The sequence below is a fragment of the Palaemon carinicauda genome, chromosome 18 (assembly GCF_036898095.1).
Source record: "Palaemon carinicauda isolate YSFRI2023 chromosome 18, ASM3689809v2, whole genome shotgun sequence".
NCBI classification, from domain to species: domain Eukaryota; kingdom Metazoa; phylum Arthropoda; class Malacostraca; order Decapoda; family Palaemonidae; genus Palaemon; species Palaemon carinicauda.
The window spans coordinates 68,086,107-68,158,195 of NC_090742.1; the positions used below are offsets into that span (position 1 = coordinate 68,086,107).

At 40.7% G+C, this 72,089-nt stretch overlaps 2 protein-coding genes across 2 annotated transcripts in view; both read right to left on the bottom strand.

Moving 5' to 3' along the window:
* Positions 1-27,311: 27,311 nt before the first annotated feature.
* Positions 27,312-28,174, bottom strand: LOC137657107 (histone H1-delta-like). Its single transcript, XM_068391471.1, has one exon. The coding sequence runs from the start codon at positions 28,101-28,103 to the stop codon at positions 27,528-27,530; it is 576 nt and encodes a 191-aa protein (XP_068247572.1). The 5' UTR covers positions 28,104-28,174; the 3' UTR covers positions 27,312-27,527.
* A 28,370-nt stretch (positions 28,175-56,544) lies between these two features.
* LOC137657108 (PCNA-associated factor-like) overlaps positions 56,545-72,089 on the bottom strand; it is a 17,086-nt gene continuing 1,541 nt past the window's right edge. Inside the window, exons 2-3 of the mRNA XM_068391472.1 lie at positions 67,508-67,655; positions 56,545-56,853 (exon numbers count right to left, since the gene is read on the bottom strand). Coding sequence (XP_068247573.1) covers positions 56,661-56,853; positions 67,508-67,641 — 327 coding nt within the window. The 5' untranslated portion in view covers positions 67,642-67,655 and the 3' untranslated portion in view covers positions 56,545-56,660. The remainder of the gene's footprint in view (positions 56,854-67,507; positions 67,656-72,089) is intronic.

The window sequence follows — 72,089 nt, forward strand, 5'->3', positions numbered from 1 at the left end:
AAATTTGGTATTGATTTGTATTTTTCTTAACTGCAAACCTGAGTTCTTTAAGTTGGAGACTGGTCAGCATGAGCTGTTGTACAGGCTATAAACACTTTGAGCGAGGTGGGAGCCAAGCACTCCCGCTACTTGCCCACTCACTCATTAGCTTATCCACTTTTGATTGCAAGCGGGACTTACTTGGGTAGAGTGATGGCGGGACAACTATGTGTAAAGAACTCTGGTTTGTATAGTTGGGAAAAATACAAATTACTTTCAAATTTGTCATTTGTTCCGGCACGAATGCAAGTTCTCTTTCTTTATGTCGGAGACTTGCCCATGGGTGGGCGGAAGTGTGATCCAGTGGTTGAAAACTTGGCCTGGAATTGCAACATTTACGCTTAGGATGGCATTCCTGACACCTCGTGAATCTGTTAGTCTTAATACCAGTGAGGTCAATGGCTGTACAGTAATTGTCAATGAGTGAGAGACTACTCTGTGACTATATTTAGGTTTCTGTAAAGTATAACATCAGGTTTGACATTATAAACATTGAGACCTAAATCACCCAACTCCCCCTTACCAGGAGATAGGAGACATAACGGAATATATAACTATGCGAGAACCAAGAAATATTCAGGCAACTTGCAAAATGGGCTTACCTACAATTGATGGAAGCCAGCTTGCCGGGTCTCTGATGCTATACTCCAAGAGAGTGGAAGATGAAGAAAAGTAAAGGCTAGTCATTTCCATACACTCCCAGACTAAAACTCAAACCTCTGCCTTTGAACAACTGCTAAATGTTGTATAAGAGCTAAGGAAGGCAATCACTTGCTAAGCAGCCACCACAGGGCATAGAACTAATCTAGGTCCTGTGTGTTATGTCTTGTAGGTAGTGGGCGGAGAAGGATGTCTCGCACTTCTATACGCCTGTTAGGGACACCTACGGCACAGAAATTCCTTTTGAACGCAAGGGACGCGCTTAAGCCCCTAACATCGTGAGCTCTGGGTCATCGCTCTTAACCAATGGAGGAAGGAATGAGAGCATGGTCAATGACTTGTTTGAAACAAGAAGAAACTTGTTTCTCAAATCCTTACTCTTGACGCTGACAAGCAGCTGAATGTTCTGCAGGAGGGCTCATCTTGTATGCTAGAGGTAATGCCTTAGCGTCCTCACAGGACTTGGCAACAGTTGATCCGTGTCATCGGTTACTTCCTATAGATAAGTAATCCAAACCTAGGGACCTCTGTAACTGGGTTTTGAGTCTGCAATAAAATCGGAGATTAACACTAGGATGCCCGGCTTTAGCAATGTTCGTGGATGCCCAAAGGGAGTCATTTTGACTCCCACGGGATTTTTTGGTTATTTCAGGAGGTAATTAGTTTTCTATCATTTCTTTTTGTTGTTATAACCAGTTTTGTATACAAACAATGTAATATTATTGTGTTCAATGTTCTTTTCTTAAAAATACTTATAATCAAATTTAGTTACCCACATGGATGCCCACGGAGAGTCATTTTGACTCCTATATATTTTCATCCTTAATTATGTAAATAAGAGTTTATATATTGATTCTTACATTCATTATTACATAAATAAAGAGTACTTTTATTCAGTTGTAGGTGACATAATATTGGTCTTAGGAAGAAAATGATAAACGTTTGATTGGGCTAATAGATCTTTTATTTTTACTATATTTTTTGGAATACCCTTTGTATTCCAATGTGTACAGGAATGAAGAAACTAAAAAAATCTTGAAAATAAAGAGGTAGATGTCCTAGTAATCATATGATAGGCAACTACATGAATATCCATTTGAATCTATTCCAGATTACATTTTTTACACACACGTTCAACTTTTGAGGTGCAGGTCCCACATAAAGATTTTTCACAACTCGTGCAACTTCCTACTGTACGATTTTTCTTGCAATGAGCCTTCACTTGGCAGTATTTCTTTAGGTCTCTGCTTTGATATTTGTTTTCTCCATTTCCTTGATTTCCCCTCTGATCCAATTTCTTCCTTGACTGTATATTTATATTTGCTTATTCTTCGGATAGTTCTAAGAATTCTTTCCTGGTAATTTTTTCTTTTGTCACTTCCTTGTGGATAACCCATGCATTTATAGGTGCCAGGTCTAAGGTAGTTTGGAAGGAATGAATAGGCCATCGCCTTGTGCACGTTCTCCCTGAATACTTTCGAGCCATTTGGTCCAAAATGTCCACTCCATGTTTTGTTTCGTCGTAAAATTTGATTGTTTCCGGTGTTTTCTTAGCATTATTTTCTACAGAAACATCTTGATGGAGAGTGCTAAGAACTTCAACATTTGTTTTTTTTTTTTTTTTTCAGTTTTCCCTGATAAACTGTGAGAGTCATGTCACCAGACTTGTAAACATTGGTAGAATACAAATTATCTTTCATGGTTCTCGCTGTCGCAGGCACTTCTCTTCTCATTTTATTCATGGTCCCTATGATACTGGTTCTCTTTTTCTTTAGTTGCTTGGCTAAGTTGACCGATGTAAAATAATTATCAGTTGTGACATCTCTCCCTTTATTCAAATAGGGATCCATTAGTCTCATGACCACATAATCAGCGACCCTCTCTTCTATAGCACGATGCTCTTCTTTACCTACATAAGGAAATCCATTCACCAGATATTTACTCTCCTTATCTACAGCTAACCAGTACTTCTGACCATACTTATTAGGTTTTGATGCCATAAATTGTGTAAAATGGCATCTTGCCTTACAAGGAAAGATCTGCTCGTCAATAGTTATATTAGGCCCAGGTTTGTAGCAAGCAATGCTGTTATCTATAAATCTATTCCATTTTGTAGAAAATAATGCAAATTTGTCAGTTTTGAGTCTCTTTGAACGCGTAGATTTATAGTCAAATCACAAAAGCCGTAGAATTTCACATAATCTGTTTCCTGACATAGCTTTCTTGCATAGTGGTATACCCCATTTATCTCTCAAAAGGCTATGCACAGGTCTGTCATTCTTACCTGCTATACCTCGGGCATACATAACAGCAATAAATGCTTCAAGTTTTTAATCATTTAGAAAGATTTTGGCTTTTATTCTGTCTGTGAGCTTCAGCATTTGTACAATTTTTGATGTGCTGTATTACGAATTTGTCATTCTTTAGTCGCCATGCACTTGCTGGGCTACCAACAGTGATACATCTTTTTGCATGGCCTGTAGGTCCAAGGATTTCTCGTAAAATATTTTGTTCTGACCATCTGCCACCTGAGCATTTATCAGCCAGAATTTGCTTCCACTATGTACCATCCGAAGCAATAATATCTTCCAAAATACATTCTTCTGTTTCTTCATTTGTAATGAAATGAACATTTGAGCTAGCATTAGGCTCTGCAATTGCTGCCAGATGTATGAATGTTGCAGTCATACAAGGATAATGAAAACGAGGAGAGAAAGTGTGTAGTCATTCGATGAATATCAGTAAAATAACATTTTCAATATTAATCTTACCCGATAATCATGTAGCTGTCAACTCTGTTGCCGACAGAAATCTACGGTAGGGATACGCCAGCGATCGCTATACAGGTGGGGGTGAACACCACAGCGCCATCTGTGGTCAGGTACTCTAGTACTTCTTGTCAACACCACCTCAATTTTTCCTCTGTCGTGCCTCCGGCTAGACCTACATGGATACGCTGTTGATTCTGGAGTTATTGCTCACGATTTGATGATGTATTTGCTCTAGAGTTTAGCCTTCGCTATTCAGGAAGCTATATCATTAGCTTAGCAAATTTTTGGAATTAATTTGATTTAATTTTGGTACGAAGAGAGTATGAACTCTCTTTCACTTTTAAATGGCCGACCCTTCCCTTAGACGGAAGTGTTGGTGTCGAAGAGAGTATAGACTCTCTTAATTTTGCTCAAAGTTATAGATTTATTTTATATCTCTCCGCCTTTTATAGGCCTCTTTGATTAACTTCCTTTTATTATAAACTTATTAAAATTAATTTTTATATTTGTTTATATTCGACCTTTCCTAATAGTAGGCGGTCTTTTCTTGGAACCGAAGTTAATTAACTTTGAGCCCGTCATTTCGTTTTTACCTGTTAACATATTATGCCATTTTAATGTTTTTGAAAGAATTTCTTTGATAGTCTTGTACTGTTTTCAAAGTTGAACTAACGTTTTGTTTTGTCTCTGCAGTTGTTGACGTTCAGAACGTTCAACTTGCGCTCTATCGTTACGATAGAGAGAGAGTCTATCACGGTGTCACGTTGCAGTAAGAGTAAACCGATTCTAGCGTTTTGTTCATTCTTTCTTAGCTTAAATGGTTCTATTCTAATAAAGGAAATTTTTATTTGGGAAACCTTTCAGTTTTTTTCCTTTAACAATAATATGTTTTAACGATATATATAATTGGGCTCTTCTCTCAGGTGCTAAGTCAAGAGAGATAGAGACGGAGGGAGAGAGAGGAGGATAAACGTTTCGTTCAAGCGGGTAACGTTGTTATCGTTTTTGCTCTTCTCCCTAGTCTCTTTAGGGGAAGAAGGTAAACGTTTCTAGAGTTTTATTCTTGTTCTCAGACTTTATGCGGTGAGAGATTTTAAACGTAGTTTATTTGATCTAGTGTTTAATCTCTTTTCCAGCCACTGAATTATTTATCTTTCATTATGTTTTTCTGTTACATTGTAATACTGTTTTCGCAATTACTAACTTTTAATGAAGGATAGAATTGCGTGTTTCAGGTACAAACCACTTAAAGTTTCGAGTTCAGTGAAATCAGTGCAAACAGAAAATCAAAAGTGATAAAGTGATACACGCAAAGTGTTACAGTGTTGCGTTCGAGGGTTCGTCTGTTCGTGCCAGTTGTTCGCCTAGTCTGGGACCTCTTACAAGCTCCCAAGCCCAGGGGAGAAGTAATGTCGAAGGACTTATGGGTTCAGCAGGCCTTGATCGACGAACAGACGTTTCCCTCCGTGGTTTCGGGTGTAACCAACTCTCGTAGCCGACGTGATCACCCCACCCACACAAAGACGAGAGAGCCCATTTATTCCTCGTCCGCGGAAGAGTTTTCTCGCAGAAACCATGGACCAAATCTTGCAGCTTTTAAGTGCAAGTCGGTCCCTTCCGCGCAAGTCCAACTCCTAGGTGGTGCCATTAGCACTGGGTCAGTTCGGACTTGCTGCAGTACGACAACTGCACACCTCCCAGAGAGGCACGGTGGTATCGCAACAGACAGTAACTCCGTCTGTTGCCGCACCAGCTGTTTTAGACCCTCAGTTTCAACGGACAGTAGCTCCGTTTGTTGTTGTCTTTCTCTAACTCTAGTGGTCTATGCTGCTGACAATGCAGTCGCAGCTTGCGGTGTTGATGCGGGAGTTTCAGGCAGAGAAGGTTAATACACCTCCTCCTGCGAGCGCTCCTCCTCCTCTGCGCAGTACAATCTGCCAGACGTATGAGGTTGAGGTTCCTCAAGCTACCTCCCTGCGTGAGCTGCCGCGTTGGGAGTTGCCAGATACCAGCGCTGTGCAGCAACCTCCACTTTCCTTGAGGCAGGTGCCTCTTACTACGCAGCAACCTCCTCAACAATGGGGGCAGGAGCCTTATGCCTTACAACCTCCTCTACCCTTGAGGCAGGAGTATCTTGCATTACAACCATCCTCGAGGCAGCTACCTCTTGCGGTGCGACAACCTCCACCATCCTCGAGGCAGCAACCTCAACTCCACCTCTGCGCAGTCCACCCTGCCAGACGTATGAGGTTGAGGTTCCTCAACCTACCTCCACGCGTGAGCTGCCACACTGGGAGTTGCCAGATACCAGCGCTATGCGGCAACCTCCACCATCCTTGAGGCAGCAACCTCAACTCTTGCGGCAGCCACCTCCACCATCCTTGAGGCAGCAACCTCAACTCTTGCGGCAGCCACCTCCACTCTTGAGGCAAGAACCTCAACTCTTGAATGGGCTCTCGTGGCATGGTTGGTTTCGACCTGGCCTTTCATTAGAAGGGGCTAGCGTTCGATCCCAAGTATGAGGTAGAAATTTATTTCTATTTGAACACGATGTTGTGTTGATATTTATCCATATTGACTCATTAGGGGTAATTTGAATGAATTACTACCAATTGTGTCACGTGGTGGCCCGGGGAAATCTGGTAAAACTCGCTGGTACAGAGACTGATGTCTCACCAGGTAAATCCTCGGACAGCTAGATTAGTGTCAGGTTCAGATTTCTTTAAAAAATCCTCCTCTACCCATCAGGCAGCCTCATGCTTATGAGGAGCCTCATGCTATGCGGCATCCTTCTCAAACCATGAGGCAAAAGCCTCATGCTATGCGGCAACCGCCTCAACCCATGAGGCAGGAGCCTCATACTATGCGGCATCCTCCTCAACGCATGCGGCATAAGCCTCATCCCTTGCAGCTTGAGCCTCATCCCATGCAGCATGAGTCTCATACCATGCAGCATGAGCCTCATCCCATGCAGCATGAGCCTCATCCCATGCAGCATAAGCCGCACGCCATGCAACATGCTCTGCTTACCTTACAGCATGCTCTGCATACCTTACCGCATGCTTCTCAGTCACACATCTTTGGTTGTTGCCAACTCACTAGACTGCCAAGCAGTTTCATAACGTTGCCTTCTAGTCTGCTGCTTTTGCACCAGTGAAACCCTCACTGAGAGAACTTAGCTTTTCTCGGATATGGTTCCTGTAGATGAGAAAGTGCTATTCTCCCTCCTTCTGATTTTCCCTTTAGGACTCTGTCATTTGGAGAGGAGCCTTTAGCTGCTTAGCCTCCTATGGACTTTTATTTAAGCATAGCATGCTTCCAGGGAGGGTAATGGTTCCACTTCAGTCGCTAACCCCGTCTGTTACCACACCTGCTCCCATAGACCTTGAGCTGTGTTGCAAGACATGCAGTCCAAGCTTAGTCCTTGTTAGAGGATTTTTTGTTTACGGAGTCAGTGTGTCACTGGGAAGACGTTCAACAACCAGCAGAAGTGTCTTGTTGTGACGCAGTGCGGCAACCTCAGCAACCCGATAAGGAGTTGTCTGTACGACCCAGACAGTCTAGACAGCTTCGGGTTGTCACTGTACTTCCTCGCTTCCCCATGGTTGACAGTTCACAGACTGTGCAGCAGTACCATGATCTTGTGTCCGGCTCCGTCAGACGACTAGCTTTTAAGAGCTCCCACAAGTCGTCGCTGTCTGGAGATTCTCAGATGGACTATGGATCTGACCAAGGAACTGGGCCTCCTGGTCAATTTTGAGGAGTCCCAGCTCGTCCCATCCCAGACCATTGTCTACCTGGGTATGGGTCTTCAGAGTCGAGCTTTTCGGGCTTTTCCGTCGACCCCAAAGATATACTAAGCCCTAGATTGCATCCAGAGCATGCTGAGAAGGAACCGATGCTCAGTCAGGTAGTGGATGAGTCTAACAGGGACACTTTCATCGCTGGCACTGTTCATCGAGTTAGGGAGACCCCACCTCCCCCCCTTCAGTATCATCTAGCGGCTCACTGGATAAAGGACATGACGCTAGAGACGATCTCAGTTCCTGTTTCCGAAGAGAGGAGGTCTACTCTCACGTGGTGAAAGAACAGCTTTCTTCTCAAGGAAGTCTACCTTTGGCTGTTCAGAAACCCGACCGCCGTCTCTTCTCTGACGCATCAGACACGGGCTGGGGTGCGACTTTGGACGGACAGGAATGCTCGGGAACATGGAATCAGGAGCTAAGGACACTTCACATCTATTGCAAGGAGCTGTTGGCGGTTCATCTGACCTTGATAAACTTCAAGTCCCTCCAGCTTAACAAGGTGGTGGAGGTGGACTCTGACAACACCACAGCCTTGGCTTACATCCCCAAGCAGGGAGGGACTCATTCGTGGAAGTTGTTCTAGATCGCAAGGGACCTCCTCATCTGGTTAAAAGATCGAAAGCTCACGCTGGTAACGAGGTTCATTCAGGGCGATATGAATGTCATGGCAGATCGCCTTAGCCGGAAGGGTCAGGTCATCCCCACAGAGTGGACCCTTCACAAGAATGTTTGCAGCAGACTTTGGGCCCTGTGGGGTCAGCCAACCATAGATCTGTTCGCTACCTCGATAACCTAGAGGCTCCCGTTGTATTGTTCTCCGATTCCAGACCCAGCAGCAGTTCACATGGATGCTTTTCTGCTGGATTGGTCCCATCTCGACCTGTATGCATTCCCGCCGTTCAAGATTGTCAACAGGGTACTTCAGAAGTTCGCCTCTCGCAAAGGGACACGGCTGACGTTGGTTGGCTCCGCTCTGGCCCGCGAGAGAATGGTTCATAGAGGTACTGCAATGGCTGGTCGACATTCCCAGGACTCTTCCTCTAGGAGTGGACCTTCTACGTCTACCTCACGTAAAGAAGGTACATCCAAACCTCCACGCTCTTCGTCTGACTGCCTTCAGACTTTCGAAAGACTCTCAAGAGCTAGGGGCTTTTCGAAGGAGGCATCCAGAGCGATTGCCAGAGCAAGGAGGACATCCACTCTCAGAGTCTATCAGTCTAAAGGGGAAGTCTTCCGAAGCTGGTACAAAGCCAATGCAGTTTCCTCATCCAGTACCACTGTAACCCAGATTGCTGACTTCCTGTTACATCTAAGGAACGTAAGATCCCTTTCAGCTCCTACGATTAAGGGTTACAGAAGTATGTTGGCAGCGGTCTTCCGCCACAGAGGCTTGGATCTTTCCACCAACAAAGATCTACAGGACCTCCTTAGGTCTTTTAAGACCTCAAAGGAACGTCGGTTGTCCACTCCAGGCTGGAATCTAGACGTGGTCCTAAGGTTCCTTATGTCATCAAGATTTGAACCTCTCCAATCAGCCTCTTTTAAGGACCTCACTTTAAAAACTCTTTTCCTCGTGTGCTTGACAACAGCTAAAAGAGTAAGTGAGATCCACGCCTTTAGCAGGAACATAGTTTTCACATCTGAAACGGCTACATGTTCCTTGCAGCTCGGTTTTTTGCTAAAACGAGCTTCCTTCACGTCCTTGGCCTAAGTCGTTCGAGATCCCAAGCCTGTCCAACTTGGTGGGGGACGAACTGGAGAGAGTACTTTGCCCAGTTAGAACTCTTAGGTACTATCTAAAAAGGTCATAACCTTTACGAGGACAATCAGAAGCCTTATGGTGGGCTATCAAGAAGCCTTCTCTTCCAAGGTCTAAGAACTCAGTTTCTTACCTATTCAGGCTCCTGATTAGGGAAGCACATTCTCATCTGAAGGAAGAAGACCTTGCTTTGCTGAAGGTAAGGACACATGAAGTGAGAGCTGTGGCTACTTCAGTGGCCCTCAAACAGAACCGTTCTCTGCAGAGTGTTATGGATGCAACCTATTGGAGAAGCAAGTCAGTGTTCGCATCATTCTATCTCAAAGATGTCCAGTCTCTTTACGAGAACTGCTACACCCTGGGACCATTCGTAGCAACGAATGCAGTAGTAGGCGGGGGCTCAGCCACTACATTCCCATAATCCCATAACCTTTTTAACCTTTCTCTTGAACTCTTTTTATGGGTTGTACGGTTGGCTAAGAAGCCTTCCACATCCTTGTTGATTTGGCGGGTGGTCAATTCTTTCTTGAGAAGCGCCGAGGTTAAAGGTTGTGATGAGGTCCTTTAGTATGGGTTGCAGCCCTTTATACTTCAGCACCTAAGAGTCGTTCAGCATCCTAAGAGGACCGCTACGCTCAGTAAGAAAGACGTACTTAATAAAGGCAGAGTAATGGTTCAAGTCGTCTTCCTTACCAGGTACTTATTTATTTTATGTTATTTTTGAATAACTAATAAAATAAAATACGGGATACTTAGCTTCTGTGTTAACATGTATGCTGGTCTCCACCCACCACCCTGGGTGTGAATCAGCTACATGATTATCGGGTAAGATTAATATTGAAAAATGTTATTTTCATTAGTAAAATAAATTTTTGAATATACTTACCCGATAATCATGATTTAATTGACCCACCCTTCCTCCCCATAGAGAACCAGTGGACCGAGGAAAAAATTGAGGTGGTGTTGACAAGAAGTACTAGAGTACCTGACCACAGATGGCGCTGTGGTGTTCACCCCCACCTGTATAGCGATCGCTGGCGTATCCCTACCGTAGATTTCTGTCGGCAACAGAGTTGACAGCTACATGATTATCGGGTAAGTATATTCAAAAATTTATTTTACTAATGAAAATAACATAATGCTATGTTTCTTGAAAATTGCCATTAGAAAATTTACTTGAATCACAAGGAAATGGGTTCATAAAATTAGAAAACAGTGAAGGAAAACATTTGTCAGCTTGTAATAAAGCAAGAATTATCTTATAATCTTCAACATATTATGTAAAATTATTAGAAAACAGGATTCATATGATTTAAGAAGAGTTTCACAGAAAGGAGTCAAAATGACTCCCTTGGGCATCCATTACAACATCGGAAAAATGATATCTAAAGTAATCCGGTAAACTTTTCTACGCTTGTAGGATGTAATACAATCAAAATCAATAAAAGTCACGAAAGGATTTGTAAAAATATACGGAAGAACCGAGCCGGGAGCTATTTGAATAGTAGCAAGGAGTCAAAATGACTCCACTGGGCATTCTAGTGTTAAACAAAGTAACCTGCCCCATCCCATTGTAATGGGCAATGTCAAAAGGAGAGACCATGCAACTTGCTGACAGTCTTTGCAGTGGTTAGGGTGAGAAGGAAAACTGTATGAGGGTCAAGACATCTGATGCTCCACTCATAATAAAGCTCTTTAGATGGGTATAAAGACATTGAATGGAGAAACACCTCCTCTACTTCAACCACAGAAGAATATCCACTTTGCCCAATAGACTGCGATAGAAGGCATCCTGAGGTATTTAGACCTTTTTGTCACTAGGCGCAAAAAATCTACTATGGGTGGGGGAAGGCTGGATAACCTTCAAGCATTAATTTGTAAAGATATGATTGCCAGTGGTATATCTAGGTGTTGGGCTGAGGTAGAGGATCATGCAAGGGAGTTGGAACTTTCTTCAGCAGCAGCAGAAGGTCCTAGAGTCATTCTGCGTGTTGCTATAGCGAGGCTATCAATGTCTCAGATAGGTTGGATGATCTCGATTTGTTGAGGAGCAGTACATCAGCAGTTTGTGATTAAGAGATGTCACAAACAAATATATAGAGGCGAACCCCACAAAGCCAGGACTTTGGTCACCATCCACGGTGTCAGGACCATTCGGAATCGACTGAGTCTTCTTACTCAAGTTGTCTGCTAGATGCTATTGCCTGAAAATAACAAGAGTTGAAAGTGAGATGTGATCATCCTCTGCTCATCTCGACAGCTAGATGGGAGAGCGGTTACGAGAAGCTACCTCCCTTTTGTTTAAATGTAGCATTACAGTACTGTACAGTGGTGTAGTGAGCCATTAACATTACCGAGTGATCAACAGTCATAAAAGCTACCTTCATTTCCAAGAGGTTTATGTGGCATTGCCGATTGGAATCGGACCATAGCCCAGAGGCCATGTGCTGTTGCAGGTGAGCCCCCTTTGTTATGATGTGTCCCTAAAGAACATCAAATCTTGAAAGAAGAAAATCTGCACCTTGGGAGAGATTGAAATCTTGCATCGACAATCCCAAGTCTTTCTTGTGCTCTGATCCTATCAGAACACATGTTTCCAGAGGATCCCTGCCCCAACACCATATGGTCTTCAGTTTCCAATAGGCTAAATGCAGAGGTGACTGTTGGGGACCGAGTGGCTGAAAGTGGAGGCGACCGTGGGGAACTAAACAGTCCAAGGAGGTTAGGAGTCCCGACAGTTGTCGCCAATGGACTGGAAGCAAATTCTGCAGGAGAAAGGGATAGGCTCCTTCATTAACCTTTCGATTCTGCTTGCAGGGTTCTTGGATGCTGTACCCCAAGCAGGGGAAGATTAAGAAAAAAAAAATTTAGTCATTCCTTTACATTCACTCTAGACTGAAACTGTAATTTCAGCCCTTGACCAACTGCTAATTTTCTTGTTGGGAGCAAAGGAAGCTAGACCACTTACTAAGTGGCCACCACAGGGCCTATGGGAAAAGTTTCAAGGGAGCCATGTGTCACATCTTGCAGGTAATGGGCAGTGAAGACTTCCTGGGCTTACACACACACCTGCTTATAATACCTCTGACACAGGTTTCTTTTAAATGCCAGGAACGTGCTGATGTCAGTGACGTTATGAGCTCTAGGTTGCCTTCCTTGGTTGTGAAGGGATGGATGACCTGTCTGATCCAAGAGGAGATTGTGTTCTTTGTAACCTTCCTCGTGACCCTGCCACTACTGACTAGAAGTTGCTTGACACGTGAGCGAGCACTACTAGTACGTTTGAGGTAGCGCCCTCAGAGGATAAAGTAACAGTTGATCTGCGTCATTAGTTACAGCCGGTAGACTTACTACCCGGAACCGAAACCTAAGGTCCACAACAACCAGATTTTGAGATGGATATTCTAGTGCAGAAGAGGATTATTGCCAAGTTTCGATTGACGTGACTGATTGATTTTAAGTTTACGGGCATCCTGATAAGTTTTGAGACCCAATTCTTTGGCAGAGAAATTCTGTCCTTTCTACCCAGGCTTCCCTGTGAAGGAATCGAGGATGCTTTGCATTCCTTTCAAGGGAGATCATAGGGGAGCTGTTGTTTCCCACAGCTGAGAAGGCTACGGGAGACCGAAGGCCTCGAGGGCATTCACAGGAGAGGGAGTAAATCTCAAATCTCAATCCCCTACTGGTGAGAAGATGAAGTTTCTCCTAGAGGTTGCGTAAGGTTATAAAAAATGAAGAGTTGTCAATAAAGCTCATGCTGCCTTATCTATGAACAATGTACAGATATATAAATACAGGTTAATATATGCTACTCTAATTTCTAGCAAAACAGGAATATGCTATAAGAAATGGATGAGTGTTGGCAAGTTTAGTATTTTTCTCTTCATGTTTAAAGGGGGCTGAGGCATAATAACTTACATATCAGTCCATTAAAATGTGAAGTCGGTTTTTTACTCCCAAGTCCATTGTTTACATCTAAGAGACTGAAGGGGACTTACTGCTCATGCTTGGTTTCTGTGCATTTACAATGACGTATCTGTCAGGTGGTTTTTTAAACAAATTACCAGCTGACAAGTACTTCTTCTGAGTTCCGGGCAATTGATAATGGTGGAAATGTTCTGCGTTAATGTAAAGCTATTGTTACTCATGTAAAATTAAAAGATAACAGCAAAATAATGTCTCAAAGGTGCGATTCTGACTTTTTTCTTTGGGGGGGGAGGCCAGCACATTTTCTACTGCAAAGCTTCTGTAAAGATTGCCAAGAAAGGGAAAAAAAAAAGCGACGGTGTCACTCATAAGGTAAGGAATAATTCGTGATTTAATTTTTCATATAGTAAGGATTTATTTGTGATTTACTTTTAATTTGTGACCTGGGAAGGGGGTTGGGGGGGGATTGCCCCCCCCCCTCCCCGGCTAGGGGTTGTGACTTGGGAACTACTAGGTTAGGTTAGGTGGGTTTGTTACGTTCTCTACCCTTTTAAAAATCTCAAAAGTGTTAAATAATCACGTTTTGTGCTGTTTTCATCCACTTACAAGAACTATATATTTTTCCAACTAGTTACCTTGTGCTTATTTTGTATTTCTGACCATTATAACTGCTGCAAATCACTCGTTTATAACATTTCCCCAACCAAAAAAATCCTGGTTTCCCACTGGGGTCCCCCATAATTGTCTTTATATAAAGGGATCCAAAAACTCATGAACGGGTGGTTTGCCCCAGTAATCAAAGTCACAAATGCATAGAACTCAAAATAGCGAGTGGGAAAATTATATTGTTCATGTATTTGGCTAAAAATTAAAGTATCAGATATTTACCTAAATACTTAATAAACCCTTCCACATCTTAATTTATTCTCGGGAATCATAGATCAGCAAAATCTAGAGATGCATCCTAACCCAATTTAGTCTATGACACGAAATGGTAACCTACCATAACATGCCTCACTCATATATGCAATTTTTGGGCTCAAGCCATGGCGTCCTGATGGAAGGTTCCTGTTTGGTAGCTTCCTTGGGTATAAGACTACTAAGATATTCCCAGAGAATTTAACCACAGGTTATCACAGAATTCTAACTTCTGGAGCGAGTATCTCAAAGGTTTCCCTTTAAGACATCGTAATACAACAGGGGACACGCATGTCTGGTCGTGCCACATAGCTATCTCCACCCCGAACAGAGTTAACGCTTCGGTGTGTAAGGGCTGAGAATAGCTGGGAGCCGTTCCACAGCTAATCTCACTCGTGGCTACTACTGATACTCGAGACGTAAACAAACGGACGCCATTGCTCTAATGACGTCACGCGCGTCTTTATCCTTTGTTTAGTAGCTGCCCTACTGAGACGGATTTTCCCTTGTGTGAACTTTATCGCTTTGCATCTTCGCTATGTCGTTACCTTCAGCCTCGCCTTCTTCTGGAAAGTTGAGTACAAGGTTCCAGTATTGTTTAATTAAGCTCTGGCCATAAAGTAAATATTATTTCGCGAAATAATTGATGTTTTGTGGCAGAGCTGTGCCTCTACCGGACCCGCCATTTTATGGCGTCGTTGTTGTTTTGCATGTCCTATTTAGTTAGCCACAACAACGCTTCCGGCCTTATATACTAATCGAATACATTAGTTTATTTAGTCTTCATAGCTAGGAACTTTTATATCGTGTTTAGACGCTTTTTATCGGTCATCGATTGACCTCATACCAGTCGGCTACTATAGCCCCCAGGCCAGGAGCCTATATACAAGTGTTCATGCATGATTTATCAGTGATCCTAGACTAAGTTATGAAGATAGTGGCATTATTATTTTACAATACTTTTGACTAGTGATGCAAATGTTTTCGCCTTCAGGGACCATATAGGGGATAGGCTAGTCAGTGATTCTTACTAGCCTAACCTAACCTTAGGACCCCTATATGCTTCCTTCATCCCCTGCCTTGGCACTCCCTCTAATTAGCCTCGATCCCTTTTCTGAGTAAAGGGATTTATTGTCTAATAGAGTATTATATCGCCTCTCAGTCCTCCCTAAAGGAATGAACCCCCTTTAGGATTGCGTCTGAGAGTGAGGTTAGGCTAGCCTACCTCTATGGCTAGGATAGTCTACGACTTTCCTGCGATAGCGATACGTCTTCTTCCTTGCCTAGTTCAGGACTTTTAGCCCTGATCTAGGCCGGGTTAGGAAGGTTTCTCTGTTCCATGCTGAAACTGTCCTCTTGCACCGTTTTAGCCGATCAGCCTAATCTTAGGTTAGGGAGTGTCCTCCCTTCCCTTTGTAGCCGCTCTGGTACAGAAACCCTTCCTGGGAAGACCCCTCTCTTCTCCCTCCCCACCTATCTCTTGTATAGCCTAGCCTATGCTTAGGTTAGTTTATACTCATCTGTCCCCTGTCCTACAAATCCTCCTTAGGGTGGATGAGTAGGGCTACCCGAGCTTCCCTGTGCTGTCCGCTCTGGTACATATACCTTCATAGTGTCCTATAAGGTTAGTTACTAGTGTGGCTCTGCATAAGGGAGTCTCCCCCCCCCTCTTGGGTGTTCCCTAGTCCTCCCTTGGGCTACCTGCTCCCGGTCCCTAGTGACCCCTGCTTATGGATGATAGAGCCTGTCTCTATCATGGGTACACCCCCTCAGGGAGGGGGAGGGATGTCTGGAACCCTGAAGGTACTTCCTGCATCCTTCCCCCCCCTCCCCCTGTCTCTCTATCTATCCGGGTGCCGGTCTCTTGCCGCCTCACTGCCGGCAATACCTGCCTCCCTCTTGGTGACTTCCCTACCCTTGCCGCCAGCCCCCCGTGTACCGAGGGACTGCCGGCTGCCGCCGGCTACTACCGGCAGCTCTCCTACTCCTATCTAATCGTCCGCTTGCCGGTCGATCTCCGGAGTGCCGGCATATACTGCCGGCAACCCGATACTACCTGTACCATCCTTACCCCAGTCACCAATCCGGCATCCTCCGGCTGCCGGAGCCGCCGCTCCCTGCCGGCGTGCCGCCGTTGTGCCGGCGGCCGCCATCCTGGTATCTAACTGACTTTGAAAATTGTCTGTTCTAGTGCCAGAATCTATGCTGGAGCGGGCTCCGGCGTGCCGGCGGCTTGCCGGATGCCCCGGAGGCGTCAAGAATACTTGCACCCCCTCTCTGTAGCTATCATAAGACTAAGATAGCCCTACCTTGCAAATAGATAAGCTGCTTTGCTTCTAAGATCAGTACCTAGTACTGCTCTATTAGTGATCATGCTGTCTCTTTGCATTCTTCTATTTCCAGCATGCTATGTGCATCTTAGCGCGGCTGGTTGCCAGAAGTAGTTTCCCTTAATGAGACCTTCTGGCTCTTATCTGGGAACCGAATGAATTCGATCCCAACCTTGTCCTTGGCTTTCCATGGAGTTCCAATATAATGGGAATCCTAGGAAACTATATCCAATGATCTCGGTCATTTGGATTATCCCAGGACCAAGCCTATGGTAACCAGCCGGGCGAGATGCATGGAGCATGTTCTCCTTTACTGTTTCATTCTCTATGCATCACACCTTCTTTAAGTTAAAATTAATGATTAATATTAACTTAATTTAAGAGCCATTCCTATGACTCCCCCATACTCATTTTCTCTTTCTTCCACAGGAGGAGCAGATGAAGTGCGATTTCGCATACTGTGCTGTGAAACGCTCCCAGTTTTACGGACATACGGCGTGCAGGACTCACGCCCCTTGCTCAGACAAGAAAGGGGATTGGAAGTTCTGGAATCCACTGGAATGTACGGTCTGCCAGGCCTACCTAGTTGAGGCCTTCCATAACCCTCCCTCAGCGGAGGTTAGAGACATTGCTCGTGAAAAACTGCGCAAGTGGGTGCGTGGTTTTCAGAGAAATGCTACTGGACCGTACCTGGCCACCGAAGAACTGAGGTCCCTGTTGTTCCCTAAGGCCTCCCCTGACTCAGTGGTTCCAAAGGAAGCAATCCCCACTGTCCAAATTACGGTGGAACCTGATGTGGTCATGGCTCAGTCCATGCACGAGTGTCGTTTAGATTCCGAGGATGATGAACAGATCTCTGACGTCTCGGAAGACACGGAGAAGACGCTTATGGCTCAAGGAGCCGAAGAGGACGAAGACAAGGTGGAATACACCGAGTCGGAGATTGGAGCTACTCCCTCGTCCATCCCTCCGCCTACTCCTACACCGACGGATGTGTCCATCCCGTCTACCTCCTCGACCCCGGATCCTTCCTCTTCTACCCAAGAACTGATCCGACTGATTAGAGCTGTCATGGACGACAGACTGAAGGAGAACCAGGAGTCCATCAGGTCTATGATTGGATCCAGAGAACCGAAGAAGATCTCGGTCAAGGATCTCCCAGCTTGCTCTCATGCCAATCCGTGGAGGTATGCAGAGCATATGGTTATTGCGACCGGCAGGATCTTTGTTAGTGACAAAATCGGCACGGTCCCGTTGGAAGATGTGGAATTCTTCCCAAGCTTCGAGGCCTACCCGGACTGTTACGTCCGGCTTCGTTCCGAACCTGCCTCGAAGGAAGAGACCGAACCTAAAGAAGAGATAGTGTTCGATCTCGCAAAGGCCCAGGCTATGCTAGCCTCCGCATTTAAGAGCAGGGGCTTTACCTGCTCTAAGCTTCCTGCCTTGAGCAAGAAGCATCCTACATATGTCGCACCTGACACTGCGATTCTTCCATTTTTGGAAAAGGCCTTGGCTGCATGCCTTAAAGCGGCGGAAGAAGGAAAACCCTGCCCTGCACTGGAGGAGTGCAGACCCTTCTCCATCGTGACACCCCCTGACACTAGACAATGGAAAGATGTCCAACATACTTTCGTCGTGGGTAGGCTCGATCCTGACGTCGCCGGACGTCAGTTTAATGAAGACCTCCCTAAGCTCAATGATCACCTCCTTCGCCGGGAACAAGACACGAAGGAGAGGCTTGCGGCATCTCTTTCTCATCAAGTCCAACTTGAAGTTATGGCCTGTGACACAGCAGTACCCGATCACTACATGGTACTGGCCAAATCCCACTTACTCACGGTAATGAAGGACTTGTACCATTTCATAAAGGCTCGTAGAGCCTGTCGTGAATTCGTGTTTGTCGGTGCCACCGTGAAACACGAACCCCGGAGGCTGATTTCCTCCAACATCTGGGGAAAGCACCTGTTTCCTTCTGACCTTGTCAAGGAAATAACGGACAGAGCCTCCACGGAGAATAGGAACCTTCTCCACAAGTGGGGCATGTCCAGAAAAAGGAAAACCTCTCAGGACGATGGACCTCAGCCTAAGAGGAAACCTCAAAAGCCGAAACCCCAGCAACGTCAACAAAGACGTCAGTTTCCGGGACCCGCTACCTCCCAAGTGGTTGCCCAACCACAACAGACCTTTCAATTGGTCCCCCAACCGGTGTTGTCACAGTCACCGGTCTTCACCCCTGCCTTTGAGCAGCCATCCACTACCTTTCATGCCAGAGGTAGAGGCTCGTCCAGGGGTGCAAGCAGAGACGCCTCTCGTCGTCCCTCCAGAGGTAGAGGAGGAAAGGGAGCTAGCGGCCGAGGCAACAAGTCCTCGGGACACCAGAAGCAATGAAGTGCTTCCGGTGGGAGGAAGACTCCGCCAATTCCAGGATCGTTGGACCTTCGATCCTTGGGCACACAGCATCATCAAGAACGGTCTAGGCTGGAGTTGGGTGCAACCACCCCCAATCTTCCAGCGGTTCTTCCAACAATCGACCCCCATTCTAGAAGAATATGTTCTAGACCTCTTGAACAAGAAGGTGATAAGGAAGGTAAAGTCCACCAGGTTCCAAGGGAGACTGTTTTGCGTTCCCAAGAAGGACTCAGACAAGCTCAGAGTCATTCTGGACTTATCCCCCCTCAACAAGTTCATAGAGAACAACAAATTCAAGATGCTGACGCTTCAACAAATAAGGACCCTTCTGCCTCAAGGTTCCTACACGGTCTCTATAGACCTGGCGGATGCCTATTGGCACATTCCAATGAACCATCACGCTTCCTCCTACCTAGGATTTCGACTCCAAAGGAAAAGCTACGCCTTCCGGGCCATGCCGTTCGGCCTCAATGTGGCCCCTCGGATCTTCACAAAGCTGGCGGATGCCATAGTACAACAGCTCCGCCTAAGAAACGTCCAGGTGATGGCCTACCTCGACGACTGGCTAGTCTGGGCTCCATCGCCCGAAGAGTGTACAAAGTCTTGCGACGAAGTTACCCAGTACCTAGAACACCTGGGATTCAAGATCAACGAGAAGAAATCTCGCCTCTCTCCGGCTCAGAAGTTTCAGTGGCTGGGAATCCACTGGAATCTTCAGTCACACCGCCTTTCCATCCCCCAGAAGAAAAGGAAGGAAATAGCAGGGTCTGTCAAGCGACTACTGAAATCCAAACGCATTTCAAGACGACAGCAGGAACGAGTTCTAGGCTCTCTACAATTCGCCTCAGTGACAAACCCAGTGCTTCGTGCACAGCTAAAGGATGCCGCGGGAGTCTGGAGACGATCGGCATCCATCGCTCGAAGAGACCTCAAGAGACGGCTTCCAAACAGACTTCGACGCCTCCTAAAGCCGTGGTCGGAAGCAATGGCCCTGAAAAGGTCCATTCCTCTCCAACACCCTCCTCCATCACTCAACATCCACACGGATGCCTCACTGGAGGGCTGGGGAGGTCACTCCCACCTGAAACAAGCTCAAGGGACCTGGTCTCCACTATTCAAGACGTTCCACATAAACATCTTGGAGGCCATGGCGGTCCTTCTTACTCTGAAGAAGCTATCCCCGCCGCCCTCGATCCACATCCGTCTAACCCTAGACAACTCGGTGGTAGTTCGTTGTCTCAATCGCCAGGGCTCAAGATCGCCCCAGATAAATCAGGTGCTTCTCCCAATCTTCCGTCTGGCGGAGAAGAAGAAGTGGCACCTGTCTGCAGTTCACCTACAAGGATTCCGCAACGTGACAGCGGATGCTCTATCTCGGACAAACCCGATAGAGTCGGAATGGTCTCTAGACGCAAGATCATTCTCCTTCATCTCTCATCAAGTCCCAGAACTTCAGATAGATCTCTTTGCAACGAGCGACAACAATCAACTTCCTCTGTACGTAGCCCCGTACGAGGACCCCAAAGCAGAAGCGGTGGACGCCATGTCACTGGACTGGAACAGATGGTCGAAGATATACCTGTTCCCTCCCACCAACCTTCTGTTGAAAGTCCTCTCCAAACTGAGAACCTTCAAAGGGACAGCGGCCCTAGTGGCTCCCAAGTGGCCCCGGAGCAACTGGTACCCCCCTGGTCCTGGAGCTGCAGCCCAAGCTGATCCCTCTCCCGGGCCCAGTTCTCTCTCAACAAGTACAGAAGTCGACTGTCTTCGCTTCATCATCGAAAATCAAGGACCTTCATCTCATGATTTTCTCTCCCTTGCCGCAAAGAAGAGGTTTGGGATCTCGAAGAAAAGTCTAGACTTCCTAGAGGAATACAAGACCGAATCCACGAGACGGCAATATGAATCATCCTGGAGGAAATGGGTCTCCTTTGTTAAAGCAAAAAATCCTAAAGAAATCACCATTGATTTCTGTATGTCCTTCTTCATTCACCTTCATGGACAAGGATTAGCAGCCAATACGATTTCAACCTGCAAATCGGCTTTGACTAGACCAATTCTATATGCTTTCCAAATTGATCTGTCCAACGACATCTTTAACAAACTGCCGAAAGCATGTGCTCGCCTACGCCCAGCACCCCCTCCGAAACCGATCTCCTGGTCACTAGACAAGGTGCTCCATTTCGCCTCCAACTTGGACAATGATTCATGCCCCCTCAAGGATCTGACTCAGAAAGTTATATTTTTATTTGCTCTCGCCTCGGGAGCTCGAGTCAGCGAAATAGTGGCATTATCAAGAGAAGAGGGACACATCCTGTTTGCTGATTCAGGAGAAGTGACCCTCTCCCCTGATCCGACGTTTCTCGCCAAAAATGAATTACCCACCAAAAGATGGGGCCCTTGGAGAATATGCCCCCTGAAGGAGGATGTCTCTCTATGTCCAGTAGAGAGCCTCAAGGTCTATCTTCGCAGAACTTCAAACTTTGGTGGAGGCCAACTCTTCAAAGGAGAAACATCGGGCAGCGACCTGTCACTGAAACAATTAAGAGCGAAAATCACCTACTTCATTCGCAGAGCGGATCCGAACAGTACACCCGCTGGTCATGATCCTAGAAAAGTGGCATCTTCTCTGAACTTCTTTCAGAGCATGGACTTTGAGAGCCTTAAAAACTTTACGGGCTGGAAGTCCTCGCGAGTTTTCTTTAAACATTATGCGAAACAAGTGCACGAAATCAAACATTTTGTGGTAGCCGCAGGTAGTGTTATGAAACCTGCACCTAACTCTGCGTAGAACAGTGAGTTACTTGGGACTCTAACTCTTCGGGTGCCTATGTTGACCCTCGAGTGATTCATAGTGATGTCTAAAAACACTTAGTGCTTTTATAACTGTTCTTATCCCAGGTGAAATGTCATAGTGTCACACAAGTGCCGCATGCCTTGAGCATGATGTGTTATTTAAAGACTTGCGTTCCTCGAGAACGAGTACCTACTAATCCTGAAATTCCCTTTCAGATTCAAGGGCAAGCCTTTATTTCTATGTACATTATTATTACTGTAAATGAACTTTACTTTTGCTGTAAATTATTTAATTTCTGCATTGTGAAATAAAATTTCTATTTTATTACTTATGCGTCTCTTTCAGCTCCTACTTACTATGAAATACATACTGTCATAGTTTTATTTATTCCTCCTTTCTTATGGTCATGAAGAATTTAAGATGTCTATTCCTAAATTATATTCACCTTGCCTCAGTAAGGTTCCTACACGAATACTTACTTCTGATAATCAGGAGATGAACTCTACACACAGTGCCCAACCACCACTGTCCTACTTCAGAATGTTCCTATACAAATATCAAACATTCTGCTTCATCTCTAAGCTCTTAAAAGTTCTTCTGTCAAGATGAATAGCCCTTCAATACCACTTTGACGTCGGCATAGCCCATGGGAACTTCCTACCAATGGGGGGCAGGATATTTCGTTCCTATGGTTCTTACCTAAGATTACTTTGCTGTTTTGTCAATGCCTAGGCACTTAACTCTGGGGGAAAATCTACCACGATACATTGATTCTCTGGTACTCTTCCATCAGGACGCCATGGCTTGAGCCCAAAAAACGGATTTTGAGCGAAGCGAAAAATCTATTTTTGGGTGAGATAGCCATGGCGTCCTGATGGACCCTCCCTACTACTTCGTTCAGTTTGCTCCCACCCTACACAATTGTATCATGGTGATGGGCAGCAACTGGCGCCAGGATAAAGACGCGCGTGACGTCATTAGAGCAATGGCGTCCGTTTGTTTACGTCTCGAGTATCAGTAGTAGCCACGAGTGAGATTAGCTGTGGAACGGCTCCCAGCTATTCTCAGCCCTTACACACCGAAGCGTTAACTCTGTTCGGGGTGGAGATAGCTATGTGGCACGACCAGACATGCGTGTCCCCTGTTGTATTACGATGTCTTAAAGGGAAACCTTTGAGATTCTCGCTCCAGAAGTTAGAATTCTGTGATAACCTGTGGTTAAATTCTCTGGGAATATCTTAGTAGTCTTATACCCAAGGAAGCTACCAAACAGGAACCTTCCATCAGGACGCCATGGCTATCTCACCCAAAAATAGATTTTTCGCTTCGCTCAAAATCCGTTATTTGCCTACATACCTTCATTATTCATTAAGTGTTATCCATTACGTCATTAGCACCAAAAGAGGAATAATTGAACCTATCCTAATATATCGTACATTGACCATAGATGTCGACCTAAGTAGACTGGTTTTCAATCGCGTCTCTCATTTACGGAACCGGATCATGGATTATGGATGTCATATTCAACAAATATAACTATGGTTCTCCTGTCTGGTCTTTAGCTGCTGATTTTCATCTTAATTTGTTGGACAGAAACTTACGGTCTATTAAATTTCTTATTCCTGATCTAGATATTAATTTTTGGCACCGTCGTGCAATTAGTTCATTATGCATGTTGCATAAGATTTTTCATAACTCTGACCATCCTTTACATTCACATCTCCCTGTACAATTCTATACTTTACCCAATTCTATCTTGTTCGTAATACCAGGCAGGCAGTTAATTCTAATAGCCAGGCCTTCTCCATCATGAGGCTCAATACTACACAGTATTCTAGAAGTTTTATTCCAGCTGTGACCAAGTTGTGGAATGACCCTCCCAATCGGGTAGTTGAATCAGTAGAACTTCAAAAGTTCAAACTTCGCAGCAAATGTTTTTATGTTGAACAGGCTTACATAAGTCCTTTTATGGTTTATATATGACATATCTGTTTTGACGTTGTTAATAGTTTATATATGACATTTCTATTTTGACGTTGTTACTGTTTTTAGAATGATTTATTGTTAATTATTCTCGTCATTTATTTATTTCGTTTCGTCACTGGGCTATTTTTCCCTATTTGAGCCCTTTGACTTACAGTATCTTGCTTTTCTAGCTAGGGTCGTAGCTTGGCTAATAATAATAATAATAATAATAATAATAATAATAATAATAATAATAATAATAATAATAATAATAATAATAATAATAGCCTATTAAGAATAATAAAAATTCTCCACCTAGTGGCCAAAGCGTGAACCGAATTCTTGGTGTACTTCGTATATGAGTTTAGTGTGAAACAACATTATGTGTGGTTAACAAGTGACGTAATTACGAAATATACTTAATATATATTAAGCACTACGTAACGTTGGATTACCTGCGTGACCGAGCATTGATGTCTTGAAATATCCCCGAATAAGTGACAGCCTATCTACGCAAGTTACTGTCTTGGTAAGTAGCCTGCACATTTGCAACTATCTCTATTACACATTTCTTAGATTGGAAGGGTTTGTAGTCCATGGTAACCATTTACGGTGTAACTGATTAGAGATTTATGAAGGGTATAAATTTTCGTATAGACAGCCTGCAGGCCCTAACATTTTAGGGTTAGCCTAGAGTACCTATATTGGGTACTCTAGGTTAGGCGTACGTGAAGCCGACATTAATTATGTAGTTTATCATTAGGGCCTATAGATGCTGAAGCTGGAGGAAGCTTTTTTTATATGATTGTATAAAAAAAGACCCACTTAGCGTATGCTCTAGCGTAAGCCAGACCCATTTGTCACTCATAAATGTTAGGCCCTTTTATTCCACACTCTATCCATTCCTTGATACTTACCCTTTTACAATGTCTCCTTTCAGTAAAACTAAGCTTCGGCTAAGCCTTCCATGTTCTTTATGTTGGTTATAAGTAAATAATAAACCGATGATTAAAGGAAACTTTAGTACTGACTAGAGGAATTGAAGATATCTCTCTATAATCTTTAGTTAAGCTCTAAATTCTTTAGTAAAACCAAGCTTCACTATCAATGATAATCATATTTCAGGAAATAAGAACCACAGACTTAGGCCTACACACATACACACACACATATATATATATATATATATATATATATATATATATATATATATATATATATATATATATATATATATATATATATATATATATATATATATATATATATATATATATATATATATATTGGGTTCCGTTTAATAGAGTGACAGAAAACATTGACAGCATGATGCCTAGAAATTACGAAATTGGTTTAAGAATTACTTAGTATATTTCATTCAAAACATCAAATATACTATAGTGGTCTTCAAGCATAATGTTCTATAGCACACTTCCTGTAGATTTAACTTTGATTTTATTACTAGCTCATGGTTGTATGCTGTACTTATTTACTATGTTTTCCTATTAGAAATTAGTGTTTTTTTTTATGGGCAAATTAGTTTTTAACCAGATATTAACGCAAATAACAATTAACTTTAGACAGAGTAAGAGATCGAAAAGCTGCATGCTTGACAATTCGTCAATTCTTGTATGATCGTCGACATATTTGTATGGAAGCATCTCTCGAGATTTAATTCTTCAGAACACGCTAGAAACGAATGCTCTTTTACTTTCTTTTTTCGTATTACAACCATAAATTATTATTATTATTATTACTAGCCAAGCTACAACCCTAGTTGGAAAAGCTAGATGCTATAAGCCCAAGGGCTCCAACAGGGAAAAGTAGCCCAGTGTGGAAAGGAAATAAGGAAATAAATAAATGATGAGAATAAAATAACAATATATCATTCTAAAAACAGTAACAGCGTCAAAACAGATATAGCCTAGCGCAGTTGTTCAACATGGTTATTTCGTTATTGAGTGATCTGAGGTTTTTCTGGTATCCTGACATCTAAGGTCATTGATGCCGAATTATTTCGTTATTCTACTGTTGTAATTGGAGACGAAACTATTTTACAAGGAAGTTTACCACTATAATACGTAGTAGTCAATGAATCATTGTACTGGACTGTTAGTATTTATATGCAGAAATTCTTACCATACTTTAGAAAAAGCGTAAGTCGAATATATCAATAATTGTATTTGTAAAATATTTTCAGTGCGATAAGGTAAAGAAGTTTTACTGTAGTAAAAATCTGAATCTTCCCAGAGAAATAAGGCCGCTACAAAAACAGAAGTTTCTCCTTATTGCCATTGGCCAGATGAACTCTAGGACACAGTGAGAGGTGATTTAGGTCACAAATCCTCTACCTGCAAGTTAATCTTATTCCTCTCAATTTCCGTACACTTTATCCTACTTGAATATCTATTTTTTTTACATATTTTTCCCCCTTATAGTGGCAAAACATCGTTCATTATGGTGGTTATGAATGCAAATGCTTTTTGTGGATATCTACATTTTTTTACTTAATTGCTTTGTATAAAGCTACATGAGTCATAATTTCTTGTTGATTTGAAAGTTAAGGCCAGGTAATGGATTGCCTTATTTTTTATAGATAGATACATTCAATCGCTTGAGTTTTCAGTGCAAAGTTTTTAGTTTATACAGGAAATATTCATTGTAATGTTCCTATTTTATTCTTCCTCTCCTCACTAAGCTATTTTTCCCTGTTGGGGCCCTTTGGCTTATAGCATCCTGCTTTTACAACTAGGGTTGTAGCTTAACAAGTAATAATAATAATAGTCTTGAATTCTTTTAAGGAAAAATCCTTCATTGTTATTATTACTGTTAATTTGGAAGAAAATGCCAGGTAATATACAGTACTAATTTATAAAAATATGTATACCGTAGCTATACATAAAGATATGAATGCCTCAAGTCACAAACACCTAGATTGGCGTTCATGGCTTAATATCCTTTACCTTAAGGGGGTCCTTTCAAATACATGGCGTTTACAAATGATAGAGGATTAAACTTGAAGCTTACTCGGGTTGTCTTTTGGTTGTAAGGTAAATTTTTCCCTAAGTTTCAAGATTTCAGCGGTCATATTTGTCCTGGTTAACTATAGCGACAAATTTTTACTTGAACACTACAACGTATAATGGTGAGAATGGTATATTTATCATTCTCTACTTCACCAGTCATTAAACGAGACTTGATTATTTCAATCTAAATAATAGCAAAACGGGAATGGCAAACATTGCTAACTTTAATATTCAGCTAATGGGTCCATCTTATGTTCAATTGTTACATCCCAGTTCAGAAAATACTATTCCGGTAAGAGTATAACCATTTTCAAATAAATACCAGTATATTCGTCACTTTTAATCTTTAACTTTCTTTAAGACTGATGAAAACTCAGTGATAGCCTTTACTCTTGTAACATTTGAAATTCAGTCATAAATAGGAAATTGCCTTAATGTTTTTCAAAGTGATTTTGGTAATAAAAGCTTTCAGTGATAGCATTATACTCTTGTAACATTTAAAATTCAGAATGTTTTATCAAAGTGATTTTGTTAATAAAAGCTTTGTGATAGCTTTATACTCTTGTAACATTTGAAATTCAGTCATAAATAAGAAATTGCCTCAATGTTTTTCAAAGTGATTTTGTTAATAAAAGCTTTGTGATAGCATTATACTCTTGTAACATTTTAAATTCAGAATGTTTTTCAAAGTGATTTTAATAAAAGCTTTCAGTGATGGCATTATACTCTTGTAACATTTGAAATTCAGAATGTTTTTCAAAGTGATTCTGTTAATAAAACCTTTCCGTGATAGCATTATACTCTTGTAACATTTGAAATTCAGAATGTTCTTCAAATGACTTTGTAATCCTTATCAATATTGAAAAATTTCGTCACAAGCAAAAATGGAGAAAGAAATACTGTATACGTAATAAAATATATATATTTACAAGATACATACATGTTAAATTTGTACGTGGAAATATAAATAAAATTTCTATAAGAAATACATGCTTCTTTAAGAAGCAAAGGGATTCAGGTAACTCTTCTTAGCGACGTCTCGTCCGTTCAGCAGTCAATCATCGTCTTTGGGATAAAACTAGCGCGTTTCGTCAACTGGTTCACACATACGGGAAACACCTTACTTCTTTGCTGGTTTCTTGGCAGCCTTCTTAGCTGCAGGCTTCTTGGCAGCCTTCTTAGCTGCGGGTTTCTTGGCGGCTGGCTTCTTAGTGACCTTCTTGGCAGCTGGTTTCTTGGCTGCCTTGGGCTTCTTGGCAGCGGCCTTCTTAGCTGCGGGCTTCTTGGCGGCGGCTTTCTTAGCTGCTGGCTTCTTTGCGGCCTTCTTGGCTGCGGGCTTCTTAGCGGCAGGCTTCTTAGCGGCCTTCTTGGGCTTAGCTTCGGCCTCGGCAAGCTTGAAAGAACCAGATGCACCGGCTCCCTTAATCTGCTTCAATGCACCAGATGCGACTCCCTTCTTCAGGGCCAGCCTGAGGCGGACACCGGCCTTCTTCTCATCTCCGACCTTGTTGTTTGCAACGATGTACTTCAGGAGGGCTTGGCGGGATGTTCCTTTGCGGTCCTTCAATGCCTTGAGGGCGGCAGCAACCATAGCAGCGTAGGATGGGTGAGCAGGCTTGGCAGCGGGCTTCTTGGCCTTTGCGGCCTTCTTGGGTGCAGCAGCGGCAGGGGCGGGGGCAGCTTCAGCGTCAGCCATGGTGGTAGCGGTGTAAAGAGTTGAGCTGTGAGTAAGCGAAGTTGAGAGGCGACTGTCGAGTGTCGACTGAGAGTGAGCGAGTGATGCTGAGAAATTTCCCGCTCGGACCCAAATCAAGTCGTGCGGACGGAAATGTAGCTCCGTCCACATCTGCGCCCGTTTTCGTTACAACTCCCTTCCCTGACTCCGTCATTTTGTGTTTATAAATTTTATATTTCCCATGATTGTGACCACGGGGTATGCTTTCTTGATTAGTTGTACACGTAGTTTTGTTTTAATAACGTTCGTCTTTGACTTTACAAGAGCTGAAACAAATATGCAGTCCATACTTTAGAGAATTACAACAGAAACGAACCATAGCTGTGCTCGAAAACTCTCAAAACTTCTGTTTAATCTAAAATATCTTTATTCCCCAATGCATATGTTCAATATTTTGGCCTTCGAGCAAAACAACCAATCATTAATAAGTATGGATCACGGAAAATATCAACAATTATGACATTCATGGAGATGTGGTAACGAAAATGTTTTAGTGTAACAAACACACTTCTCCCACTAGGCCACCAAAAACTCTGGGGATAAGATTTAAAAATATTCTTATTTCTTATAAAGTTGACGGAAATCGTCAATGATATATACAAGGACTAAAATATAATCATATCGTGATATAATGGCTACATTACATTATTGGTAATTGGATAACTTATGCATTGTTTCCCGTTTTACAAATTGCTAGAAAGTCCCATGAAATTCAAGCTCCAAATACCTAACGGTTGAGTTTAAGATTCTCACCAGATTATCATATAGCAATTATATATATATATATATATATATATATATATATATATATATATATATATATATATATATATATATATATATATATATATATACTGTGTATATATATACTGTGTGTATATATATATATATATATATATATATATATATATATATATATATATATATATATATATATATATGTGTGTGTACATGCATGCATATATTATGTATCACTATATATATATATATATATATATATATATATATATATATATATATATATATATATATATATATATATATATATACATAGTTTACATACTTCTTTATTTAACCATTTTAACAGATGAAATTTGAAAAAGTTTTTATGGTGTGGTTTTTTTTTAATGTAACCTTAGATTTTCATGAAGAACTAAGACGAGATTTTGTTTATAGAACTAGTGTTCTTACAAAATAATGAAAGTTATTTCATACAAGAAAAAATCAAATAAAAAAAATCATATTTTATACTAATGACATCAGTGTTACATCGAATTAGGCATTCTTTATTTGATATATTGTAGTTGAAGTAATATGATATAGACCAGTTTCTTCGCATAAATATATAATTATATATATATATATAAATATATATATATATATATATATATATATATATATATATATATATATATATATGTGTGTGTGTGTGTGTGTGTGTGTGTGTGTGTGTGTGTGTGTGTGTGTGTGTGTGTGTGTGTGTGTGTGTATAATATAAAATGCAACAGCTTCTAGGCCACTGTAGGACAAAGACCTCGGACATGTCCTTATGTGTGTCAGGGGTTGGGCCATTTCATCACCAACGTGGCCATTGCACACAACAAACCAACCTAGTATGGAAAGACCTGATTTAGTACAACTTTTCTGATCATGGCGATGTGTATCGTCACTATTAATAAGGTTTTCACATTTCCTTTCGTGTTTTGGTACATATTTTTACTTACATTGTGTTAAGTCTCGACTTTGTATACATGCACAAAGACACATACACACACAAACATATATATATATATATATATATATATATATATATATATATATATATATATATATATATATATATATATATATATATATATAAGGTGCCTTTTTGTTATTAATCGTATCCAGTTGCTAATAGTGTATTGTATTTCTAATAACGTATCTCATATTGAAATATTTCATATAATGAAGTCTAAAAGAGTGAAGACAATAGCATTCTTTCTTCTAGGTTTTGATTATCTTGTCATTTCCTAATATATATATATATATATATATATATATATATATATATATATATATATATATATATATATATATATATATATATATGTGCGCGTCTGTGTGCGTATATATATGTATATACATACATATACTATATCAAATACAACAATCCATTTCTTATTATTTCAGTATTATCTAACAATATTATATGATCATTTTATTCAGTGTGGCATTTTACTTCAGTTAAAAAAAATATTTCGAATGAATGTGCTTTCATTACATTATATGTTTTTCATCACCATTTTGATTGTTATAAATTAAGTCAAAATTTATTGTAAATTGTCAGTTATCTATCTATTAGTCGAGTCAATGAAACATGTTTGTTCTTTGCAATTTTTTGAACATTATTTTCAGAATCAGACTTCATTATTTAGTTTAGTACAAATCCAAAGAATTTAATTCTGGTATTCTTCTGTGACTATTTAATTTCCCCGAATATAGCACTTCTTATAAGCTTTGGTGATCACAGGATATATTTATAAGGCGATATACACTGTACTATATAGACGGGAAAGGGGTATAGAAATGATGCGTTTCACAATAACCAGGTCCGAGGTGTGTTTCTTTAACCAAACTAATTCTCTTAATACAACAAAATGTATTTATATATTGGGATTTATTCATGCTTATTTTATTAGGTGATAGTTAATGTTTATTTCTATATGTAAAACTCACATGAATAAGTTATATAAATAGGTTTTTAAAGCATTCAAAGATGTGCACGCCGTCTTTTTCAACATAGTTTTGGTTACCTTTTGCCTAAATTCTCAATACAAGTAACATCCAGTCCAATTTTAGTAACATAGAATTAATTGTGAATCATTTTCCCTTTCGTGTGTTAGTGTAATTAATCATTAATAATGATATTCTCTTCAAAATCTCCAAAGAAAGGTACTCGAAAAACACAAAACTTGACGCGAAATCCGAAACGAAAACGGGCGCCAAGATTCTGCTACTTATCCGTCCGCAGACTCCGCACACAGAGGCAGGAAATTCAAATAGTTGGCTGACTCATTCTCACAACCCTACCTCGGCTCAGCTGACTTTTGTTTTTATTGATTCTGTCCCGTTAACTTTACGTAGTACTATCCATTTTTACCTTGGATTAAAAGATGAATTGAAATTAAAAAGTAAATGCTGTGCAATAGACTTGCTATACTATTGCTATTGATTGCCATTTTAATGTGCAATAATTCAATTCCCTTTTAACTTAGAATACTTGAATCAGAAAAGAAAATAGAAAGTGCGGGAAAGGAATAAATAGCTATGTATCCAGCTCCGACTGATATTCAATACAAATATTGAACTCAAGATATATATTGTATTTCATTACATGATATAAATATTCAAGAAAAATAAGATTATGTACAAGTTTCCGTAAAGATCATTTATACTTCAGTCACAGTCAAACGATATTTTTTTTTAAATGTATCGTCTAATATTGTCCTATGTACTTCACAGTGATTAAAATATTACTAATATGCGGTATTGCACTTAAGAAATGTTTAATTTTATATACAAAATTCAATTGCTACCTCTCCTTTCATAGATGTATTTAACATTGTTACTGATCATGAGATGTTTTATATTCTTTATTACTACTCATATGGTTTATTTGCTTAAAAAACATTGTATTGTAACTTAAAAAAAAAATTGAAGTGATATTTTTCACTTTCACTTTTTTCATTAATACGTTACGTTTTATTCAAACCATTGTTTATATAAATTCTATAGAACGTCCTTTATTACTATTCATATGGTTTATTTGCTTAAAAACATTATATTATAACTTGAAAAAAAAAATTGAAGTGATATTTATCACTTTCACTTTTTTTTATTAATACGTTTTATTCAAACCATTGTTTATATAAATTCTATAGAACGTCCTTTATTACTACTCATATGGTTTATTTGCTTAAAAAAATTATATTGTAACTTAAAGAAAAATTTAAATGTTATTTTTCACTTTCACTTTTTTTCATTAATACGTTTTATTCAAACCATTGTCTACATAAATTTTATAGAACGTCCTGAATTACACTTACTTTTACGACAAAGAAAAACTTTTCAAATCCATAATGAGATTTGAATCAATATTATTTTCTTTTCATAACATAAACTCAATAAAGGTTTTTAATTTGTTTTTAAATAGAGCACCCATAACGAAAATGGGCGTCAGTGTTTTCAAACTTATCTCGATTCCGGCGGGACTTTGTGACGTCACCCACCCGTCTTATTCAAAAGGGGACGCGGGAACCCATAAAATATATCTGGCGGGAACCCATATTAAAAATGGCGCCAAGCGCATTCTTTGTGGGCCTCTCTCTCTCTCTCTCTCTCTCTCTCTCTCTCTCTCTCTCTCTCTCTCTCTCTCTCTCTTCAATCTAAATTTCACAACATATTTTTTCTATTACCTTTTTTATTTTCATTTAGTTTCAAATTTGATCATATGTTCCATTTTAATTTTTTTGATAATGTCGAAAATAAAACTATTGGAAAATTTTGCAGTTGTGAAACTTTCTCAGAATATGCAGTGTCATGACTTGTAGAATAGAAAAAAATATCTTTAATTTCAAAATAAACTTGTTAGAATTTTTCAACATTTTTTTTTATTTCTTTTTACGAAAGATCACATTTACTGCAAAGATTCCAACTTGGTAAATCGATACTAAAGGAACAATTGAATTAACACTTGGTGACACATCTATTATTATTATTATTATCATTATTATTATTGTTATTTGCCAAGCCACAACCCTAGTTGGAAAAGCAGGATGCCATAAGCCAAGGGGCTCCAACAGGGAAAATAGCCTAGTGAGGAAAGGAAACAATTAGAAGTAAGATATTTAAGAAGATCAACACTTAAACTAGATATTTTTTTTTTACATAAAAGTTCACTTGGTTGTATTTAAAGGTTTACATAATAGAACTTTCACTCATATGGTTATGAAAATAGTGTTAATAAGGTTGAAAAACTATTATTAAAAGCGTGCATGAAGTCTTTTTATAGTTTATTTATGAAATGTCTGTTTTAATGTTGTTGATGTTTTTAAAGTATTTTATTTCATTTGTTTATAACTTATTATATCTTTTATATATTTCCTTATTTCCTTTCCTCGCTGGGCTATTTTTCCTTGTTGGAGCCCTTGGACTTATAGCTTCTTGCTTTTACAACTAGGTTGTAGCTTAGCTAGTAGTAGTAGTAGTAGTAGTAATAATAAAATAATAATAATGTCAGGATTCTTTTATTTTGCTAAAGTAATTTACTTAAAAAATGTAATTGTATTTTCATAATAAAAGATAAAAAAAAATGTATAAATTCATCGAACAAAGTTACAATGCCACATTGCTTACTGTACTCAGTTAAGAATGGAAAATTTCCATGGTAACATTGATAGGGCTAGAAAATACATTCATACTTAGCTGTATTAAATGTTAGTTGAACTACCAGTATTCAAATTTGCTGAAATCTAGCCTGCACACACAAGCATACATGCAATACATACATACACACACACACACACACACATATATATATATATATATATATATATATATATATATATATATATATATATATATATATATACAGGCATGAGAGAGGGAGAGAGAGAGAGAGAGAGAGAGAGAGAGAGAGAGAGAGAGAGAGAGAGAGAGAGAGAGAGAGAGAGAGAGAGAGAGAGTAACGGACGTTAGATAACCATTTGATTATAATTAAATCGGTTAAAAAAATTTGAAAGAAATGAGGAGAAATGCAGTTATTTGATGTCATTTGAATTTCTTATGTCTATACGTGATATCTTTAGCATATATTATGGATGAATGCTGATATGTTTCATCTCCAGAATATAAAAGAATAAAACTTTCTTTGTGTTCGATGATTCTCCCACGCCCAGAGCCATGGTCCCGCGCCATTTCTCCCGTAGCAAGCCTTTTATTATTATTATTATTATTATTATTATTGTTGTTGTTGTTGTTGTTGTTTATTATTATTATTATTATTATTATTATTATTATTATTATTATTATTAGCGAATGTACAACTCTAGTTTGAAAAGCGCGATGTTATAAGCCAAAGGGCTTCAGCAAGGAAAATACCCCAGGAAATAAGGAATGAATAAACTACAAGAGAAGTAATGAATAATTAAACTAACATAGTTTAAGAACAGTAACAGTAAAATAGATCTTTCATTAATAAACTATAATAAAATGACTTATGCCAACCTGTTCAACTTAACAAAACGAAAATCATTCCAAAGTTACTGTACATATTTTTAACTTGAATAACTCCTACATAGTTGTTCTTCATATTTAGATGTAAAAGTATTTTCCAAGTCTCGTGAGAAATTAGCAAAATATATTGAGAAATCAGAGTAATATGTCGAGAAGTGCGTATTGCAAAGTTCACTTATTAATATTTACAGGTAAAATCAAGATTATCTTTATTGCAATTATGTGATAGTTGAGTGTTTTTACAATGAAATCTGCTCTGGTTCCGATGTTCCTTTTAGTGTTGTGGTAGCGTCCTTGCCTGGTTATTGCCAGACCGGGGGGTCGAGTCCTGCTCAAACTTGTTAGTTCATTTTGGTCGCTGCAACCCCACCATTCTTGTAAACTAATGGTTTGGGGAGCATATGGGCATATCTGCTTAGTCATCAGCAGCCATTGCGTGGCCCTCCCTGGTCTTAGCTTGGGTGGAGAGGGGGCTTGGGCGCTGATCACAATATGGTCAGTCTATAGAACACTGTCCTACTTGATAGGGCAATGTCACTGCCCCTTGTCTTTATGGCGATCTCAATCTTACAACAACTGATCGGGGTTGTTATTCAATTCATGAGAAGTGAGAAGTGTTTTGAGCAATGATGGTGCACGTGCACAGTTTATATATCGTATATAATTTCATTTATGTAAAAAAAAAAAACTTGTGCTTAATTACAACTTATATGAAAATGTAGGTATCTCATGTGTTACGTGGACTTTTGTGTTGGCAGCCTGTAAGAATGTATGTTTACACCAATATTTATCCAGCAATTACGCACACAAGTATATATATATATATATATATATATATATATATATATATATATATATATATATATATATATATATATATATATATGTGTGTGTGTGTGTGTGTGTGTGTGTATATATATATATATATATATATATATATATATATATATATATATATATATATATATATATATATATATATATATATATACAGTATACACACATATACATACATACATATATATACACATACATACACGCACACAGTATATATATATATATATATATATATATATATATATATATATATATATATATATATATATATATATATATATATATATATATATGAGAGAGAGAGGGAGAGAGAGAGAGAGAGAGAGAGAGAGAGAGAGAGAGAGAGAGAGAGAGAGAGAGAGAGAGAGAGGAGTTATCTTGCCGATTAATTATCCAAAGAAACAACAAAGCTTTTGGGCAAAATACCAAGACGAAAAGTAGAATTAATTAATTCGTATATTATACTTATTTTATTTCTATCTTACTTTATTGAATTAATATCATAAAGTTTGCATAATGTTATTTTGTAATAATTTACTGACTCACTGAAACGAATATATATCTCATAATACAAAATACCTAAATTAGCCTACATCTGGCAGCGTTCAATGACCCGTCAAGAAGGATTTGAAAATTTCACAACAAACCATATCTTTATAATACTAAAATCAAAATGGATAGGGAACTGTTTAATATAACAGGGCTAGCAAGATGTATTAGTTTCTTTTAGCTCTTAGAGCAACACTAAGATTATTAGAACGTTATTAGAATATTATAGGTAAGAAAAAATAAAACCGTTATTTTTTAGGAGGGTTAACTGGTTAATTTTACTTAGTTTTTTTTTTCTTTTATTGTCATTTCTAAGATTTTTTCTTTTATGTTTAAGCTATTTATTAATATAATTTAACTGTATACTTTTCATTGTACATTTCAACTTTGTACTTTTCATTGTCTATCAAGTTTTTGCTTTTCGTTGTACATTTCAATTTATCCCTTATATGAATATCTGACACCATCGTTCAGTTCTTCATCTGTGTTGCATTAGATTGTTATTAGTTCTGACCATCCTTTACACATAGACCTTGATTTTACATTCTGATCTTCTATATGTAGACGTAACTATACAGTAGATATGTAGTAAATTCTGTCTTGTTCTCTTCACCGTGAGTCTCATTATTATTATTAATATTATTATTATTATTATTATTATTATTATTATTATTATTATTACAAGCTAAGCTATAACCCTAATTGGAAAAGCAGGATGCTATAAGCCCAAGGGCTCCAAAAAGGAAAAATATCAGTGATGATGAGAAATAAGGTAATAAAAAAACAAAACTACAAGAGGTAATAAAATATATTAAGAACAGTTAAATTAGATCTTTCATATATAAACTTTAAAAACTTGAAAATACGAGAGAAACAAGATTGAAAAGTGTACCCGAGTGTACCCTCAAGCAAGAGACAGTGGAAGTCCATGTTACGCAGTATGTAGTTTTATTTCAGCTGTGATCAGGTTGTTGAATCTCGTTTCATAGTTTATCTTTGACCAATCTATTTTAACGTTGTTACTGATGTTGATCTATTTTTATTATTTCTCTCATACAGTTTATTAGTTATTTCTCTATTTCCTTTATGCACTGGGCTACTTTCTCTGCTGGGGCCCTTGGACTTGTAACATCCTGTTCTTCCAACTACAGTTGTAGCTTGCGTAGTAAAAATAGTATTAATAATAGTATTAATAACAGTGTATACGGCACACTCTACTCTATCGTCTTTTTCATGGCGAGATGGGTAGGACATGGCGGGGACCGGCGTTGCCAAATCAAGTATTTCCACTTCCGTTGTATGGTATATGAAGGCCGCACAAGTTACACAAACCAAATGCAATTGTTTTATCATTATTTTTCTGCCATTTGTTATAGCTTTTAACAACAATGAAGCAAAACGTTTAGTATCTTAAATGGGGCATATTTTTCAGCCAGTTTCTACTCAGCGTAAGCTTACCTCTGGGCATAGAGACACCGAGAAAGATTAAACCACCCTTCTGGGAAAGGTTGTCTGTCGCTTAATTGTCCTCCATGTCTTGCAGGTACCTTAAAAACAGCTTTGTTCCAAACTATGAACTTGATTTTCCAGGCTAAAAACAATGGCGTTTATCGCAAAGAAATTACTCTCTCTCTCTCTCTCTCTCTCTCTCTCTCTCTCTCTCTCTCTCTCTCTCTCTCTCTCTCTCTCTCTCTCTCTCTCTCTGTATATATATATATATATATATATATATATATATATATATATATATATATATATATATATATATATAATTTATATATAGTATGTATATATAGAGCTTCGTTCCAAATTATGAACTTTATTTTCCAGGCTTTGGGTTAATCGGCAAGATATTTTTGTCCCTCGTCTCCCAATATAATGGATATTCATATATATTCTCTCTCTCTCTCTCTCTCTCTCTCTCTCTCTCTCCTCTCTCTCTCCTCCTCTCTCTCTCTCTCTCTCTCTCTCTCTCTCTCTCTCTCTCTCTCTATTAATATATATATATATATATATATATATATATATATATATATATATATATATATATATATATATATACACACACAGTATGTAAATATAGATCTGGTGCGTTTCTCGTAAGTCTAGCATGTTTTTTTTTTTTTCGTAGTTAGCGCGCCCGGGCAATTTGAAGCTTTGTAGACAAATTCCCCCCGTTTTATCGTTGTTATATTATAGAGGGAACTGCTCTTTCTGTTCCCAAACTGTTGTAGAGTCCTACAGAAAAGTCTAAAGATTGGTTCATTTAATGAGGTTACTAATCCTATAGGGATTGCAGTGGGAGGAGTCTAGATTTAGGAGACAGTAGGACACTGTCGGATTAACTTAGTAGGCGGAGTAGGGAAAGGGATTAGGCCTACTCCTATGTAGGATTAACGTATCCTATCTCACAAGATGCGAATTTTACTATTTACTTGAAATGTTCTCAACAAATAGACGAAGAATTATAATTATCTGCTTGTGTGCATCTAACTATGTCCTCCAGTTTGTTATTAATTTCATTCAATTTTATCAGTTGCTCTCTTCTGTATCAATGATTTTATCCATGTAAACATGCATAGAATATACTTTATATGAAAATGTGTTAATCTGATTTCGGTAAAATTTAGAAACTATAAAGATTAACCAGAACAATTTCTCGTCGACTCAATATTGAAATATGATTGAATAAAACCGTAATTTCATCTACTCTATTCATTATTCTCTTTAAGAAATATTTACATCTGAATCTTAGTTGAAAATCATAAAATCTTAGTTCATTTCATTTCATTATCTTCCTCTGAAGGCCACAGACAAAATGGTTGCTGTTTTTGCTTACCTTCAAAAGATAAGATGTGTATTCCAAGATGGGTGCTACTATAGCGTGAGGTCTACCGCCATATGTCGCCTACCCAAGCGGAGGGTGAGGTCTACCACGCGACAAGCTTGGAACTTCTGCAACCTAAATGCCATGGGGTACCAGCATTCTACAGTGAACCACCAGCAATATTATGTGGATCCAGCGACAGGAGCACAAACACAGGCAATTGAGCGATCGTGGTTGGACGCTAAAATGATGATTCTGAGGTGTTGGTCGTCAGCTGTTCCAGTCTCATCTTGATCATTTTTGCTGGAAGGTGATGAGAAAAAATTCCAATGATCTATTTGTGTCTTTCTTAGAAGATGTTCGAAGTGTGTACCGCTAAGATAAATGTATGGAAATATATGATAAAACGTTTATTTTTACCTTTATTCTTTTTTTTTAATGTAATTAGAAATCCAATTATCTATTTAAGTCATTTCTAAGATGTGTTTAAATCAAGTGTTTATTGCTTAAACAAATGTATGAAATGTGTTTTATCTATGAGGGACGAATAATTTAGCAGTAGACCGATAACATGTTTATTTTTACCTCTATTCCCTTTTTCTTAATGTAATTAGAAATCCAATTATCTATTTAAGTCATTTCTAAGATATGTTTAAATTAAGTGTTTATTGTTTTGTATCGCTAGAATAAATATGGAAATATATGATAACATGTTTATTTTTACCTTTATTATTTTTTTTTCCAATCTAATTAAAATTCCAATCATAATTTTAAGACATTTCTAAAATATGTTTAAATTGAGTGTTTATTGCTTATACAAATGTATGAAATGTGTTTTATCTATGAGGGACGAATAATTCAGCGGTAGACCTCACGCTATAGTGCTATAGACCTACAGCAGTATTTATTTTATCCATTAATACATAGAATATAAAACATATGCAAATAATACATATATAGGAAGGAGTAAATAGAATAGGGAATGAAAATAAGTAAACCGTAGTAGTCTACTAAATAGGAACTTTAGATTTCCCGGAGCTTCTCTCCGGACAGGGGCTTTTTGACGGTGCGTCCTCGACCCCAAGGTCTTAAAAGCAAAACTAATCCCTCCCCACTCCGGGTTTAATCCAGCTTAATTTCAGGTGTTCTTGTTTTAAGAGTTGTAAAGGAAAGTGATCGAAAGAAGAGGAATCCTCCACTAAGTATTGTGAAAAAGACCCTGGTCCAACAGCAAAATAACTTATGTACTTTCCTCACTGGGCTATTTTTTCCTGTTGGAGCCCTTGGGCGTATAGCATCTTGCTTTTCCAACTAGGGTTGTAGCTTGGTTAGTAATAATAATACTATAGACCGTGACTCTCTCTTTCTCTCTGAGAGAAGTAGTCATACTCTGGTGAGAGGGGCGGTACACCTCGTAATCCACAATCTCCCACAAATTGCGGAAAATGCCGTGTTGTAGCTGGGAAAAGGGGTGGGAAGGGTCGAGTGTGTGTGTGTGTGTGTGTGTGTGTGTGTGTGTGTGTGTGTGTGTGTGTGTGTGCATATAGTAGTAATTCCGAACATACCGCCATCCTCGATCTTAATGCAGGACAATGCCGGGATTTACATAGTACAAGACTGGCGGTCATCAAAGACTTTTCTATCATTATTAATGCAAATATTAATTCAGTATCCAAAATATGTTTACTTATGCAAATGAATCGTTACGTAAAAGTTCTGCATAAGAAGTGCAGTAATGAATTAATATATACCGTAGTCCTGAAATTCTTGTCTGTTAGTATTTACATGACTCCTAACCCAAATAATATATATTTTTTTTTTGACAAACCCTTATGGAGAATATAAATAAAAAGTAGATACTTTTAATCGGTTATGGGTTATGGCATACAACCAAAAGTATCTTGTATTTTGATAATAAATACATACCAACACAAATAAAGCTTTTCTTAAAATGGACAGTATGTGTCTTGCCCATGTCTATTTCTTTTTCTTACATGTTGTTAGAATATCCTCTACTTTAGTTTCCTCTCGTATCCATGTTGCTCTTTTTCTGTTTTACTGTTATTCCCATCATTATTCTTTCCATAGCTCTCCGAGTTGCAACTAGCTTATGTTCTAAGGCTCCAAGTTTCTGATGCATAAGTTAATGTTGGGAGGGCCATCTGATGAAACACTATTCCTTTCAGAGAGAATGGCATTTGACTTTTCATAATCTCATTTTGTTTATCAAAAGATCTCCATCCCATGCCTTTGCTTTTAATTTCGGTCTCGTGTCCTGGAGAAATACTTACTGTCTGTCCTAAGAACGTATATTCATCAAAAATCTCTAAAAGATTGGTCCATAACTCCTTATTTATTGTCTCTGCATTTTCATTGAACATTATCTTAGTTTTACTCATTCATTTTCAGTCATAAATTTCTGCTTTCTCTATTCAAAGTCTTCTGTCATCTTTTGCAATTCCGTCTGTGATTCACAAAACACAAATGTGTCATTTGCAAAACTTAGGTTGTTAAAGTATTCTTCATTAATATTAATTCCAGTATTTTCCAAATCTAATTTTTTTAAAAACTTCTAGGCATGCTGTGAATAATTTAAGAGAGATGAGGTCTATGTATCTAACTCCTTTCTCAATCGGAATTTTCTCACTTATCTTTAAGTAGTTTTAGGATTGCTGTACTACCTGTGTAAATATCCATTAAGGCCCGTTCACACCGCCCGAACGTTACTGGAGCGTTCCTCGAGCGGTAGGGAGGTGGATCAAAATCTCGAAAATTTGATTTAACGTTTTTACGTTCGTTCTTTATTAGGCTGCTGAACGTAGCAAATCCTCGCATATTTCCTGAATTTTCTTACACCTCTATTATGTAAGTTGCTAATTTATGCAATAGGGGTATTGGTATACAGGATGTCGAAAAGTTTCAGTCGCTTTATTTTTTAATAAACTTGAAAAAACCGTAATTTTAATTAAGATACAGCGACCGTAATTTTTACCCTATTTTGTTATTATCTTTTACAGGTTGGTGACTGTAATATCACTCCGATACGCTTTTCGACATCCTGTATACCAATACCCTTATTGCATAAATTAGCAACTTCCATAATAGAGGTGTAAGAAAACTCAGGAAATATGCGAGGATTTGCTACGTTCAGCAGCCTAATAAAGACCGAACGTAAAAACGTTTAGTTAAATTTTCGAGGGTTTGGTCCACCTCCCTACCGTTCAAGGAACGCTCCAGCAACGTTCGGGCGGTGTGTGCCTTTACCACTGAGGTTTTGACAGAATCAAAGGCTTTCTCAGTCTATAAATGACATACATAGTGGTTTGTCATACTCTGTCTCTTGGTTTTTCCATTAAATTGTTAATTGAGATACTACCGCTGGCCAGACAGTACTGCATTGTATCCTTCTCTCTGGTTAGGGTTCTTTCCCTTTGCCTACACGGACACCGAAAAATCTGGCTAATTCTTTTCAGATTCTCCTCTGTCCTCATACACCTGACAACACTGAGACTACCAAATAATTCTTCTTCACCCAAGGGGTTAACTACTACAATGTAATTGTTCAGTGGCCACTTTCTTCTTGGTAAGGGTAGAAGGGACTCTTTAGCTATGGTAAGCAGCTCTTCTAGAAGGACACTCCAATATCAAACCATTGTTCTCTAGTCTTGGGTGGTGCCATAGCCTCTGTACCATGGTCTTCCACTGTTTTGGGTTAGAGTTCTCTTGCTTGAGGGTACAATCGGGCACTATTTTATCTAGTTTCTCTTCCTCTGGTTTTGTTAAAGTTTTTATCGATTATATAGAAAATATTTATTTTAATGTTATTACTCTTTATAAAATATATTACTTTTCCTTGTTTCCTTTCTTCACTGGGCTATTTACCCTGTTGGGGCCCTTGGGCTTATAGCATCCTGCCTTTCCAACTAGGGTTGTAGCTTAGGATTTAATAATAATAATAATAATAATAATAATAATAATATGGGTATTGTTTAATACCCACATTTAAAGCCGGCCTGCTCTCTTTCTATTCGGCCCTATATGATTTTTGCAAATATTTTATATTAGAGTAAACTTATTGGGCGGTAATTTTTCAGATCTTGTCTCCTTTTTTTGTGAATTGGTATAATGGTAAAGTTTTTCCAAGATGTAGTGGTAGAACATTTTTTGAAGACATTTTGTGCAAAGCTCAGCCAGTTATATATATATACTGTATACTGTACCTAGTATTACAAACAGGATAGTACTGACAGATAAATCTGAATGTAAAAGATTTTTCAGAATTATTACAAATCTCATGTAATTTGCATAAACTAAATGAACGACAGTGCCAGAGATTAATATCTAGAACTGGAATAAGAAATTTAATGGACCGTAAGTTCCTGCCAAACAAATTAAAATATGAATCGGCAGATGAAGACCAGACTGGAGAACAATACTCAAAACAAGGTAGACTGAAAGAATTAAAACACTTCTTCAGAATAGATTAATCGCCGATAATTTTACAAGACTTTCTTAATTAGTCAATTTTTTGTACAATTGAAGAAGACACGGACCAAATGTGTCTCAAAAGTAAACTTACTGTCGAGAATCACACCTAAAATTCCAAGTCATACAGTTAAAGAAACATTACCAATACTGAGATCCGGATGGTGAGGAGCCACCGTCCTTGACCTACTTACAATCATACTTTGACTTTTATTAGGATTCAACTTCATACCCCATAATTTGCACCATGCACTAATTTTAGCTAAATCTCTATTAAGGGATTCACCAACCCCAGATCTACATTCAGGGGATGGAATTGATGCAAAGTGAGTAGCATCATCTGCATATGCAACAAGCTTGTTTTCTAGGCCAATCCACATGTCATGTGTATATAGTATGAAAAGTAATGGGCCAAGAACACTACCCTGTGGAACACCGGATATCACATTGCTCTACTCACTATGGTGCCCATCAACAACTTTGCAATGTATTACTTTAAAATTCAATAATGATGCTAAGAAAAGACCCACCCCTAACTGTTTGAGTTTGAAAACAAAGGCCTCATGATTAACACTGTCAAACGCAGCACTAATTTTAAGGCCAATCATACAAACTTCCTGGAAACAATCAAGGAATTTCTGTACAGCACTGGAGATTGTAAGAAGGGCATCACATACTCCAAGGCCTTTACAAAAGCCCAATTGCAAATTAGGAAACAGATTATTACCTTCAGCATAGCCAATAGACATTAAAAAAACTTTAGACAAATACATTTACATAGTGGAGTAACATGGCAAATTCTCCAAGTGCTAGAAGCTTTTACTAACTTGCGCAAAATAACATAACTTTGGAGCTAAGAAGTCTGCAGTCTTTATAAAAAAACAAAGAAAAAATACCATTTGAGTCTCCACCTCCATACACATCAAGGTCCATCAAGAGTGCAATTTCAAGAGATCAACTAAAATTATTTTAGCCTCAGGAAAACACTAATGAGGAAGATCAAGTTTCTCATTACTCTGCTTATTGTCAAATACATCACCCAAAAGGGTTGTCTTTTCCTATACTTTTCCTTTGGACAGAGCCATCTGGTTTAAGTAAAGGAGGAATTGTTGCATCTACTGTACAACAAAGAGTGCAGATTTAAGGGTAGCCCACCACCTATGTTCCTGGGTTGTACCAGAAAGGGTTTCTTTTGATTAAATTTTATACATCTTCACGTGAAGCATAAACTCTGACCAAAAGATCTAAGATGAGAATAGTTAATCCAAGTCAAATCTGATCTGTTACCTTTCCAAAGATAAGCCTCCAGCATCTCCAAACAGGAATGTCTACATTCATCATTGAATCATGATTTGTCTTTCACTTGGTACCTTAGCCCATGAGAAGGGATATGCCTATTATGTTGACTAGATTATCATAGGAACAGGATCAATACTTAAACAATTGTGACTAATATTAGCCCAAAAGATCCATTAAAATGACATTCGTCTGCTTTAGATTTTACATAAATTTACGCAAGTATGATACATCAGGGACAGGCTGCTCAGTCTTCACCAATAATGAAATGAAGGAATGATCAGATGTCCCAACTGGAGAACCAACCTTTCTTGTTATAATGTCAGGGGATTAAGTGTATACAGGTTTAAGCAGATACCAGAGCTGTGAGTAGCTTCACTTATGATTTGCTCACAGCCTGATTCAAAGGCAAAGTCCAACAGAATGTAACTACTCCCTAGGGTGAGCATTGAAATCACCAATAAAAACAAAAGGAGGCCTTTCTGTCATCTTGTATCTTAGCCATAATGGTAAGAAGGCAGTCAAAGATAATCATCTATGTCTGGATTCTGATAGATCGAACACAAATAGAAGTTTTATGCTTGCCACAAACTTTTATTACCTGAATCTCATGAGTCCCACATTCATAGGCCTTATGAGAAGCAGGGTACTCGGTCCTAATATACACTGCCATTCCCCTAGTCCTATGAATGTGATCATGATTAAAAATTATTGGCTTCTAAAAACCAGTTTTAAGGAGCTTTGATGGTAGTGGTTCTAACACGCCCCAGTTACTATACCAACACTATTAGAGTGAGCGAGCTGGGTTTATTCCTGGCATTCCATGCAACTTTTTTCTCTGGTATATTTAGCAGTATTTATACCTTAGAAATGGTGCTATAAGGAGCATTTCACTGGGCGACACAGGTCCCTCGCCCAGAAATAGATTTTTCCTTCGTCAAAATCCCTTTTCTGAGCACAAAAGAATATCATACTGTCTGGACACAACTGTAAGGTCTTGAATATTTGCATGGAGATCATGAATATTGCATGACTGATGAATTATGGGACGTAATAGTTCCGGATTTCGCTCAATGTCTCCAGACACCATAAGAATTAATGGCAATAAAAAATGACATATCATACTTTCAAAGTAAATTAACAATAACAAAAACAATATGTACAGAAATATAAATAAAAGGATTGATAAAACCCATAGACTATAGATAGTCTAAAAAACTGGTCAATATGGCAGAAATGGTACACCATACAATGCTGAATGCCCTCCAGGATAGCCACTTCAACTGAGAGGACAGTAAGGATGTTTTAGAAAAGAAAAAGACAACCTCTTGATAAACCACCAAACTTCCATGGCCCTTCTATTAAGCCTGCCCAGCACACTATTTAAGAAAAAAAAAGAAAAAAAAAGGATAATTTGATTCAAAATAGATTTAAAAAAAAAAAAAAACTATAATGCAAATTCAAATTTATGGTAATGCCATCATTAACACTATCAGTAAAATTATCAAAAGGTTAAAAAAAGGAAAGGTTGCTGAGAGTTCAACCCGGGGGTGGCTCGTATCTCAAATCAGTGGGGGTGCTGCTCCAAAAAATTGTACTTTGTTTCAATATTGTGTAGAAGGAAACAAACAGGCATAAGATGTGTTCAGAAACTTGATATTATCCTGAAAGAACAAAATCAAGTATTCTTTACCCCCCCCCCCATAACAAAGTTGTTACTGTTCAGGCTTGAGCCATTCATATGAAAATGAAATCCCTTTTTCTTGTTTAAATATGAACGGAAAGAACTACCGTACTACGTTCTCGATCTCTGGATGACAGACAACCGAGGAATATTTTTCTCCATTGAAAGTGAAGCAAGTGTATTAGTCTTTCCAAATTCATAGTGCTTCTTAGAAAACTTTTTGTTGTACTCAGTGCTGAAAAGCAATATTCTGCTTATGTTGTAGCCATTGGAATTGTCAAGAAAGCAGAAAAAATGTAAAAGAAATGAAAAATGTTATTTTTATTAGTAAAATAAATTTTTGAATATACTTACCCGATAATCATGTAGCTGTCAACTCCGTTGCCCGACAGAATTCTATGGAGGGATACGCCAGCTATCACAATACTAGAAGGGGGTGTATTTACCAGCGCCACCTGTGGCCAGGTACTCAAGTACTTCTTGTTGACACCTCCTCAATTATTCCTCGGTCCACTGGTTCTCTATGGGGAGGAAGGGAGGGTCGATTAAATCATGATTATCGGGTAAGTATATTCAAAAATTTATTTTACTAATAAAAATAACATTTTTCAATATTAAACTTACCCGATAATCATGTAGCTGATTCACACCCAGGGGGGTGGGTGAAACACCAGTGTACAAGACTAAAGGATAGCTAAGTATCCCGTATTTCATATAATCAGTTATCCACAATAACAATGAAATAATAAGTACCTGGTAAGGAAGTCGACTTGAACCGTTACTCTGCCTTTAATAAGATCGTCTTCCTTACTGAGCGCAGCGTTCCTCTTGGGAGGCTGAATCAACTCAAAGGTGCTAAAGTATACAGGGCTGCAACCCATACTAAAGGACCTCATCACAACCTTTAACCTCGGCGCTTCTCAAGAAAGAATTGACCACCCGCCAAATCAACAAGGATGTGGAAGGCTTCTTAGCCGACCGTACAACCCATAAAAAGTATTCAAGAGAAAGGTTAAAAGGTTATGGGATTATGGGAATGTAGTGGCTGAGCCCTCGCCTACTACTGCATTCGTTGCTACGAATGGTCCCAGGGTGTAGCAGTACTCGTAAAGAGACTGGACATCTTTGAAATAGAATGATGCGAACACTGACTTGCTTCTCCAATAGGTTGCATCCATAACACTCTGCAGAGAATGGTTCTGTTTGAAGGCCACTGAAGTAGCCACAGCTCCCACTTCATGTGTCCTTACCTTCAGCAAAGCAAGGTCTTCTTCCTTCAGATGAGAATGTGTTTCTCTAATCAGAAGCCTGAATAGTAAGAAACTGAGTTCTTAGAACTTGGAAAAGAAGGTTTCTTGATAGCACACTATAAGGCTTCTGATTGTCCTTGTAAAGGTTAAGACCTTTTTAGATAGTACCTAAGAGCTCTAACTGGGCAAAGTACTCTCTTCAGATCATTCCCCACCAAGTTGGACAGGCTTGGGATCTCGAACGACTTAGGCCAAGGACGTGAAGGAAGCTCGATTAGCAAAAACCGAGCTGCAAGGAACATGTAGCCGTTTCAGATGTGAAAACAATGATCCTGCTGAAGGCGTGGATCTCACTTACTCTTTTAGCTGTTGTCAAGCACACGAGGAAAAGAGTTTTTAATGTGAGGTCCTAAAAAGAGGCTGATTGGAGAGGTTCAAATCTTGATGACATAAGGAACCTTAGGACCACGTCTAGATTCCAGCCTGGAGTGGACAACCGACGTTCCTTTGAGGTCTCAAAAGACCTAGGGAGGTCCTGTAGATCTTTGTTGGTGGAAAGATCCAAGCCTCTGTGGCGGAAAACCGCTGCCAACATACTTCTGTAACCCTTGATCGTAGGAGCTGAAAGGGATCTTACTTTCCTTAGATATAACAGGAAGTCAGCAATCTGGGTTACAGTGGTACTGGTTGAGGAAACTGCATTGGTCTTGTACCAGCTACGGAAGACTTCCCCTTGAGACTGATAGATTCTGAGAGTGGATGTTCTCCTTGCTTTGGCAATCGCTCTGGCTGCCTCCTTCGAAAAGCCCCTAGCTCTTGAGAGTCTTTCGAAAGTCTGAAGGCAGTCAGACGAAGAGCGTGGAGGATTGGGTGTACCTTCTTTACGTGAGGTAGACTTAGAAGGTTCACTCCTAGAGGAAGAGTCCTGGGAATGTCGACCAGCCATTGCAGTACCTCTAAGAACCATTCTCTCGCGGACCAGAGCGGAGCCAACCAACGTCAGCCGTGTCCCTTTGTGAGAGGAGAACTTCTGAAGTACCCTGTTGACAATCTTGAACGGCGGGAATGCATACAGGTCGAGATGGAACCAATCCAGCAGAAAAGCATCCACGTGAACTGCTGCTGGGTCTGGAATCGGAGAACAATACAACAGGAGTCTCTAGGTTATCGAGGTAGTGAACAGATCTATGGTTGGCTGACCCCACAGGGCCCAAAGTCTGTTGCAAACATTCTTGAGAAGGGTCCACTCTGTGGGGATGACCTGACCCTTCCGTCTGAGGTGATCTGCCATGACATTCATACCGCCCTGAATGAACCTCGTTACCAGTTAACTTTCGATCTTAAGACCAGATGAGTAGGTCCCTTGCGATCTAGAACAACTTCCACGAAAGAGTCCCTCCCTGCTTGAAGATGTAAGCCAGGGCTGTGGTGTTGTCAGAGTCCACCTCCACCACTTTGTTAAGCTGGAGGGACTTGAAGTTTATCAAGGCCAGAATAACCGCCAACAACTTCTTGCAAATGATGTGAAGTGTCCTTTGCTCCTGATTCCATGTTCCCGAGCATTCTTGTCCGTCCAAAGTCGCACCCCAGCCCGTGTCTGATGCGTCCGAGAGGAGACGGCGGTCGTGTTTCTGAACAGCCAAAGGTAGACTTCCTTGAGAAGAAAGCTGTTCTTACACCACGCGAGAGAAGACCTCCTCTCTTCGGAAACAGGAACTGAGACCGTCTCTAGCGTCATGTCCTTTATCCAGTGAGCAGCTAGATGATACTGAAGGGGGGGGAGGTGGAGTCTCCCTAACACGATGAACAGGGCCAGCGATGAAAGTGTCCCTGTTAGACTCATCCACTACCTGACTGAGCATCGGTTCCTTCTCAGCATGCTCTGGATGCATTCTAGGGCTTGGAAGATCCTTGGGGCCGACGGAAAAGTCCGAAAAGCTCGACTCTGAAGATCCATACCCAAGGAGACAATGGTCTGGGATGGAACGAGCTGAGACTCCTCAAAATTGACCAGGAGGCCCAGTTCCTTGGTCAGATCCATAGTCCATTTGAAAATCTCCAGACAGCGACGACTTGTGGGAGCTCTTAAAAGCCAGTCGTCTGACGGAGCCGGACACAAGATCATGATACTGCTGCACAGTCTGTGAACTGTCAATCATGGGCAAGCGAGGAAGTACAGTGACAACCCGAATCTGTCTAGACTGTCTGGGTCGTACAGACAACTCCTTATCGGGTTGCTGAGGTTGCCGCACTGCGTCACAACAAGTCACTTCTGTTGGTTGTTGAACGTCTTCCCCGTGACACATTGACTCCGTAAACAAAAAATCCTCTAACAAGGACTAAGCTTGGACTGCATGTCATGCAACACAGCTCAAGGTCTATGGGAGCAGGTGTGGTAACAGACGGGATTAGCGACTGAAGTGGAACCATTACCTTCCCTGGAAGCATGTTATGCTTAAATAAAAGTCCATAAGAGGTATGCAGCTAAAGGCTCCCTCCAAATGACAGAGTCCTCAAGGGAATATCAGAAGGAGGGAGAAAAGAACTTTCTCATCTACAGGGACCATATCCTAGAAAAGCTAAGTTCTCTCAGTGAGGGTTCACTGGTGCAAAAGCAGCAGACTAGAAGGCAACGTTATGAAACTGCTTGACAGTCTAGTGAGTTGGCAACAACCAAAGATGTGTGACTGAGAAGCATGCGGTAAGGTATGCAGAGTATGCTGTATGCAGAGCATGCTGTATGTAGAGCATGTTGTATGCAGAGCATGCTGAATGCAGAGCATGCTGTATGCAGAGCATGCTGTATGCAGAGCATGCTGAATGCAGAGCATGCTGTATGCAGAGCATGTTGTATGCAGAGCATGCTGTATGCAGAGCATGCTGTATGCAGAGCATGTAGTAAGCAGAGCCTGCTGTAAGCAGAGCCTGCTGTAAGGAAAGCAGAGCGTGTGCATGGCGTTTAACATTTCTCAGAAATTCCATGACCAGTGCTAGAGTGCTTTATGCATGCTTGCATGGGGTTTTAATATCAACATAATATTTACCTTACATTCATAACTCATGATTCATATTTTTGCCATATTTTGCGATCTTGTTAAAAATATATTGCAAGGAATACAAATATATTTTTATAAGTAATACAAATAACCTCCATTAACATATGGTTTGAAAATGGAGGTAAGGTATGCTGAACAGCAGAGTCAGAACGAGCTGGAACAACAATAGTTGTGGTTTCCTCTTCAAGACTCTGTTGAGGGAACACCTGAGGCTCAGTCTGCAAAGGCTGAATAAAAGACAAGCAGAAGGAAGGCGCATGGGTGGGGGAGGCTGACTCCTAGCATGAGTGGTTGAACCCAAGGGTTGCGCTTGCTGAGCGGTTGGCGGAAGCGGAGTAGCAAGTTCCAGTTCCTGTGGTGTGAGCGGAGCGCGATGAGGAAGAGGCTGCGCAGAACAAGGTAAATGTCTCGCAAGCTGAGGCTCCTGAGGCGCAAGGCTAAGGGGTGCTTGCCTTGTGGAGGGTTGAGCTCGCTGCAGCGAGAGCTGAGGAGACTGACTCATGGACGGGAGAGGTTGTTGTACCTCAACCGAGTGTTGCATCACTGGTGGAGCAGCAAGTGGAGGCGGAGGAAGAGAGGTATAATCCTCCTGATCCCATTGTAAAGGTTGCCTTAAGGAAGGCGGAGGCTGAACACCACTGGGAACAGCAAACTCAGCACGTGGCTCAACATCGTACGCCTGGCAGGTGGTACTGCGATCAGGCGGAGCGAGCGTAGGCGGAGGGAGTGTAGGCGAAGGCGGAGGCGCAACACTCTCAGCCCGACACTCACGCATCAAGTCCGAAAGCTGTGCTTGCATGGACTGTAGTAGAGTCCACAACATCGTACGCCTGGCAGGTGGTACTGCGATCAGGCGGAGCGAGCGTAGGCGGAGGGAGTGTAGGCGGAGGCGCAACACTCTCAGCCCGACACTCACGCATCAAGACCGAAAGTTGTGACTGCATGGACTGCAGTAGAGTCAACTTGGGGTCGGCAGACACTAAGGTCTGCTGAGGTAAAGCCTTAACAGCAGAGATCTGTTGCGGCAGAACCTTACTCCTCTTAGGCGGAGTGCATTCAACTGATGACTGAGGAGAGTCAGAGCTAACCCAATGACTGCATCCGGGTTGTTGAACTTTAACTTCGTACGTCTGGCATAGGTTTGGACTTTACGTTTAAGAGGTCTTGAGACCTGAGACCAGCGTTACTCTGCCTTTATTTTCTCCCCTAAATCTCTTCTGCAGACGAGCAAAATAAGGGCTCAATCGTCTGCGGGTGGGAGTGACGGTCTCGGTAAAACACGCCCACAACCACCGAGGATACTTCTGTGCGCCGATCAAGGCCTGCTGAACCCTTATGCCCTTCGACATTGCTTCTCCCCTGGGCTTGGGAGCTTGCAAGAGGTCCCGGACTGGGAGGACGACTGGCGCGCACAGAAGTACCCTCACGCACAACACTGACATACTTTGCGCTAATCACTTATCACTTTGATTTCTGTTTACACTTATTTCACTGAACTCGAAACTTTAAGTGGTTTGGACCTGAAACACGCAATTCTATCCTTTCTCAAAAGTTAGTAATTGCGAAAACAGAATTACAATGTAACAGAAAAATCTAATGAAAGATAATTCAGTGGCTGGAAAGAGACTAAACACTAGATCACTCTAGAAACGTTTAGTTTCTTCCCCTAAAGAGACTAGGGAGAAGAGCAAAAACGATAACGACGTTACTCGTACGCCTGGCAGGCTTGAATGAAACGTTTATCCTCCTCTTTCTCCCTCCGTCTCTATCTCTCTCTCTCTCTCTCTCTTGACTTAGAACCTGAGAGAAGAGCCCAATCATATATATCGTTAAAACATATTATTGTTAAAGGAAAAAACTGAAATATTTCCCAAAATGAAAAGTTCCTTTATTAGGATCAAAACCATTAAGTTAAGAAAGAATGAACAAAACGCTAGACACGGTTACTCTTACTGCAACGTGAAACCGTGAACATTCTTTCTCTATCGTAACGATAGAGTGCAAGTTGAACGTTCTGAACGTCAACAACTGCAGAGACAAAACAAAACGTTAGTTCAACTTTGAAAACAGTACGAGACTATCAAAGAAATTCTTTCAAACTCTGTGGCGGAAATAGCATAATATGTTAACAGGTAAAACCGAAATGACGGGCTCAATGTTAATTAACTTCGGTACCAAGAAAAGACCGCCTACTATTAGGAAGGTCGAATATAAACAAATATAAAAATTAATTTTAATAAGTTTATAATAAAAGGAAGTTAATCGAAGAGGCCTATAAGAGGCGGAGAGATATAAAATAAATCTATAACTTTTGTTAAGCAAAATTAAGAAAGAGTCTATACTCTCTTAGACACCAACACTTCCGTCTAAGGGAAGGGTCGGCCATTGAAAGGTGAACGAGAGTTCATACTCTCTTCGTCACCATAATTAATTAAATTAATTCCAAAAGCTAACTAAGCTAATATAGAAGTTTCCAGTAAAGCGACAGCCGAAATCAAAGAGAAATACTTCACCAAAGTCGTGAAAATACTCCAAGAACATAAGCGTATCCCAGAACGTCTTGCCGGAAGCACGACAGAGGAATAATTGAGGAGGTGTCAACAAGAAGTACTTGAGTACCTGGCCACAGGTGGCGCTGGTAAATACACCCCCTTCTAGTATTGTGATAGCTGGCGTATCCCTCCATAGAATTCTGTCGGGCAACGGAGTTGACAGCTACATGATTATCGGGTAAGTTTAATATTGAAAAAAAAGGAATCAATAGAATAGCTGGAAGTAGAATAATAATCTAATATACACTTTACCACATTCAAGAATATGGTACACAGTTTTCTAGCGCAACACAAGAGAAAAAAAAAATTTCCCCCGACCCGCCTAAGTTGGCACTCTGGGAATGACAGTGCTCTCGCTCCCTCTCAACCCGTGGCTTCCTGTGCGCATGCACACAACAGCCAACAACCACGCAACTGGAACTGAGAAGTGCACAGTTCCATACAAAGATTTTTTTTTTCTTTGGCATAAGTGAAGCTTAGGGTTTATATATGTAGAAATATAAAGAAACAAGGAAAAAATCATTATATTGAATATCATCAATAATGAAAAATAAAAATAGGGGGTGCTGCAGTTCCACAGTACTTATCCATGAGCCGCCACCGACTCAACCATATCTCTATGCTTACATTTTGTCAGCATGACTCTCATAGATAAAAGTTTATTTCATTGCTGATATGACATATTTCCTCAAATAGACTATTATTCATAACTTTATGCCAATAAAATATATAGATTGGTTACCTTTATTATCGATTATCGTACTGAAATCTAGGATAGCCTACCAATAAACATCACTAGGGAATTCAAGGTGTGATTTTCATATCGGTTGTATATGACGACCCCCCTCCCCCCTTTTTCAAAGGTGAGTTTTAGGAATTAAGGGTCGTCTTATGTACAGAAATATACGGTCTGTCTACCTGTTCAACACAAAAATATTTGCTGCAAGTCTAAACTTCTGTACCCAAGTACCACCGCTTCTACTGCCCAATTAGGGAGATCATTACACAATCTGGTCACAGCTGAAAAACTTTTAGAATACAGTGTAGTAATAAGCCTTATGATGGAAAGGCATAATTGTTAGAACTAACTGCATACCTAGTACTATGTATAGGATGGTACAGTCTGAGAATTTCTGAATGCAAAGGATGCTCATTTATGAGAATTTTATTCAACATGCATAAAGAACTAACTGAAAGCGAGTGCCAGAGATTAACGTGTAGGTCAGGGAAAAGAAACTCAAGTTCTTGTCCAACAAATAGCCGAGATTCAGCAGCTTTAGACCAGACAGGAAAAACATATTTGAAAAATAGCAGACCAAAAAAATTAAAATTCTTCATCGGAATAGATTGGTCAACGTAAATCTTAAAAAAGAACACCACGCATTTCTCAAAAGTAAATTTGCAATAAATCAAGAAGCACCACTAAAATTTTAAGTCTTACGGAGTTTAAAGAAACATTATCAATGCTGAGATGTGGATGTTGAAGAGGCACTGTCCTCAACCTACATACAATCATACTTTGAGTTTTGTTAGGGTTCAACTTCATGGCCCATGCACTAATTCTAGCTAAATCTATCAAGAAATTCAGCAACACCAGATCTACATTCAGGAAATGGATTTGATGTAAAGATAGTGGCATCATCTGCAAATGCAACAAGCTTGTTTTCTAGACCATATCACATGTTTTAAGGCCACTCATGAATGGCAGAGGCAATGGACAGTGACATAGTCCTAGCAAGCAGGACAATGTCCTAGACTGACCATATATACATGATCAGCTTCCAAGCCCCTCTCCACCCAAGCTAGGGAGGGCCAAGCAATGGCTGCTGATGACTCAACAGGTAGACCTATAGGCTCCCCAAATCCCCTATCCTTGGCTCACAAGGATGATAAGGTTGCACACACTACAGGAAGTAACGAGTTTGAGCGGGACTCGAACCCTAGCCTGGCGATCACTAGGCAGACTTTACCAATAGGCCACACACGTATAGTATTAAAGTAATGGGCCAAGAACACTACCCTGAGGAGTACCAGGTATCAAATACCTATACTCACTATGGTGACCATTAACAACTCTGCAATCTATTACTTAATAATTCAATAATAATTACCAACTCCAAACTGTTTTAAGTTTGAAAAGAATGGCCTTATGAATAACACGGTCAAAGACAGCACTCAAATCAGGGACAACCATAGGAACTTCCTGACCACAATCAAGGGATTTCTGTACATCATTGGAGATTGTAAGGGCATCACATCCTCCAATGCCTTTACAAGTCATATTGCAAACTAGGGAACAGATGATTACCTTCAGCATACCTATTACGATGTTTTGCCAAGACATTCAAAAACTTTGGATAATATGGGAATTATGGACAATGGTAATCAGCTGGGCTAGACCTACAACATCAAGGTCCACCAAGTGTTTCGATTTCCTGGGACCGAAAAGCTAAACTAGTTGGTTTATCCTCAGGAAACAGGAATTACAAGATGTTCTCATTACTCTTATTATCAGGCACATCAGTCTAAAGGGTTGCCTTTCCCTTTGGACAGTGATTGACAGCTATCTGGTTCAAGTTGAATTGTATTTGTTCCCAGTCGAAGCATAAACTCTCAGAACAACAGCCCATAGTCTAGTGCAGTAATTCCAAATCAAATCTGATGTGACCCTTCCAAATACGATAAGTATTCTGCTTGCTTCCCAAAATAGGCATCTACAATTGTCACTGGACCAGGGTTGTCTTTTACCGGTATGTTAGCTTACAAGAAGGAACAATTGTTGACCAGATTCTCATTGAAATGAACAAGATCACTTATATACAATTGTGACCATTTCAAATCACATAAAATGCAATTCCAGTCTGCTGAGATTATATATATGCTCAGCCTCATGTAATAACTAAATTGGAGAACCTAGTGTATACTAGGTCCAAACAGTTACTGTATTGAGTACAACAGCTTCACTTATAATCTGCTCAAAGCCTTATTCAGAGGCAAAGTCCAAAGCTCTTAAACTATGAAGATCAGTAGAAGAAACCGATTTTAACCACTCCCAATGGTGAATGCTGAAATCACCAAGAACAAGAGGCCTTTATACCACCTTGTATCTTAGCCATAATAAGATGACAATCGAAGATAGAATCATCCAAGCCTGGATTCCAGTAGATCAAACACAAAAGATGTTATGCCTGCAACAAATGGTGTAATAATTACTTGTAAATCCAAAAGACAACTTAAAACAATAAAAATTATCATAACCTTTAACTGATAAAGATTTAATAACAAAGAGGCCCTAGCCCTTTGCTTCTTGCCATTAACTGCTAGACTACTGTACATTATTACTGTACTTTAAAAGTTTTATGGGCAAAGGTCGATAAACCAGCTTCTGTAGAAGTAATGTGAACATCAGGGTACTCGTAATCCTAGATAATACAGTTAAGTGTAATTTATAGTCTGAATAGTGACTACTAGTTAAAGACTACACTTTCGAAAGTCGATAACAACCATTAGTGAATTAACCTCAAGTACGCACCATCAAGTATAATGCGTACTTAAATCCTTAATAAAAGGTTAAAAATAAAGACAGTATATAAAAATTTATAAAATCTTTTTCATATATTTTGCTTATTACTACAACTTATAACTAAATATCTAGTTTACTAAGAAATCAAATCTTTTAAGACCAAAGAAACAAAAACTTTTAAAACTAATCATCATCATCATCAATTACACCATTTTTGGCGAAAGACGAAGACGACGATGATGATGATCCTTCAGCAGCACTTCCTACATCATCATCTGTCAAACCTTCAGGCTTGGGTGTAGTTTTGAAAAAGTTTCCAATGCCCTTCTGCCAATCAGGTGTTGGTTGTGGATTATAACTGTTACCTCCACCATACCTGAGAAGAAAATGATCAAAATATAATACAGTACTAGTTGCCGAATTTGCTTCAAATCAAAATCATTGCTAAAACACTAAGCAATAAAGATGTATATCATAACCCTGGTACTATTATTCGTATTGAAACTCCGCTTTCCACGGAATAAATCAATAACTTATACTTAATATTTGCACTAGATAAAATACTCTCGATTAATGAATGCAGGAACAAACTAATCTGATGTCCAAAATATTCTTTTGCTAATGACTTAGGAATCTTTTTTGTGGCTAGTCAGAAAAGGCACAGCAATTTGACCTTACAGAGATAAAACATTCTTCACATGGCTGGCCAATCAATTAGGGCAAATACTGATTATATTGAAAGTTGTTCTTTGAATTTACTCTGCTCATCCCATACTTAGGAATAAATCCTTAGGTCCAGCCAGTTTAAAATCTATACTTGATAGCAAGATTGAATAACACCTACTTCAATATGAAAATGCTTTTAAAAAAGACTTATCAAGTTCCTGATCTACTAAACTATAACACTAGATATAGAGTGCAGGCAGCGACGGGTGCACACAAGTTCAAGATTGATGTTCGACTCCATCAAGGATCAGTACTGTCCTTTCCTGCTTATCATAGTAATAAGGAAGATGCAAAGGAATACAGGGAAAGGGTCTCCTTACAGTCCTTTCCTGTTTATCATAGTAAGTGAGGAAGCTGCAAAAGGAGTACAGGGAAAGGGTCACCTCACAATCCTTTCCTGTTTATCATAGTAATGAAAGAAGCTGCAAAAGGAGTACAGGGAAAGGGTCTCCTCACAGACCTTTCCTGTTTATCATAGTAAGTGAGGAAGCTGCAAAAGGAGTACAGGGAAAGGGTCTCCTCACAGACCTTTCCTGTTTATCATAGTAAGTGAGGAAGCTGCAAAAGGAGTACAGGGAAAGGGTCTCCTCACAGACCTTTCCTGTTTATCATAGTAAGTGAGGAAGCTGCAAAAGGAGTACAGGGAAAGGGTCACCTCACAATCCTTTCCTGTTTATCATAGTAATGAAAGAAGCTGCAAAAGGAGTACAGGGAAAGGGTCTCCTCACAGACCTTTCCTGTTTATCATAGTAAGTGAGGAAGCTGCAAAAGGAGTACAGGGAAAGGGTCTCCTCACAGACCTTTCCTGTTTATCATAGTAAGTGAGGAAGCTGCAAAAGGAGTACAGGGAAAGGGTCTCCTCACAGACCTTTCCTGTTTATCATAGTAAGTGAGGAAGCTGCAAAAGGAGTACAGGGAAAGGGTCTCCTCACAGACCTTTCCTGTTTATCATAGTAAGTGAGGAAGCTGCAAAAGGAGTACAGGGAAAGGGTCACCTCACAATCCTTTCCTGTTTATCATAGTAATGGAAGAAGCTGCAAAAGGAGTACAGGGAAAGGGTCTCCTCACAGACCTTTCCTGTTTATCATAGTAAGTGAGGAAGCTGCAAAAGGAGTACAGGGAAAGGGTCTCCTCACAGTCCTTTCCTGTTTATCATAGTAAGTGAGGAAGCTGCAAAAGGAGTACAGGGAAAGGGTCACCTCACAATCCTTTCCTGTTTATCATAGTAATGGAAGAAGCTGCAAAAGGAGTACAGGGAAAGGGTCTCCTCACAGACCTTTCCTGTTTATCATAGTAAGTGAGGAAGCTGCAAAAGGAGTACAGGGAAAGGGTCTCCTCACAGTCCTTTCCTGTTTATCATAGTAAGTGAGGAAGCTGCAAAAGGAGTAAAGGGAAAGGGTCACCTCATAATCCTTTCCTGTTTATCATAGTAATGGAAGAAGCTGCAAAAGGAGCACAGGGAAAGGGTCTCCTCACAGACCTTTCCTGTTTATCATAGTAAGTGAGGAAGCTGCAAAAGGAGTACAGGGAAAGGGTCTCCTCACAGACCTTTCCTGTTTATCATAGTAAGTGAGGAAGCTGCAAAAGGAGTACAGGGAAAGGGTCACCTCACAATCCTTTCCTGTTTATCATAGTAATGGAAGAAGCTGCAAAAGGAGTACAGGGAAAGGGTCTCCCCATAGACCTTTCCTGTATATCATAGTAAGTGAGGAAGCTGCAAAAGGAGTACAGGGAAAGGGTCTCCTCACAGTCCTTTCCTGTTTATCATAGTAAGTGAGGAAGCTGCAAAAGGAGTAAAGGGAAAGGGTCACCTCACAATCCTTTCCTGTTTATCATAGTAATGGAAGAAGCTGCAAAAGGAGCACAGGGAAAGGGTCTCCTCACAGACCTTTCCTGTTTATCATAGTAAGTGAGGAAGCTGCAAAAGGAGTACAGGGAAAGGGTCTCCTCACAGACTTTTCCTGTTTATCATAGTAAGTGAGGAAGCTGCAAAAGGAGTACAGGGAAAGGGTCACCTCACAATCCTTTCCTGTTCATCATAGTAATGGAAGAAGCTGCAAAAGGAGTACAGGGAAAGGGTCTCCTCACAGACCTTTCCTGTTTATCATAGTAAGTGAGGAAGCTGCAAAAGGAGTACAGGGAAAGGGTCTCCTCACAGTCCTTTCCTGTTTATCATAGTAAGTGAGGAAGCTGCAAAAGGAGTACAGGGAAAGGGTCACCTCACAATCCTTTCCTGTTTATCATAGTAATGGAAGAAGCTGCAAAAGGAGTACAGGGTAAGGGTCTCCTCACAGACCTTTCCTGTTTATCATAGTAAGTGAGGAAGCTGCAAAAGGAGTACAGGGAAAGGGTTACCTCACAATCCTTTCCTGTTTATCATAGTAATGGAAGAAGCTGCAAAAGGAGTACAGGGAAAGGGTCTCCTCACAGTCCTTTCCTGTTTATCATAGTAAGTGAGGAAGCTGCAAAAGGAGTACAGGGAAAGGGTCACCTCACAGACCTTTCCTGGTTATCATAGTAATGGAAGAAGCTGCAAAAGGAGTACAGGGAAAAGGTCTCCTCACAGACCTTTCCTGTTTATCATAGTAAGTGAGGAAGCTGCAAAGGAGTACAGGGAAAGGGTCTCCTCGCAGACCTTTCCTGTTTATCATAGTAAGTGAGGAAGCTGCAAAAGGAGTACAGGGAAAGGGTCTCCTCACAGTCCTTTCCTGTTTATCATAGTAATGGAGGAAGCTGCAAAGGAGTTTAGGGAAAGGGTCTCCTCACAGTCCTTTCCTGTTTATCATAGTAATGGAGGAAGCTGCAAAGAAGAACAGGGAAAGGGTCTCCTCACAGTCCTTTCCTGTTTATCATAGTAATGAAGGATGCTGCAAAGGAGTACAGGGAAAGGGTCTCCTCACAGACCTTTCCTGTTCATCATAGTAATGGAGGAAGCTGCAAAGGAGTACGGGGAAAGGGTCTCCTCACAGACCTTTCCTGTTCATCATAGTAATGGAGGAAGCTGCAAAGGAGTACGGGGAAAGGGTCTCCTCACAGACCTTTCCTGTTCATCATAGTAATGGAGGAAGCTGCAAAGAAGTACGGGGAAAGGTTCTCCTCACAGTCCTTTCCTGTTCATCATAGTAATGGAGGAAGCTGCAAAAGGAGTACGGGGAAAGGGTCTCCTCACAGTCCTTTCCTGTTTATCATAGTAATGGAGGAAGCTGCAAAAGGAGTACGGGGAAAGGGTCTCCTCACAGTCCTTTCCTGTTTATCATAGTAATGGAGGAAGCTGCAAAGGAGTACAGGGAAAGGGTCTCCTCACAGACCTTTCCTGTTTATCATAGTAAGTGAGGAAGCTGCAAAGAAGTACGGGGAAAGGTTCTCCTCACAGTCCTTTCCTGTTCATCATAGTAATGGAGGAAGCTGCAAAAGGAGTACGGGGAAAGGGTCTCCTCACAGTCCTTTCCTGTTTATCATAGTAATGGAGGAAGCTGCAAAAGGAGTACGGGGAAAGGGTCTCCTCACAGTCCTTTCCTGTTTATCATAGTAATGGAGGAAGCTGCAAAGGAGTACGGGGAAAGGGTCTCCTCACAGACCTTTTCTGTTCATCATAGTAATGGAGGAAGCTGCAAAGGAGTACAGGAAAAGGGTCTCCTCACAGACCTTTCCTGTTTATCATAGTAATGGAGGAAGCTGCAAAGGAGTACAGGGAAAGGGTCTCCTCACAGACCTTTCCTGTTTATCATAGTAATGGAGGAAGCTGCAAAGGAGTACGGGGAAAGGGTCTCCTCACAGACCTTTCCTGTTTATCATAGTAATGGAGGAAGCTGCAAAGGAGTACGGGGAAAGGGTCTCCTCACAGACCTTTCCTGTTCATCATAGTAATGGAGGAAGCTGCAAAGGAGTACGGGGAAAGGTTCTCCTCACAGTCCTTTCCTGTTCATCATAGTAATGGAGGAAGCTGCAAAAGGAGTACGGGGAAAGGGTCTCCTCACAGTCCTTTCCTGTTTATCATAGTAATGGAGGAAGCTGCAAAAGGAGTACGGGGAAAGGGTCTCCTCACAGTCCTTTCCTGTTTATCATAGTAATGGAGGAAGCTGCAAAGGAGTACGGGGAAAGGGTCTCCTCACAGTCCTTTTCTGTTCATCATAGTAATGGAGGAAGCTGCAAAGGAGTACAGGAAAAGGGTCTCCTCACAGACCTTTCCTGTTCATCATAGTAATGGAGGAAGCTGCAAAGGAGTACAGGAAAAGGGTCTCCTCACAGACCTTTCCTGTTCATCATAGTAATGGAGGAAGCTGCAAAGGAGTACGGGGAAAGGGTCTCCTCACAGACCTTTCCTGTTCATCATAGTAATGGAGGAAGCTGCAAAGGAGTACGGGGAAAGGGTCTCCTCACAGACCTTTCCTGTTCATCATAGTAATGGAGGAAGCTGCAAAGGAGTATGGGGAAAGGGTCTCCTCACAGTCCTTCCCTGTTCATCATAGTAATGGAGGAAGCTGCAAAGGAGTACGGGGAAAGGGTCTCCTCACAGTCCTTCCCTGTTTATCATAGTAATGGAGGAAGCTGCAAAGAAGTACAGGGAAAGGTTCTCCTCACAGTCCTTTCCTGTTTATCATAGTAATGGAGGAAGCTGCAAAAGGAGTACGGGGAAAGGGTCTCCTCACAGTCCTTTCCTGTTCATCATAGTAATGGAGGAAGCTGCAAAAGGAGTACGGGGAAAGGGTCTCCTCACAGTCCTTTCCTGTTCATCATAGTAATGGAGGAAGCTGCAAAGGAGTACGGGGAAAGGGTCTCCTCACAGTCCATTCCTGTTTATCATAGTAATGAAGGATGCTGCAAAGGAGTACAGGGAAAGGGTCTCCTCACAGTCCATTCCTGTTTATCATAGTAATGGAGGAAACTGCAAAGAAGTACAGGGAAAGGGTCTCCTCACAGTCCTTTCCTGTTTATCATAGTAATGGAGGAAGCTGCAAAAGGAGTACAGGGAAAGGGTCTCCTCACAGTCCTTTCCTGTTTATCATAGTAATGGAGGAAGCTGCAAAGGAGTACGGGGAAAGGGTCTCCTCACAGTCCTTTCCTGTTTATCATAGTAATGAAGGATGCTGCAAAGTACAGGGAAAGGGTCTCCTCACAGACCTTTCCTGTTCATCATAGTAATGGAGGAAGCTGCAAAGGAGTACAGGGAAAGGGTCTCCTCACAGACCTTTCCTGTTTATCATAGTAATGGAGGAAGCTGCAAAAGGAGTACAATAGAACCTCGGTTTACGAACGACTCCGCTTACAAATTTTTCGGTTTACGAAGGGACTTTCTCTGAAAAATTCATCTCGGTTAACGAATATTGTATCGGTTAACGAATTTAAATTTCCCTCCCACGCGCCGTTTTTTTTTTTTGTGGAAAAGTGTTAACGCCGCGCTTCCCGATCGCATTTTTCATGGAAATAACTTAACAACAGCATCTCAAAATGGAGTCACGTGACTCCTCCCACGCATACCTACCAACCCCTAAACCCCTTTATTACCCCCTTCACTCGTTCATTATCTCAGTATCCGCCGTCTCGATAGCATACATACTTAGTGAATTCGTGGACGATTTCTTTGTGATTTTTACACGTGGTTTGTGATTTGTTTTATTTTCACTCATTTGTGATTACAGTACTGTACTGTATTATTGTGATAGACAATGGCTCCTAAGATGTCAAAGAAGGAAAGCAGTAAGAAGAAGCTGATGATAACGATCGAGATGAAGAAGGAGATCATCGAGAAGCATGACCAAGGCATGCGTGTGAAAGACATTGCTAGTTTTTTCAATCGCTCGCAGTCGACGATATGCACAATATTAAAGAAAAAAGAAGAAATAAAGGCCGCTAAAGTAGCTAAAGGTGTATCGTCGTTGTCAAAACAACGGCCACCTATTCTTGATGACGTAGAAAATTTATTAATGGTGTGGTTAAATGAGAAGCAGCTCGCAGGAGATTCAGTAAATGAGAACATGATTTGCGAGAAGGCAAGAACCATTTACGAGGAGGGAGGCACTGCACAATCACTGTCTTCGAGTGAGATAAAAGATTTTTTAAAAGAAGTGGGAAGACGTGAAAAGTTTTCTTGAGGAAAATGTCCCGAATAAGGCTGAAACAGACCGTGCAATAAATTTATTAGTCGATAATGGGGTGGGTCAATTCTATAAAATTTTAAAGAACAGACAAAAGCAGGTGTCTTGAAAAATATCTTGTGAAGGGGGAGAAAAGAACTGTGAAAGACAACGACCAAGAGTCTCGCAAACGCAAAACCAGTGATAGTGAACGCCATTCTCGCGACAGAACTCCAGTCAACGTTCCTGAAGTTCTCATGGAGGGAGATTCTCCCTCCAAGCAGTAACCCCCTCCTCCTCCTTCCCCTCCTCTCGTCTCCATCAAGCCAGCAGCGCCACTCCTCTAAGGTAAAGTTCAGGTTTACTGTGCATGCATATCCATATTTTCATCATTAAATGACTGCAATATTTTAATAATTTTGTGTAGAGTACAGTAGAGTACTATATGTGTAAGGAAAAATTTGTGAAAATTGGTTTTTGTAGATGGGTTGAACTAATTATTTTGATTTTATAACATTCTTATGGGGAAATTCGTTTCGCGATACGAATTTTTCGGTTTAAGAGTTCGCATTAGGAACGAATTAAATTCGTAAACCGAGGTTCTACTGTATAGGGAAAGGGTCTCCTCACAGTCCTTTCCTGTTTATCATAGTAATGAAGGAAGCTGCAAAGGAGTACGGGGAAAGGGTCTCCTCACAGTCCTTTCCTGTTTATCATAGTAATGAAGGATGCTAGGGAAAGTCCCCTTACAGCAGTTTTATGCAATGATACAGTATTAACAGCAGAATCAGAGGAAAAGGTGGTGGAAATACTACATTTCAAGGGTGGAACGGAGATAAAAAGATAGAATTAACAAGGAAGTAAAGGAGGAAAAACAATTGGGAAAGTGGCTGTTGTTGGGGGTGAACTGGACATAGTACTGACTATAACAAATGGTGTTACAAAAATTACATGGGCTAAGACTTTAGATGCTGTTGACCTTGTGCATACAGGTCATGACCTGAAGGAAGACTGAATCAGACTCCCCCAGCTCGGTGGTTGGAAGCCAAGGGCTGGAAGATTTTGGTTGGGCACTGTCCAAGCAGTCCAAATCATCTAGTAGAATCTCCACCACCTGGCTCATACCCAGCTGGGCCAGGAGTGGGTGGTAGTTGTCATAGTGAGGTACAGCAAGAGAACAAAGCCCGGGAGGGGTTTCCCTAGGCTGGGGTGCTGAGGCAGTCGCTACACCCTGTTGAAGATGAAGGTTATAAACAACTTTTGAGGCCCGATTCATAGGCAGCATAGCAGTTTCCTTCCTACCCCTAGACTTTCCTATAAAGGAATCAAGGATGCTTTGTGCTTCCTTCATGGGAGAGATAAGAGAAGCTGTAGCTCCCAAGACTCCAATGCCTGAAAGTGCTCTCAGGAGGTGGAGGGAAGTTTCAGAGGAGGGATAGGAGAGGGCAAATAGTCTGCCTTGACAATGGAAAGCCTATAAGACTAAGATAGAGTGCACCCTACTGGTTTGAGAATGTAGGGCATCTCCCAGAAGACATGACCTGCCTATCCTTAAACTGTCTTTGAGGATCTTCGTTGGGTCCAAACCTACCCGTTTCCATAAAGGGTCCAGTTCTGAGAGGGGAGCTTTAGCAGTCCCAGTCTCCAGGTGTCTCTGATACCGAGACACTTGCACAGTTATCCTCGCAAGGGAGCTAGAGCCGGGGCCTTAGACTGAGGTAATGGCGCCAAAGAGACAGTGGGGAAACAAAAGGAAGTTTTCATGCTACGCCGCCTAGGGTCGAAGGGGACCCAGGAGACGAGTAAGTTAAAGGAATGGTACTGGTTCATCAGAATGAATCAATGAAAAAGCCTTGGTCTGGGCAAATTTTTATTCCAGAGTGTTCTTGACTATATTATGTATCCACTCTGCATCAGAATCACAAGGAGTGGATGGTGGGAGTGGGGGGAGGAGGGGGAACATGCCCTTAAGTGAGAGAGGCCAGGTCTCATTCACGAGACGTTCAAAATATGAGAGGGAGCTGTGATGTCATGCTCTTGGTCGAGGCTCGTCATTCATGCCAAACGCAAGAGAATGGATCACAAGGGTAGAAAATGCCAAGGATGTGGACGAGGATTAGACTGGAGAGAATTGGAGGAAGGACGATGGTAGGTAGCCTATCCCGACTCGTCCACAAAATCTCCTGCATGGACAGGCTCCTCCCTAGTGCCTTCTGCTGATGGCAGGCGAGGGCGTTATTGGGCAACGGGGAGGGTTGGTGCGCTCCCCTACTCGCTCTTTAGAGCAGGAATGCGCTGCTAACTTCCAAAGGAGTCCTCTCAAGCATGGCAAACCACTCAAGAACATGAAGGCATCCACCAGGGTTTAACACAGAGGTGGGGGTCTGTTGCTGAGCTGTGTTCACCCTGAGATTGTTACTACAAAGGAGAACAACTTGCAGAACCACAAGTGGTAGATGAACTGCGGAGGAAGAAGGGCCGAAGCCAACTTTTGCAGAAGGTGAGGAATCCTGCCATTTGCCATACTTCAACAACTCTAACAGCTTGTTCTTCAAAAGGGAACCCAAAAGTCCCAAAGGCCAAAGCTCACAAAGTGCACCGAGGGAGGACTTCTGCCGGGAGGAGGGTGCCACTGCTATGCCTGGAGAAGCAACGGCATCCTCCAGGGGTTAAAGACACATCCCAACTGTTCTCCTAAGGAGGCCAAATGGACATAGGTGAAAGAAAGTCTAGGCTTCTTAGCCTTCAAAGGAGAGCTCAGGGGTGAAGAGTCCCTCTTAGACTTCTTATTCCTCCTGTGGAGGGACTGCTCCTACTGGGAAGATGGCCACTCCTGACACTCGTCACAAGGAGACGCCATCGTGCAGGAGTGTCCTATGTACGAAGGGCAAAGCTAGTGAGGATGTCTCCAAAATGGAACGTACCGAGCCACAAGGGCGGCTATTTGTACCAGGACAGACCCGCATGTTTCTTCCTCAGAAAACAGCAAAGAGAAAGAGAACAGAGTTAGGTACAGCCAGTTGAGCAGGAAACGGAGAGGAGACAGAGCAGGGCCGTTTTCTCTGGCAGACATATCAAAAGGTGTTGAGCAAGTGAGGGTCGAGCGGGAGTGTCCCGCTTGCTGGGAGGTTGGCTGCCACCTGAATTTTTTCATGGCTGTGAACACCAGGTCCCACTAAATCAACTACTAGTAAAGAGTGGGATTGTATTAGTGTCGGAACAAGGATCTTTTGAAGAGTTAAAATACAACTGGAAAATTTCCTCACAAAACCAGAGACAGAGGGTGGCCCACTTCCCAATAAAAACATCAAAAGAGGACTTAACGACAGGTAGAATGAAGAAAATTAATCATGTTCCCCACCACTTACTTCACATCTTTTGAGAAAAGTACAGTAGTAGTAGCAGCAGCAGAGACTTCAGAGGGACTCCTATTGTCTAACAACCATGCAAGATTATCTCATAGACCCTGCATGCCAAAAAGGCTAGATAAATCATCATCATCACTTCAGAGCTAAGAAACACATGAGGCAGGGAACTTTGGAGGATGATTAATGCTGTCTCAGACATCAATTTAAAAAAAACTTGTGAGATACCTGTGAGGTATCACTTCTTCAATGACGATCTAGTGACTAAGAACTTGCTGTTACGTTTCTGGCTTTACAGACACAAGTCTGAAGAAAGGACCTTGCTGCTGCTATCCTTATCATCACAACCAGGTACTTCAACTACTACTGTACTTCTGGAGATCTGACTTACCCCCAGATAACCACAATCCCCACTTTATGGCAAGACTAATTAATTGTCCACTGTTAAGATGAGCAATGTATTGGGAATTACCTTTTAAGATGAGCAATGTATTGGGAATTACCTTTTCACAAAGTCACAGGAAAATTACTGATACCTTCAATTGAAGCAAAGGACAAAATTTAAATAAGTCAAAAAGTTTACCGAAGTCCATTTTGAAATTTACAAAGGTCCAAGGATGAACTTAATGGCAAAAATATACAGGGCACCTTACTTGAAATCATAATTCACTGATATTATACAGTTCTTGGAAAAAATATTGGTATGCCATCATAACCCAAAGACATTTAAAAAAAAAAAAAAAAAAAAAATTTACACCAATAATGGTTGAAACCAAGAGAAAGATACATCATCCTTCTCAGTAAAGAGAAGACAGGTTTGAACTCATCGGAATAAAGTCCCATTTTACTAGTTAATAAGCATTACCTATCCTTTCCAGGAGTTCTAACAGAACCTGAAGACCCCGCAGAGCTGCTGCCTGCTCCACCAGTCAACACCTTTCTGGGAGCCTTTGCAGCAGAAACTTTGGTAGCTCCAGCATCAGCTCGTGTTCTTACCATTGCTTCTAATTTACCTGTAAAAAGATGAATAACTTAACTGTACATACAGTATAGAAAACCATAAAAGTGCCAACACCCATGAAGTAAGTACACACTTCTGTACCTTAGTAATGTTACTGAATATGAGAAATAATTATTAGGCAAATTACTTTTTCAAAATGAATAATTCTAGGTTCTGTAAAATAAAAGTTAAAGGATTTCTGAAGCAGGGTAAAACCAAATTCAATAAAATACAAACTTGATTGTCAGTGAATTTTTGGGAATCAAATTCCTTAAAATGTCCTGCCCTGGCTGTGAAATGATAAAATATCTTACATGAGGAAATTATTGTATGTAGTCAATACCAGTAGACTTGTGCCATATTTTTTCTTGTTTAGGAGGCAAATTCCCTTAAATTGAGAACAAAGCTGGGAAAGAACTAGTATAAATACTGTATGCTAGCTTCCTAGGAATACTTACCAGAGGAGTTTGGCATTATTAATAAATGTCACTAAAGTACAGTTGATAAATGTCACTACAGTACAGCTTGTCTTGTTTAAGGAACTCTCATTCATAATTGAACTTTGTCAATAAAGGATAGTTATCATTATTATTACTAGCCAAGCTACAATCATAATTTGAAGCGCAGAACGCTACAAGCCTAAGGGCTCTTATAAGAAAAGTAACCCAGTATAGAGGAAATATGACAAATTCGTAGATAATTCGTATTTTTCCAAACGATACAAACCTTAGCTATTAATTTAGGGCATTACTTTCTGTGAAGCTGAAATGACGAGCCATTAAAATCTAGCGAGGGTTAACTACCCACACCGCTAGTTAGCGGGGGTAGGGGGGGGGGGGGGTTGCTACTGCTCCCACACATATCGGTGATTTAGCTTACTTTGCTTGGAGGTAGGACTTCAAGGGGAATAGCTAATGATAGGCCGTTTTCAACGCTCAGATCGTGTTTGCTGACGGTGGTACTGGCAAGAAAAACTCCTGAAGAGAAGGGGACCAAGAGTTCCCTGTGACGAGTCTCGACCGATGGTAGATGCGATTGATTCCCCTTGGAAGATGGAATCTTCGGGATCTTGAACCCTTCTGTGAAGCGTCTTCCCTCTTTTCCTGGCGGCCATGCTGTTATGCGTTTGCGGGGAGAGGAATGGGGCAATGGTGACCTGTCAAAAAGTTTTCATTCTTTTTGCCTATTGAGCGAGTGTGCAGGAGAGTACTCGAGCGATGGCACACAGGATGATGCTGGTGCTCAGTTTCTGCTGAAGTGCAGTTTTCGGTGAATGCGCAAAAGAGCGCTGGAGAGCAGGCAAGCGCTGGCGCATTGGCGAGCATTGGATCAGAGTGCTGATACGCAGGTGAGCACTGGCTCTTTGGCAAGAACTGGCACATTGGATCTGAGAACGCAACTGCACAGGAGAGCGCTGGATCTGAGAGCAAGTGCGCAGGAGAGTGCTGGCACGCTCGCGCGGAAGAGGGCTGGCGCGTGGAACGATGGCGCAAGCGCGCGGGTGCATGATGGAGCACAGATCGTTTAAGCGAGCAGGAGAGCTCTGTTGCGTTGGTGCGTGCGGACATTCGGTGAGCTCTGTTGCGCCGGCGATCGTAGGTTGGCTGGTTCGCTGACAATCGTTGCTCTCTGGGGCGAGGTTGCACTGGTAGGACAATCAGTAACTCGGATGTGCCCTTTGGAAAGGCGAACATCCACCGATGGAGATTGCGAACGATCCACAGAAGAGTCCAGGGCCGAAGTCCGGGGACTAACTGTAGCATCATCAGAAGGTCCAGGAACAGATGATGCCCACAAGAACCGGTGGACTAGCAAGCTGACCTTCAGCAGTAGCAATCCTCCGAAGAGGAGTCTCTATGAGTGGCCTCTCTCGCGAACGAGAGAAGAGATACTCAGCAAGGGGGGGAGCGTAGTCTAGGCGAAGACAGCAACAGCAGTCGGAGTCGATGAAGAGATGAAGCTGCAGGAAGTTCTCCCTCGGAAGGGAGAAACAACCTTACACCTAGGGAGGAAATCTCTCCCTCAGAAGGGAAAGTCGTCCAACCCCTGGAGACAAACCTCCTGGTAGCACTCTAAGATGATCTGACGAGTGCTACCTAAGGAAGCGTAGCCAGAGCTAGTTCCACGAAGATGAAGTGCTGATCAGGTGTTGCCACGGGCGAACTTCTAAGAGGAGGGATGACGCCCTGTGAGGGACGGCAGTGACAGCAGATTCCCCAGGCATGAACAGAATAGCTCTGCTTCATCGGCACTATTAGTCAAACGAAGAAAACTGCATTGCTAACCGAGGAAAAATAAAATATATTTATGTAACAGAAAACTCCCTTGGGAGAAACACCTAGTCTGCAACGGGAAGAGAGACCACCAAGAGAACAAACTTAAAATAAATACTGCGCCCTCCCTTCCCCGGTCGACATCGACAGGAGAAGAGGAACAGAGAGTAACTGTATTAAAACAAGAATTACAATTATTTAAATCAGTTAAAATTATTCACTAATAGGAAGAACCACTGATCTTCTGAAGGGAAGTGTTCCCCCATGGAGAAAAAGCTGAAAAGTTGAAATCACAAACAATTATAATTTCACTTAAATAATTGAGAAAACAATCGGAAGCGCAACCTAACCCGCGAACAGGGAAGGTGCTCCCGCCGTTAGTACACTGTTGGAGGTCCATGAAAGGTGAACGGCCTTGAGAAGAGAAAGACCGTAGTCAATCTCTGAGAGGCCACACTCACTTCGCTCAGTAATCCATATGTTTCCCGTAGGGAGAGGGAAAGGCGAAGACAACAGTTGAACGAGGAGGGTCCAAACCATGACGATTCCCCTGCGGCGGCGGCGGCTGAGTCAACGGTAGGTTATATGCCGACAGGAAGACCGATGGACAAGGGGGGGAAAGGTCAGAAGGGAAGGTTCCCCGGCCTTGCACAAGTGTCTTAAGAACCTGTCATATACGTATCACACACAGCACAAACACTGACTAGGAAACTTACAAAATTTCTAGATATATATATATATAAAAGAAAAGTAAGCTAATAGAAAAATTAATGGCAGTCCAAAATAGGCGAGGAGGAAGAGCGGATACAACTGGTCTCCATGCGAGCCAAAAGTAAGGTGGGCTAAATCACTGGTGTGTGAGTGGGAGCGGTAGCAAGCTACCCCACCTACCACCGCTAACTACCTGTGAGCGTAGTTAGCCCTTGCTAAATTTTAATGGGTCGTCATTTCAGCTTCGCAGAAAGTAATACCGTAAATAAATACCGCAGGTTCGTATTCCAGTTACCGAACAAATACAGTATACTGTAGATTAAATGACTCATGTTTGAATAGCTAGGAAAATCCTGATTATTTCAAAAATTTGTTGTGTTCCTACAAACCCTTGTCATTTAAATGGGAGTCTTTCTTAGGTGGGAGTCTCGGTAGAATATAGGATGTCTGCCTAACCCTTGATCAACAGCCTAATAATCAAAAGAATTTCGACCGGTTCGTATGAGAGGAAGGTTTGAGATGTCATCCTCATGAAGAAAAGGTGGGTGACTGAGTTTCAGACCCAGTAAGTTTGAGGTTTTGTATGAACTATTTTAAAGTCAAATCCATAAGTTCAAAATTGAAACAAGAGATATTTTTACCAGTATAATTGGTCTTTTATGCTGACATTCTCAAGGAAGGGACTCTCAAAAGAGAAGGAAGAATTCATTTATTCAACTGTAATACATTTATGCTGAGAATAACTCACGCAAAAGGGTTAACCGTCCTGCAAAGTGATAAGTCTCGGATTATTAGCCATACAGCTAACAGTGGTCCCAAAAGTAAGTATTCCGTGATCTGTGGGTGCAGTTTCAAGTAATTTAACAAGTTCAGCATTAAATAGGCTTGACTCTACAAAGGCACGTCAAATTTATGGCTCACATTCCACCCCTCTGGATAAAAGCATGTTAATCACATGGCGTCTACCTGAAACTTACGAACTTAGCAGTTTGTCAAGTCCATTTACATGCCCAATCAGCCACACAATTTTCAAAATGTGAGATGCCTTCCCAGGACCCCATGTTGATACCCCAAAAGGGGGAACCCTAGAGGTATCTACTTTAATTTTTTCGTGTCTTAACCATGATAATTGTCGGATCGGCATCTCTAGCACATAACCCTAACCTAGAAGCATTATATAGTACATTATTTGGTTGTTTTAGAAAAGGTCATGGATTCTACACTCTTTTTGGGATATCTTTCCTCTCTCGTCTGGGTCCTGAAATACAAGATGAAGCAATAGACCCAGAACGAAAAGGGTTTCCATCAAAGAGTACAAGACAATAACAACAATAAATATATATTTCATACATTACTATAAAAACTTTAACAAAATTAGAGAATGAGAAATATGATAGAATAGTGTGCCCGAGTGTACCCTCAAGCAAGAGAACTCAACTCTAACCAAAGACAGTGGAAGACCA

Excerpts from the sequence above, each read along its gene's own strand:
- LOC137657107 (XM_068391471.1), bottom strand. The coding sequence starts at position 28,103 with ATGGCTGACGCTGAAGCTGCCCCCGCCCCTGCCGCTGCTGCACCCAAG.